General features: G+C 37.5%; 2 protein-coding genes and 2 long non-coding RNA genes across 10 annotated transcripts; 2 read left to right on the top strand and 2 right to left on the bottom strand.

Annotated features, from left to right (window-relative positions):
* The first annotated feature begins 7,694 nt into the window (after nt 1-7,694).
* On the top strand, nt 7,695-17,162 carry LOC104586374 (uncharacterized). Of its 3 annotated transcripts, none has more exons than XM_010243584.3 (7): nt 7,695-8,761; nt 9,712-9,924; nt 11,967-12,034; nt 13,599-15,309; nt 15,419-15,582; nt 15,709-15,892; nt 16,074-17,162. In XM_010243584.3, the coding sequence occupies exons 2-7, from the start codon at nt 9,774-9,776 to the stop codon at nt 16,586-16,588; spliced, it is 2,793 nt and encodes a 930-aa protein (XP_010241886.1). In that variant the 5' UTR covers nt 7,695-8,761; nt 9,712-9,773; the 3' UTR covers nt 16,589-17,162. The 3 variants fall into 3 exon arrangements, with proteins under 3 accessions (XP_010241886.1, XP_010241883.1, XP_088746124.1); XM_010243581.3 differs by having other exon boundaries at nt 15,996-17,162; XM_088889998.1 differs by having other exon boundaries at nt 15,967-16,140.
* Nucleotides 16,994-25,401, bottom strand: LOC148790786 (uncharacterized). Its single transcript, XR_016077475.1, has 2 exons — nt 20,022-25,401; nt 16,994-19,943 (listed from the first exon to the last, which is right to left on the bottom strand). It is a non-coding gene; the product is annotated as an uncharacterized LOC148790786 (long non-coding RNA).
* Nucleotides 25,402-27,090: 1,689 nt separating this feature from the next.
* LOC104586375 (uncharacterized) lies at nt 27,091-32,721 on the bottom strand. Of its 2 annotated transcripts, none has more exons than XR_733444.3 (5): nt 32,582-32,721; nt 32,363-32,447; nt 29,533-29,612; nt 29,113-29,409; nt 27,091-27,586 (listed from the first exon to the last, which is right to left on the bottom strand). It is a non-coding gene; the product is annotated as an uncharacterized LOC104586375 (long non-coding RNA). The 2 variants fall into 2 exon arrangements; XR_733443.3 differs by having other exon boundaries at nt 27,091-27,573.
* A 385-nt stretch (nt 32,722-33,106) lies between these two features.
* LOC104586376 (mitochondrial pyruvate carrier 1-like) lies at nt 33,107-50,034 on the top strand. Of its 4 annotated transcripts, XR_733445.3 has the most exons (7): nt 33,107-33,263; nt 47,421-47,538; nt 48,306-48,360; nt 48,449-48,584; nt 49,021-49,086; nt 49,354-49,401; nt 49,684-50,034. XR_733445.3 is itself a non-coding variant. In XM_010243585.3 (6 exons), the coding sequence occupies exons 2-5, from the start codon at nt 47,446-47,448 to the stop codon at nt 49,058-49,060; spliced, it is 324 nt and encodes a 107-aa protein (XP_010241887.1). In that variant the 5' UTR covers nt 33,107-33,263; nt 47,421-47,445; the 3' UTR covers nt 49,061-49,086; nt 49,684-50,034. The 4 variants fall into 4 exon arrangements, 3 of the variants coding, with proteins under 3 accessions (XP_010241887.1, XP_019051394.1, XP_088746965.1); XM_010243585.3 differs by lacking the exon at nt 49,354-49,401; XM_088890839.1 differs by lacking the exons at nt 49,354-49,401; nt 49,684-50,034 and adding an exon at nt 33,755-33,789 and having other exon boundaries at nt 33,146-33,264; nt 49,021-49,243.
* The last annotated feature ends 22,055 nt before the right edge of the window (nt 50,035-72,089 follow it).

Here is a 72,089-nt window from a genome sequence, read left to right as displayed (position 1 = left end):
GTCAAATTTAATGTTTGAACTATAAACGTCAATGGTAGTTGATGGAGGATGATTTGACCCGACCTGCTGAGATGATGACACGTGGACCTGACTCTGCATGAGCAACAGCTCAGTAGCATGGCTTGATCGCGACCAAGTAACGAGTCTGTAGAACAGCTCGCTACGTCATAGTTCTCTATAGGGGGAGCTCGCTACAACGCGAGCTCCAGGTCCCCCGAGCTACTAAGAAGGGAATATTCCAAGACTATTTCAGCTCGCGAGCTAGGGAAACCAACTCGCTCCAACACCTAGGCAGAAGAACTTCCCCAAAGACCAACCTTGATAAGGGTCACCCCGAAGTACTTTTGAGAGCTTGCTACAAAGTAGCTTGCTGAGCAATAGGGTAGCTCGCGGCTAAGCAATGCTACATCCTCAGGAAGCTTCTATCTGATAGGACCGTACTCGTCAGACTGCGCCACGTCTCTCGACTGACGGCGCAGTCCCTGCCCGTTTGATAGTCTACCCCACGTCTCTCGACAGATGGTGGCATGCCTGTCCCCTTCGAAGACGTGTCACTCAGCCAAGTAGGTAGTACATTGTAACGATCATCTGCGCAGACCTGACAGGTAACGGCTGCGACAGAAGCCCAGTGGCGGTTACGCCTGATTTGACAAGAACGCCCCTATAAAAGCCTTTTAAGCGAAGGGGAGAGACACATTCACTCATTCTGAACTTGGATTATCTTACTTACTCACGAGTTAACCTCGCGAGCATAATGATCTAGCGCGACCTACACTCTTAGCTTTTTATACTCTTTCCTTCCTCCCCAGTGTTCTAACTTAAGATTCGGAGTATTCCCGCCGGGCAAATCCCTGAGAATCCTTCCTCTTCATCTTTTCAGGTACCGTCTGTTGCCAATAAGGAGCCAGTCAGTAGCTAGTGCCCGGATCATGCCGCATCAGTAGTAAAAAAATGACTATAAACATTAATGATCAGCCCCTACGTACACATTTTTTTAGTTGAAGTGAATGTCATGTATAATGTAACAATAAAGATTTCACACCAATTTGTATTGATCCGCCCAAAACATTTCAGGTAGAAACAACAAATGATACCGATACAGCTATTATGCCCATGACTTCATCTCATAAGTCATGTATCCATTTTTTTGGTACATCAAGAAATAAGTAATGAACCAACAGAAATGACTTCAAAACCATCTCAATAATTTTTCTCACCCACCACCATCTTTGTCTCTTAAATAATCAGATTCAGATGTGAAAGAGGGGAAAATATTAGCTAGTCCTTTTATATCAGTATATTTATGGCTTTGTGATGGTACCCTATACCTTTATTTGACTAATATCAAACTTCCCTTGCCATTACTCTTTTGGGTTGTGATGGCAATCTGACAAGAGGAGAATGATCCATAAGTAAATGAGAAATTGGGCTTTGAGGACCAAAGTGTTCAATAAAATTTATGGAAGGCGTATGTATAAATCAGAGTGGCGCAGCGGAAGCGTGGTGGGCCCATAACCCATAGGTACACGAATCGAAATCTAGCTCTGATATTGTATTCGCCAAATTACTCATTCTTGATACTTGGGTGAAGGCAGCGGACGTGAGAAAACAATTGGGGGTTTTGAGTGGTCATTCTTTGAAAATTTGTCAGACTTTTCTCCCCAGAAGTCGCGTATGTATATGTTGTAAGTTCTGAATGTAAGCTAGCTATGACTTCTAATTTTTATCTTATAATTTGACTTTTGAGGAGTTTGAATTTCTTTTCTGCAAAGCAGCTTATGGTATTTGACAGACAATTTGAGTAATACATGAAATTATGAATCGCCCCATGTTTTTTACTAGTAAACCTGCCTGAATGCATTCCTCTAGTTGGTTAGGTAATTGGTTGAAGGAATTAATCCAGTAGACATTGGTTTTGGAGCTTTTGATTATCACTTATCAATGAAGTCCTCAAATCAAAATACCCCCAGTAACAACAGGAGATGCTCTTCTCAAATCTACCTCTTGTGTCGGTTCATATTTGCGAGTGCTTAAACATAAGTGTTTATTTCATGAATTTTAAAAACGAATTGGTGATCGAACTGGTCAGGGGTTCAGTTATCGGTTCGAATGGTCCGATTGTTCGATCTAAATAGTTGGCTCATTCTGACAAAAAATAAATAAAAAAATGAAAAACAGTCAAAACCATTTGAACAGTTAACTGGACGGTCAACGGTTTATTGACCAAAATCAATGGTTTTGGGAGAAAATGGAACTGGACAGGTAACCGGTTCCTGGTTTTTCCGATCCAACTGTCCGATCCGGTCCGATTTTGAAAACCATGGTTTATTTAGATCATTAATCACTTATTGGTATTTGGGAAATAAATCCAAAATAAGTACTTACTTTAAAAATAAGGGCTTATTTTTTAAGCGCAAATTTCCCGCGTTTTTCAAGTGTTTATACATTAAGCACTTATTCAATTTTTTCTTCCAAAATTATCTCCAGTTGAATTTTAAAATACCACTTATAAAATTATCCCTAGTTGAATTTTATAAAAAAACTTTTATGAAAGCACTTTTACGAAAACATTTTTATACACTTTTATAAAAGTACTTTTACGAAAGCATTTTTACAAATGCACTTTTATAAAAGTACTTTTATGAAAGCACTTTTAGGAAGGCACTTTTATGAAAATACTTTTACGAAAGTACCTTTATGAAAGTACTTTTACGAAAGTACCTTTATGAAAGCACTTTTGTGAAAGCGCTTTTATGAAAGTACTTTTACGAAAGCACTTTTAAGAAAGTAATTTTATATTTTATAAAGTGATTTCATAAAAGTACTTTTATAAAAGTGCTTTTGTAAAAGTGTTTTTTATAAAAATGCCTTCATAAAAGTACTTTCTTAAAAGTGTTTTCATAAAAGTACTTTCAAAGAGTATATTTTGAAATTTTGAAAAAAATAAAAGATAAAATAGTCACAAATGCTTCTTTAAGTGCTTATTAGAGAGAAAAACTACCAAACGCTTATTTTAAAAAATAAGCACTTGAAAAAGTTAGGTGCCAAATGCAAATAAACACTTATTTTCAACTTAAGAACTCCCAAACATGACCTAAGTATGGTTGGCTTCCATTTTCCTTCTTTGGTGGACGAGTTGGAAGCAGACCTCTGATATCAATACAGTCACCCTACTCATGTGCAGACCATGGGGCCCTGAGGTTCATCCCTGCCGAGCCACCATGTGTCAGCTTTCAGGTGTTTTGTTTTATTTGCTGATTCTAGCCCTAGGCAAACCATTGTATGAAAAGCTAGTTCTGAGAGAACTGGTGCAGGAATATTTCAAGCAAGTTGGGCCATTGTATCCATATGAAAGATGCTGTGACGGCAACTGCTCCAATCAAGATTTCTGTTTTGAAACCGATTTTCATATATAAGAACACTGTTTCAAAGTCATCTTCTTTGTTTAAGGTTGCTTATCAAATCACCTCCAAATAAAATAATGCGACACACTGCTTTTTCATTCTTTACGACATGCCAAACACCTTGTTTATTCTTTGCCAAGGGACGGCTGTGTTGTCTTATTGGAGAGGTTAAAGCATAAATTAAGGAGGACTAATCTCAACGATTAACCAAATCAATTTTCAATTAAGCTTGTCTCTTCTGTAATTAGCTAGTTAGGTGGTCACCACTCACTGGTGGGGGACCCCACTAAGCCCAGATGAAATTGACCATTAGATTAGGCTCCGTTTGGCGAATTCAGATTAGCTGAAGTGGAACCTTATCATTGGTTCTACAGCCCGCTGAACAGCTAAACCTTGTTCTCGTTTGGCATGTCTTTTCGCAAGTTGTTATTTGTTTAGAAGCCCAATAATCTATGTACGATTTGTTTTTTTTTTCTGTTTGATCGGGAAAAAGATGTAACTAGTTGTCAAAAGAAGATGCCCCAAAAAGATATACAAAGGTCATTTTTGGGTTATTTTCGAAAAACTTAAAATGGAGCTTTTCAACTTTTTTTGTTGCATCTTCACACAGGAAAACATGTCTTAACCAAACAGTCTTTAATCTGCTAAGTTCTTAATGCAAAAACTCACATTGTCTTTTGGCTGTTAGGTCTGACAGAAGATCTTTCAATTAAACGATACCTTAATTATAAGGATCCAAGTCAATTGCAGCTAAGCCCATGATCAGTTTCTTCACTTTTTCTCAGAAATTCATGTTATGCTTTGCAATGATTCATGGTTCCACCGCTCAAAAAGTCCTTAAAACTCATCAGTAATGGGGATTAAAGTAGATCCTCTACACATAATTAGAATTGCTTTTTGGCTAGGGAGAGCTTTTCGTTCCTCTCTTATGATGGATATGGGTTTACAAAGATTTCAAAGATCACTTTTGTTTGTCCAAAAGAGAGAGCATCCGATGCTGATCAGAAGAAAAAAAGGGGTGAGACGTGAGAGCAATGGAACATCAAAACCTTCCTAGCTCCCTTGGAGCGATTGGCCAACCTACCAACCCATCAACAAGTAGGAAAAGAAAAGCTAGAAAAAGCAAACGTACCACACCCATATGAATCAGTAAAGCAGCCGGTGAGGTCAATTTTTTGAGTTTGAAATCGTTACATGATTCATGATTATTTCTATTGATGGACACTCTTATGAAAACGGACATTTAACAAAAAACTGTTTGTACTTACTACCTCTTCATCAATGTATAAGCATTACTATTAAAATCTCCCTTTCCTTTGCTAGAGGACAAACCCATCTCTCTCTCTCTCTAATAATTGTAGTAAGTAGGATTGTTAGTTCATCCATAGCTAGCATGGTTGCACCAAATTGGCAGTTAAGGCAGAGCTTGTCCTCTAACCAACCCTTTAATTAACCAGACCCTACCATAATTAAAAAGTTTCATGGTTTAGGTCCAAGCTCCATTTAATAAGATTAGGTGAGTACCCCTTGAATGTGGCTAAAAGCTTAGGTCAAAATGTTCTTGCCTTTGGAGACAAGGCTTAAAAAGAGGGATAAGGTGAACAGTCTCAGAGGACCATAGCTAGCCTAGGTGGGTTTGGAACTATATGATTGCATTGCAATGAGTGCCTTGGTATAAGGTGAACACTCCTCCCTACCCCCCCACCTCCCATCTCTTTTATTTCTTCTAACTTCAAGGGCAAGCAAATAAAAGCTGCCTAGGGTTTTCCCTGCACAATTCTCTCTCTCTCTTCTTTGTAAATTAAAGAAAGAAGACAAATTAGGGAGCTGGAGAGAGTAGAAAATGGTTGGTGTTTGTCATATTGATGTAATGGGCTATTTATTTAATTTGGATTAGTTGGGGGAGATGGAGACTGGAGCACATCCTTTTCAGTTTTCCAAATGTTGTAGTTAAGAGATGCCAAGGTTTTCAGCAAAAGACTTTCAACAAGATTACAAGGAAGGAGACAACAAGAAGCCTCCTAATCCAACTCTATGTATGCTACTCAGTACCATCTCATTAATTCAGCTTTTTTTAACTATAGTAGATCCCATTTGACTGTTGTCCCTAGTAACGGGTCGGGTCGGGCAAGAAAAATGCCCACCCAACTATAAGTATTATTCATACATGTACCAACCTTTACCAGACCTCTGGCATGCAGAGGCAAAAAAGAGGAAGTAACTCTGAAGCTTCACAGACTCGTCAGATTGTAAGGGCGAAACCGACGGGTATGGATGATGGAATATCATGGAACTAATTAACAGAGAATTTTATCTGATAGGGATAGCCGGATAGCTAGCTACACCTTACTAAAAGCAGACCGGATAGAACAATACACTGGACTGGAGTGTTTCAGAATCTTCTACGGTGAACTGGAGGTTAGTTGGCCAATCACAATATGCCATGTCAGCCCTATATGTGAGCCCCACTCTATGAAGTTGACATGGCGCACCCTGATTTGCCCAGTATTAAGAGTACAACCGTTGGGAAACCAAATAGCGTATCTAATATCTGATCCTCCTTAGTCCTTCCTACCTTTTCTTTCTCTTCTTATCAGAAAACGGATTCCCATCAGGGATTTAGAGTTGGTAGTGCGTGTGGTCCTAACTACCTTTTTAATTGTTTTTTCTTCTTTTCATAGTGGTGGGGGCCCAGCCCACTTTGTCTTCAACCCTACCCGGCCCAAACATGTGTGACCGACAGTATTGACATATGCATATCCCAAAGGGGCTCCCATGGGTTGGGATTGCTAACAAAAAAACCCGTCCCTGCTTTCAACTAGATCTGACACCGCACATCTCATCATGAAATGACGGTGTCAGATCATGTTGGAAGAGTGATGAAACGTGTTTTGTTGGGAGTACATCCAAATGAGTCCAGTTTGCTGACCACGACACATCTGACCATAAGCATCCAGTTATATATCGAGAATATCAATATTTTAAACTACAACAATGTTCCTGATGTACGGCAGGAACATGTATCACTCATTATACATGTTATCTTTGAGACACGTGTCACTGCAAAAGTGAGATTAAAACGATGTTTGAAATCAATGCTGTTTACTGAGAGGTGTTAGGTGTTTTCTTAGAAAATGGTGCTGTATAAATATTTTGTTTTTTCAGAAAATGGTTTTTTCGGATTTTTTATTTAATATTATTGATGTTGGTATCACATAGGCATTTTTCAAATTTCAATATCATATTAATATATACTAACAATGGTAGAAAACAATTCAAAAGTGCATTCTCTCAAATCACACCTTTTTCTCATTTTTAAGTGGGAGAAAATATTTTATTGTTCAATCCATCCCTAGAAATCTTAATTCCACCTTATAGGTGGGATAAATCTTGACCATGGATCGATGTTAAATTTACGTACAAGATACGATTTATAAGAGACTACTAATAGACTAAAAGGAGACTATAATTTCAGATTTCTGAGATGGATCACATACTTACCCCAAATATTCTTTGAAAAAACGACTAACCAAATATCAGCCCTTACAAAAAAACATTGATGCCAAACACCTACTTTGATTTAGGGAGCGTTTTACCTCATAGTTACCACGTGTTTCACATTGGAGAAGGATCCCACTTATAATTTGGGATTTTGGGTCATCTCGTCGGTGGGTGGTGAGAAGGGATCCGTGATCTGTTGCAGAATGGATCTTTCTGGGGGAGACTTTTGGATCGGGTAACTCGTACCCGGTATATTGCATTTTGATAATCAAATTCCAATAAGAAATGAAGGAATTTACTATTATTCGAGGGTGGTTCTGTCATTTAACAACGTAGAAGTGACGCTCGATGACGAGAAGAAGAGAAAACGGTAATATTCTACCGACTTATCCGATTGAAATATTTCCGTTTGGTACCGAATCACCGAAGACTCCGTAGTCGTACGGTGTTTATCATCTTCAACCAAAAAAGGAAAACATAAAAAAATAGGTTGTGGCATCCTCCGTCCTCCTTAGATCCAAACCGTCGGATTAAAACGTTTCAACTCAAAAGTTATTGTCTGATGACCCCACCACAACCCCTTAAAAAATTCTGATAATGACAGATTTGTCCTTCCCCACATATTCTATTCCCATCCTCCCTTGAATGGATGATGAATCCGGATTTGCTGTAAGCAGTTCTTGAAGTAACCAATCAGCAAGCGACAGGTATTGCATTGTGCATGCGTAAACACCAGTACACGTGAGAGAGAAACCAGAAATCGATGGATCGAACGTGGAATTGCAGAGACGATTTTTCTTGAAAATGAAGCGAAGGAGATTCGAGCAGAGTAGTGGAAGGTGGGGGCCGTTGAATTTGTTGTCGATGTCATTGCCCCAAGTGTCATGTTCATGGAGTCTACTCCCACCACGCAACGTCATAAAGCACCAGTACCAACTATTCTTCTTGGCTGCTTTTCATTTCTCTGTTTGATTCTTCTTCTTCTTCCTCCTCCTATCTCCTCTGCTGTTTCTTTCACTTTCCACAGTCTCTAATCGCGGCCACCTAGATTTTCCTTCTTAAAAAAACAGTCAATCTTTATTTTTGGGTTTCTCTTTTTGGTCGGTGTATCACGTCAAAAAGATATTTTTTTTTTAACAGAAAGTGAGTTTTGGTTATGAGGATTTCTTTTCTTTTTCAGTAAGCTCTGTATTTGAGAAATGGAAGACGAGGGGTGAATTCTGAACATGTCCTGAATTGGTTTTTTTTTTTTATTATCCTTCCGTTTTCCTAGTTCAGGAAAGAAAGAAAACCTTGATTGATGCTTTGGGAGGATCTTCTGACTTCTGTAGTAGAAGACTAGAAGTTTAAGATTTCAGTCTGTTACTCGGAAAGATGAGAAAACTTGACGTTAAAGGACTGAGAATTGTGATTTCCACATGAGCTTTATTGGAGGTGAATTTAGTGATTGAAATTGGTTTGCTTATACGTAAATTACCCGAAAATGCAGAGAGGAGGGAGATTCTGGATTCTGCTAAAATTGTAAAGCAAGGTCCTGCCAAGCTTTTACTTATTTACTGTTTAGAATTGAAGTTTGCGTGGACGAATTGTTGAAGTAATCTCTCTATCTTTGATCCTGGAAGTCAGAGCAGCTTTAGTTATCCTATTTGGTCTTTCAGTCGAAGGAATATCCGTTTTACCAGAAGAAGAAAGAGATATTCCATTCTTTTGTTGGAATCCATTGCTATTGCTTTACCTCCTTAGAAAGCTTGCAGTCTGGAATTGGAACTTGGTGTTGTTCTTCCTTCAGAGATATCTCCCTCCGCTTCTTCTCTTCATCTTCTTCCACCTACTGAAATTAATTCTCATAATTTCAGGTATCCCTTTTCTCTGTTTTCATTTTTTATTAAAGAAAATACTTAAGATAATTCTTGCTTGCTATTTTTTTTTTAAATCTTTCTTCATATCCTCTTTGTTTCTGCCTGAATTGTTGTATCTTGGTGACTCAGTCACTCACATGACTAGACCCAGGTACCTGCAATGACCATGCTTCATTGCGGAGAAGAGAATAGTTATGCATTTGGTTAATGAAATCCAGATGATTAATCAGAGATGTGATAAAAAACTGAATGTATAATTGTTTGCTTGTGCTTGATCGGAGAAATCTTTATATATATATATATATATATATATATATATATATATATATATATACAGACCTGCTAGGCTGCTACTCTCAGTGACTTGGCTCAGGCCTGACCCAATACCTTCTGGCTATGATTTCTGGTTCCAAAAATTCCAGTTTTATGAAAATTGTCTTGGTTTATAGTGAATCAATAAATTGAATTGCTCATTTGTCATTTTTTTGTCTCTTCTGAAAATGATTGGCTAGGGAGATGAAGTGCTGAGGAGATGCTTACATCTCAAGTTTTGTAATTAAAATGCACCAGTTTCTCCTGCTATCTTCTCTGATTGTCCTCTGGCCTTTGGGCTTATTTGGTAGAATGCAGATACTGGAGATGTTATTGGTTTTGATGTATAATTATAACTTTGCCTAACTTTGGTCTTTCCAGTTTACTAGAAAGTCCTCATAATCATATTATTTGATAGTTATTTTTTTTTTCTGTATATTGATGTCTCTATAACTGTTTTTGATGCTTGTGGTTATGGTAGTTGTGGTTCTCTGTCTTCATCCCTTTGTTCTACTAGCACAGGACTTTATCAATGTTTTGTATATTAGCATATTTATGTTGGAAAAACATCATTTTCTTTAACAAGTTATTGCTAACTTTTTAACTGTATTTTCTCCTTGTCTTTCCTTCATTAGGATGATGTTAGTGCAGTCGATTTGGCTCAACACCAGGTGGTAAAGTTAAATAGTCATTCAATATGGCGAAAAGGTCACAAAAACGACGTCCTCGGCGTGAAAAAGACCAGTTGGGGTGTATTTGGGGCTTGATTAGTATTTTTGACTTCCGCCAGGGTCATTTCACTCTAAAACTGCTATCTGATAGGAGGCGTGGGAGCAGGAATGCTTCTGGTAAGAAACATATATAAATGCTGTCTCAACTCTGGCATTCTTTATGCATTTGAGTTCATAAGGTACTCTACTTCAAAGTTGTTCCAATTCTCTTATGGATAGCTTTGCTATCACACTGCCAATAGCACCCTAGATCTCTTTTCATTTATCTGGAGTAAGATTGAATGCATCCCTGAAGAATTTAGCTTCCTTGTTAAAATGTATTTGCAAATAGTAACATCCCAAAGCTGTTATCTATCAAACAAAAAAAAAAAAAACCCAAAGCTGCTAGCAAATAGCAATGACACCTTTAAGATCAGAACACCATTGAGAAAAACTATTTTCATTTTTATTGTCTTCGAAAAGGTAACTGTTATAGAAAATTAATCACTGTTATGCAGGAGAGAAGAATGGAAGAAGAGAGAAAAGAGAGAGAGAAGAAGAGAGAATTGAGAGCAAAAAGATACTGCTGGCGGCACAGCTTTTTTACTATATATACTAGGGCGACAACAACTAAAATAAAAAGGAGTAGAAGTACAATAGTACCCCTGCGGTATTATATATAGGAAAAAATAACAGCTGTGAACACTCCCCCTCAAGTTGGGACATAGATGTCAATCATGCCCAACTTGTCACATAAATCATGATGTCGTGAGTGGTGTAGTCCTTTTGTAAAGATGTCTGCAAGTTGATCCTCAGAGCTGACATAAGGAGTACACACTTCCCCTGTGATAACCTTCTCTCTAATAAAATGTTTGTCGACTTCGATGTGTTTAGTTCTATCATGTAGTACAGGGTTAGCAGCAATGTTTATGGCTGCTTTGTTATCACAGAATAGGATAGGTCTGTCCACTGGAAAACCCAACTCACTCAACAGATTCTTTATCCACATAATTTCAGCCACTCCATGAGCCATTGCTCCATATTCAGCTCCAACACTAGATCTAGCTACCACACTTTGCTTTTTGCTTCTCCAGGTAACTAGATTTCCTCCTATGAAGGTACAATAGCCACTAGTTGACTTTCTGTCATTTAGGGATCCTGCCCAATCTGCATCAGTATACACTTAAACTTTCAAATGTCCGTGCCTTTGAAACAACAAGCCAGCACTTGAAACCTTTTAAGGTATCGGAGGATTCTTTCTGCTACTTCAAGATGAGTGGTCATAGGGGTATGTATGAACTGGCTAAGGACACCAACTGCATAATCAATGTTTGGGCGGGTCATAGAAAGATATAACAATCTTCCTATAAGTCTCTGAAACTGTTTCACATCCTTGATAGGTTCACCTTGGCTGTCACCTAATTTATGGTTAGGATCAATAGGGGAATCAACTGGCTTCACTCCCATTTTTCCTGTATCCTAGAGTAAATCTAGGACATACTCCACAAAAAAGGTAAGAGAGAGGTGCTGATCACCTCACATCCAATCGGCAGACCTAGTACAGGTTCTGCCCTGGCACACGACCAGAAAAAAAGGTAAGAGAGAGAGAGAAAAGTTACTTCAGTGTGTGAGATCTTCAATCAGCCGAATGGCAGATGAGGGCAGCAGATCTGGAAATCTGGTGTGAAGAAGAAAGAAAACTGTTCACTCGACTTCTCCTTTCAGATCTGATAGTCCCGCTCTGATACCATGTTATGTAGGAGAGAAAAATGGAAGAAGAGAGAAAAGAGAGAGAGAAGAAGAGAGAAGAGAGAACTGAGAGCAAAAAGATACCGCTGGCTGCGCAGCTTTTTTAATATATATACTAGGGCAACAGCAAATAAAATAAAAAGGAGTAAAAGTACAATAGTACCCCTGTGGTACTATACATAGGAAAAAATAACAGCTGTTAACAATCACCTATCCGTTTTTTCACTCTAACCCAACTGTTATATCACTCCACAGTAAAGTGTATTATGCCATTAAGGAAATAGCATGCTCATGGTGGTTAAGCTAACATTTAATATAACGTTAGCACCTGAACTGATGTTACATGTGGATTTGTTTTTATCCTTTGAGATTCTATATTGAATGTTGGAGCTGTTAATTGTTTTTCTTTTAATTTTCTTTTCTTTCTGCAGATGCTGGATATTCAAGGAATAAACTTAACTTGCTGAATGTTCCTGACAAAAAGTGTGGAGACACTGATGTAAGTCTTGACAAAATATCTATTATTCCAATTAAATGCATGCTTTGTGCATCCTGTGGATTCATTTGGTTGCCAAGAAAATATAAGAAAGTAAAACAAGATTAGAAAAGAACAGAAAATTAAAGAAAATATTTTTTTCATAAATAATTTAAAAATCAATTGCTATTGGGCCCTACTTACCCATGTTGCAATCTGCATTAAACTTTCTTGCAATTAAAGATAGTTTTGTGAGGAAAACATAACCATCATTTAAAGGAAAATTTTAGGAGTCAAGAAAATGGGACAGACCTACTTTGTCAGGCCAACTAAACACTTGTTTCAAAAGTTTCTTCACTTACTTTCTGGGAAAACTAATGGGCCCTTTTTGTTTGACCCGATAAAGGTCATACAAGATGCATTTAGATCCTTCTTTTTTAAACCATCAAGGACAGCGTAACAAAATAGTAGATTCAGTAGAACTCCCAAGTTTTATTTCTCATACTTGTTTTCTTGTAAATAAGTTGGTTAGTTTCTGAGTCACCACCACACCATCCAAGTCAACTTACCCCACTCCACCCCAGAAACATATGATTTTTGAACTCTCATCCCTTTTTTTTTATTTGTTTTTTCAGTAAGTTAGTTTTGGAATATGTATTTCACTATATCCAAGAAGCCAAATTATTTTTCTTCTGATAGTCGATTAAAAATATATCAAAGAGGAAGAAACAACATAGCTTAGAAATGGAATTCTGAGCTTTAATGTAGTTCCCTTCCCTATATAAGATGATGCTGCATACAATCAATAATTCCAATTAAAAAGACAGATTGATCAGTGGACCAAAATTGCAATTGGTTCAGGACAAAATCGGTTCAATGGTTCAACTAATTGGTAACACAGTAGTGTTTGCTTTATGCTTTATGTTACAGTGTGCCATCTACAAACTTCCATTTCAATTTTCACTTGTTTTCACCCACTTGAGGAGCCTCCGAAGGCCCTATCTAATGTAATATAGATCTGGTTGAAACATGCTAGCCCATGAACAAGTTATTTTGTTTACAAAAGGAGTTTAAGGATAGACTTGTGGAAACTACAGGCATTCTAAAGACCATGTCTAGTCTTAACTATGGAATACACGCAATTAAAATCTAGAGAACACCAAATTATTCTAATTTCCTCTTTATATGTTTTTAAAGTCATCCAAGGACTGTTTGGTTAATGTTGAGAGGAACCTTAACCAAGAATGTTCATCATTTTTTGCTTCTTAATGCTACAGAAAAGATCATTTCTTCTTACAGTAGATGACAACCTGTACTCATTTTATCCAATTATGCAAATACAGATATTGGAGCTTTTAAATACCAATTTTGGTCATATGGCTAAGCTGCATCTTAGAAATGTAGTCCGTTCTTCCTTTCTTATCCTTTTCATTTGATTTTTGTTTCCACTTTTTCAAAGCTACCCAGATGTGTAACTGAAAAGCTTTCCATCCTTTACTGTCCCATGCTTTAGCTTAATTTGCATATGCAGTACACGTTCCAAGCAGGTAATCTAAATGAAATGGTGTTATTCATTTCAAATTTTCAGGATGTTGACAAAAGTAAGATACATGAAGTTGATAGTGATATGAAAAGTGTGAAGAAACACATGGAAGAGCAGATGTCATATGAGAAACACCAAAATAAGCAGATAACCAGTGCTTCATTAGAACAAATACAATGTGATTTAGGAGGCAAGGGTCACAAGGGGAAGAATCATAAACAGAGAAACAGTAGTTGCAACAATGATTGTGATGTAAACAACACCCATGAGTTGAAAGCTTCTACAAGCTTGGAACATCAGCAGCCTTTTCACCCAGATTCAGTGGAAGAATCTCTAAACAACATCAATCTAGCTGCACTGATGGAAGAGTTCTTTAGCCAGATCCATCAACATCTGGAAATACCTCTGCGGCATGACAGTGAAAGAGATCCTTTTGATGTACAAAGAAATACTCAATGTGAGACTTGCAACCAGCTTGATGGGATCAACATGCTGTTGATTCAACAACATTCTATTCTCCAAGAAAAGCTGAATGAAGCTACTAAGAGATTTCTAAGCCAGAAATCCATTAATGTTAAACAACTAACTGGAGATAGGGAAATCCACCAGTTCAATCAATTTATTGATGCCATAGAAATACTTAACACAAACAAGGAATTATTTCTAAAACTTCTACAGAATCCAAACTCACTATTTACAAAATATGTTCAAGAGCTACAGGATTCACAGGCTGAGAAAGTTGAACAAACTGAACTATTAGCAGAGGAGAAGTTGTCAGAAGAAGAAATTAGTAACTCAAGTCGACGTGAAGAGCTTATCCATGGCAAAAATATTCAGAAACAGAAAATGCATAATTTTTTCAGGAGGAAGAAGTCTCGAGTCAAAGACCCATCAGTGGAAAGTGAAAGTCCTCAGGCTTCCAGTAAAATAGTCATTTTGAAGCCTACAACAGCCGTGCGATATTCTGAAACTCATTGCGGCTACTCACCACAATCTCATTACAGCCTGAGAAATGAAGAGCTGAGCATGGAACTCACCTCACATTTTTCTCTTAGAGAAATAAAAAGAAGGTTAAAGCATGCCATGGGAGAAAGAAAGGAAGGAGATGGAACTCCCATGGTTGCTATGAGACATACCATTCCTTACAAGAATCAGCATTCAAGTAGTGGTGGAAAAGAAACTACAACAGAGATGTTTGGAAAGGGACTGCCAAGTAGTTCCCATTTCCATGTTGAAAAGTTTATGAAACCCTCCACCAATGTCAAGAAGGGCAAGCCAAAAGATCATGAATTAAGAAATGGACACAAGAATGTTTCAAGTGGTATTGGTAGCTATGAAAATTTAAACATGGCAACCGCTGAATATTGCAAAGAAAGAGAATCAAACATCTACAGTGAGGCTAAGAAACATCTTGTAGATATGTTCATCACTGAAGATGAAGATGAGTATTTGTCAAGCAGGCCAGTGACAAAAAAATTGGGAAGGATTCTCTCTCTGCCTGAATATAACTTGTCACCAATATTCAGTCCTGCTAGGGATGGGGAAAATAGCTCTGTAAATGCACAGATGAGGTCTTCCCATTATGACAATGTTAGAGATGGAATTTGTCTAAGTCCATTGAAGAAGAATATAGAAACTCCACCATGCCCTGATAACAGTAAACCTGACAGCCAAATGAACGTCTCCAACTTAAATCTGAATGTGTCAGAGGAGATTGAAAGCACCTGTACTGTTAAAGAAGTGCCAAGTCCAAAAGGTATTGCTTTCTCTATCCTCCAGTTTACAGTAAAAACTAAGGAGTGTTTACACCAGTTTCCTTGTTTACATATGTGCACTTGACTTAGCAGATCTTAAAATTTCTTCAGGTAATTTGGTTATTGTGGAAGTAGCCGATACTTTATCTGCAGAAAGCAATGTCCTGGATGAGCCCTCAGAGCTAAGTAGTAATAATCCCAACAGCAGGACCAACCAGAGAACTGACACAACCAAAATCAATGAGGAAGAAGTATCTTCTGAATGGTCAAGACCGGTAAATTATGTTCCTCAAGAAGATATTTTTCTCCATTTTCTGTCAACTATATAGTAATGTCTTATGTGAATGTTCCTTGAGTTCCTTAAGAGAGTCTTTTGTAACCAAACCTTTATTCTTTTCCAGGAATCACCTAAAGAGAATCAGTCGTCAACACCTCCATTAAGTTCTCCATTGTCAAGCTCTCTACTCATTGAGAAAGTAGATCTGGAAGGAATCGACAAAAGAGTAGAACAGCCAAGTCCAGTATCTGTTCTTGATCCACTCTTAGAAGATATTATCAGCCCTGCCAGCATTCCATCCCAGTTTGGTATGCTTTCTACAAAGAATAATAACACTTCTCATCCTTTTTTTTTTTTTATTTGCTTCTATATTGAATCTTAGATGGATTTCATCCAATCAAATATCTGTAGCTGAACCACCAATTCAACCACTACATATTAATTTTTGTGAAGACTCCTCAGCTCCAGTCTTAACAACTTATGCTCCAGAAATCAATTCGAGGAGTTGCATGGAAAACAAGAGGTCTATTTTTAAGTATGTAAGTGCAGTGTTGGAAGCATCTGGGTTGAGCTCATCAGGTGAATTCTTGAGGGGATGTCATTCCTCAGACTACATACTTGAGCCTTCCTTGTTCGACGAAGTAGAGGTGATCACTTCCCAACTTTGTGGTGATCGGAAGCTCCTCTTTGATTGTATTAATGAAATCCTTGTCGAGATGTATCAGTGCTATTTTAGTTGCACCCCTTGGGTTTCATTTGTCAAACCCAACACCCGTCCAGTGCCTGTGGGGAAACATATCATCGACGAAGTATGGGAAGGCATGGATTGGCATATCCAACCACAGCTGCCACAACAAACACTGGACCAGATTGTTGGAAAGGACATGGCTAAATCAGGAGCATGGATGGACCTCAAACTTGACACAGAGAATATTGGTTCCGAAATGGGAGAAGCCATTCTAGAAGATTTGATGGAGGAAACCATATCTGAGTTGTGGACGTGAAATCTGAATGTTGGAGACTATTTTCTATGCTTTCGTTCAGTGGGAAACAGCAGGGAACAAGGAAACAACTTGTAGAAGTGGAACACAACTTCTGGAATTTGGATCCTTTCCAATCTCTGGTCTGCTTCATGGCTATTATCCCCTGAAAAATGTGACAATACATCAGACCGGTCCCTTCACAGTTGAATTCGACTTTCTTCTGACCATGGCCATCAGTTTGGAGTTCTCTTCTGGATTGTTACCATTTTTTCCAACTATCCATGAGAACGCAGTAGGTCTGATCTTACAATCTTTCAGTTTGATTGACTTTGTAGCATAAGATGCAATCTTTGCGTCTTTGTAGGAGGTGAAGAGTGTGGTTTGAAGGTGTTGGTTGACGATAGATCGTTTCAGTTGGTAACGAACTGTTTTTCTTTTGCTAATTCTTTGATTCTCTCTTTTCTTTTTATCCTGAAGATTGGTTCTGTTGTTTTTGGTTACAGTTGGTTTATGTTCAACCCAAGTTTGGGAGCCTTGTAATTATATAGCTAAACGAGAAAAACATAAAGGTTACATCCGAGTGGGTTTTCTCTGATGTGGGTTGTGTTTCTTTTTTACTCTCCATGGGGCTACACAACGGGAGTAGTTAGGGATGATCATTTATGGTCCAGTCAGGCTTAGCCTGCAAATTTCCAGGCCTGGGGATAGGAATGGAAACGGGCGGGTTCGGGATGGGGATCATATTCCCGTCTTTGACCCAATTCTAAAATTAATTCGATTCTCCTTGGGGATAAAATTTGTCCTCCATCCCTGATCCTCGATGGGGATATGGGTTCCCTATGGGGACCTGAATTCTCGAAATGTTTTTGGATAACAATATTTTCTTAAAAATAAATTTACTTAAAATAAATAAAAATTTTAAATTATAAATAATATTTTAAATATGTTTTGATATATAATAATATATTTAATATAAATAAAATGTATTATACATAATATAAAATCGGGGTTGGGGCGGGGTAGGGACCTCAATCCCCATCCCCGACCTAAGGAGCCATTTTTCTATCAAGCCCAGTCCGAACCCACATCAAGCTCACACTCGGGATCAGTTTCAGTCAGTGCAACACCCGTTTGAACAGCCTATACAGCCTTGCATGGGGAATATCTCCATACTTAGGTGCTTATTTTATGGGGAGATATTCCCAATGCAAGGTTGCAAGACACTGTTTGAATGGTGTGAGCACAGACTTGCAGTAACAGAAACTGAACTCGTCTAGGCCATTTAGTATTTTCCATACATGGTATAATATTTTACCAAATATATATATATACAAATAAAGTATTTATGGCATGTATATATATGGGGGCTTAGGAAAGGAGCCAACATGGGTAAGCTCCCGATTTGGAAAATGGAATCTAATTGTAACTTTTACAAGTTTTTTATTTTTTTTGATAAATCCTGAGGGGGCTACACAAGACAGGGGTAGCACGATCCCATAGGTCACTAGAACAACCAAAAGCAAGAGACCAAGGAAGCTTACACAAGTTCAAAGAAACAATCATCGGTCGACAACTAGACTTCATATGCAAGGTGGGCCAGCCAATCTGTAGCCTGGTTCGCCTCCCAAAATACATGATTGTAGATGATTCCCTTCTCACACCTCTCGTTCAACTCACAACAGTATTGGATGACATTTTTTGTATGTTCCATGAACAAGGCATAATCCGCTTAAGGAAAGATATCACTAGCTTAGAGTCACCTTCAATTATGAGGGGATAATTTTTGAAAATTAATGCCAAATTATGGGCTTTTCACGCAGCCCAAGTCTGTAAGCTTTAAAATCCAAAATTTGACCTAAGTGATTCCTAACAAGAGTAGCAATGGTACATAGACCTCCTTCCAGACGTGAGGCATCAAAGTTAATTTTAATAATAATCCTTGTTGTACACTACTTATACTTCTTATTCCTCTTTTCTCTTTCAACCCTATATGGGCATTCTTATAATTGTACATATTTTTAATATATAAGAGACTCTTTGAGGTGGGGGTCATTCATTCTTGACACCTCTAAGATTTAACATGGCATCAGAGCAGGTTGCTTTCTGATCTATTTTCTCTCTCTCTCATGAAACTCACTAGAAGCAGTAATCTTGTCATATTAAGGTTGTTTTGATCAATCATTTTTGTCTTCTTTGCATAACTAGCAAGAGAGATTTCGTTAGATCTCTCTTGTGAGACATTGGTTTGAAGCCAAACTTCAGATCTGGTGTCGCCCAGACCTGATCTACTCTTCCTACAAACAATATCCGATTTGGTGAATTTTCGAAGGAGTTCTGGTCTTCTTCTTGGGGCGACAACACTGTACAGTTTTCTCTTTTGGATTGCAACAGCTTTGGACTTCAGAGTTGGTGTCGCCTAGACCTGATCTATTCTACCTACAAACAACACCTGATTTGGTGAAATTTTCGAAAGAGTTCTGATCTTCTTGGGGCTGTAACACTATATAGTTTCTTTTTTGGACTCCTGGCCTTCTACATCAGCCTACGACTTGAGTTTTTCTCTCCAGATTGAAGGGTCCTCTCAAACTCTTCTTAATCCTACACTTAGTTTCTGGTTTGGAGATTTCTAGGGACTGTTTTGATCAACACAAGATATCTCCTTATTCTTGAAAAAGACGCCTGCTATGTTGGTAAATCACAGTTTTCTCTCAATCGGCTGACTCAATCAACCTATAACCCTAAATCTGGTGTCGTCCTAAGGTTTTCTTGCTTCCCATTTATTTGATTCAAACTTCAGATTCATATTTGAATGGTTTTAGACTTGATGGTATTAAAACTTGCCTTTTTCAGACTGTCATCCCGAGTTCTTGATTGCTGAATTTGGTTCTATGATATCCTTGTGCATGGACTGTTGTTTTCTTGCTGAAATGGCCTCCAATAGAGAAGATATTATTCCTATAAAGCTAGAAGGATCAACCTATGGAATCGACACTGTTGTTGTAGCACATGGGAGTAAGAAATCTATTACTGGTGGTGATTCTTTTGTTAAAGGTGATTTTCTGGCATCTATAGTTGAGGAAAACATTCGACAACTAGTAACTTTTGCTATTTCTTCTGCTCTTTCTGCTATTGGTTTACCTGGTGAGTTTTTCGGTTATTGTGCTTCTTCTTCTCATATTTGGATCATTGACTCTGGAGCTACCAGCTCATGATGCATGTCGGTACTAAGTCTGATAAAGTGTTGGCAATCTTCCTCGACACTGAGCTGAACCCCCTACATTTGGACCTACAAAGCCTCCATGCACGCTTGCATCTCATGTTTCTCCTTCCAGGATGAGGTGACCTGATTTAGCAACACTTGGCCCATTATATTCACCTGCCAAAGAAGAAAAGAACAGTCAGAACAAGGATAATAAGAAAAGACTTCTAAAACATTAGAGAGCCAAAGACAAACCTAAAGGATGCATCGAGTCGTTCTAGCACCGACTTCGGAAGGGTCCATCCCACTGTAACATTGCACGCCTTCTGGAAGAAGGATGCCTCTCCCTATGCGAAGAGCTACTAGGGGATCGGTGAGGCAGTCAAGGATGGAGACATCGATGTTGAGGATAAAGCGAGGTATGTCTGAGGTGTAGGGGCCGACGGGGCGCTCCTCTTGGCCGACCTGCAATGAGGAAGCAGTTGGGTATGTGGTAGCTAGCTCAGGCTCAACAGACATCAGGTCGCCACCCCTCTCAAGGTCCATGACTTTAGAGGCGAACGTTGCAGACCTTACCTCAGCACTGGTCGACATATCCTCCATTGATGCACGATCGACAACCCTCATTTTCTTCCTTGAAGTCTTCTTCTTCGTCGCTGCCAAAAGTGAAGCCATACTCGCCATATTTGAACAAGACAAAGGAGATGTTATCCGAGCTAAAAATAATTTCGAAAATAAATGCAAGAGACGCATCGACCGACCTACCTATATGGGTCTGGCCGGCCTGGAAGAGCATAGGCTCGGCTAGAAAATTTTCTACTTGAAACCACTGATGTACGAGGCATTCAACTGCAAGGTGCAGATCTTTGTCGAACTCTACATCAACTGCCTTCCTCAAATCCTTTCGCCATACAGTATCCATATTCCAACTGGCCTCTTGAGAAAGGAAGAAATATTTGTTCTTCCAATCCTTACTTTGGAAGGAAAGCCTCCCAACAGCCTATAACCACGACGAAAGGGCAAGTAAAAGCAATAGGGGACACTGGGGACTTTCTTCATGCTATACAGCCCGACAAAAATGTCTATGTCTAGGGGAAAATCTAAGTGGTGACTCAGAGAAATCAATCCTACAAGAGTCCGAATTTCATTGGGATGGAGTTGCCCTAAGGAGACACCGAAAGATAAAAGCACCTTAGGGATAAAAGGGTGCAAGGGAAAACGGAGGCTAGCGATCAATACCACCTCAAAAACACATAATTCATTTTGGTCGTGACTCCACAGAAATTGGTTTGGGCCGGGCTGAATACAGTCAAATTCATAGGGGATTTGGAACACTGAATACAGCTCTATTATTCGCTCCTCGCTCAGCTCGGTATGGCCAAATGGGTATCCTCCACCTCTTGCTGAGACATCGAGGCCTCAACCTGAGAACCCCGCCGATCCGGCGATGTGGCTCCCTTCTCTACCTAGCAAAAGTTTAATGATCTACCCTCTAAGTGACCCGAAGATATATTTACAAAGTAAATGGGCTCACTAGTTGTGGGGGAACAGAAACCGATGAAAAGTAAACGTCTCAGCAACCTAACAATAGTACTCCAGCGGAACTCTCCTCCAACTGATCACCCACTCTCTCGACGAAAGCCTCAGAATAGTGCAAGTGGGACCCTGGTGAGGACCCCCTATTTATAGTCTGTTGGCAAGGAAGATCAACGACTAAGGCGCGCTATTGGTGAATTAACAGATGAAAAGGCAGCACCGTGCAGGGGCTAATTTGAATTTTGAATTTTGTGTGCCCCCTTTAAATTTTAAAATTTAAATCCTATTGCAGTCCTGCCAGTCTTTGAGTCGGGTTAAGTGGGCGAGCCAAGTGACTTATGAACCAACCGAACAAATTACTAAACTGAGAATTTAGTTCTCCGAATAACATCATGACATGTGGCATCCAGGTGACACCTCGACACTGAGTAAGAATATCACCCCGGCAAGCCGGCTAGTAGCATCTCGCCTAAGGCCAACCTAAAGTACCTCGGTCTGGCCGACCTAAAGGACATTCGTATAAGGAGCGACTTCCTTCGAGGATCGACCAAGATAAGTAGGGTATAAATGGAGACCTACAAGGCGTGCTCGTTGACCTATAACATAGATTCGTTAACAAGACCGAGTTCTTTGGAGTAATAACGCTTGATCGTTAAACCGGCTTACCCGCATCACCTGCATCAGAGTCGATCGAACAGCCCTTAGCTCTCTGCACAGATTACGTAACCGACGGAGATATTCTCTCCCGACTTAGAAGAAGCGACTCCCTGGGAATCTCAGATCCATTACAAAGGATCTATAATCCCTCACTCCTATATAAAGCCATCGTTCTCCTAAGAGAAAGTACACGCGGTTCAGCTTTCGCACTCTCTAAGCTTCTAAGCATTCTAAAACTCTCTGAAATCTCCCAAGTTACTAACTTAAGCATCAGAGTGCCCACCCCGAGTAAAAGCAACATGGGCATTCTGATATTGTTTTCTCACAAGTCTCTCCAAAGAACTACATAGCTCGACATCCGAGCTGCCCCCAGCTCGGCCAATTTTAGCTTGATTTCCAACAAGGAAACTGATATTGTTTTCTCACAAGTCTCTCCAAAGAACTACATAGCTCGACATCCGAGCTGCCCCCAACTCGGCCAATCTTAACTCGATTTCCAACAAGGAAACCTCCAACCCGACATCCAAGTCATCTGCCAAGCGAGAACCACAAGATTGTGCACTATCACTAATGTAATTGAGCATCCAATTATTACGAACACTGGGACCAGATTGATTCAAGTGACCATGGTTTGCAAGAATATCTGTCACCATATTTGTCTTGTCTCTCTATAGCCTATAGGTATGGGAATACTACAGATTTAACCTAAATCTTTTACAAACCTCATGGCATCCTTCAATTGTCGTTTCAATAGGTTCATTTGCAACAAAGACCCCTCTAAATTTTCAGATTCCAATATCAATTTCACCTCTAGCATCCCATAAGTTCACTTAAAAAAAAAACAAAAGCAAAAGCAAAATCCTCATGTGAATGTCATGTGCTTTTTATACATTTCTAACTCCCTAAATTACTCTTTCCTTAATTTGTGGTACAATTTTGCTATTTCTCTTTTCGTATTTGTATAAACCCTTTACTTATATTTCTTTTTTCCTTTTTCTTTTTTCTCACTCAAAGTAGGTGAGGAAGAGATAATGTGCTTCCCCTGCCCATTTTCATCATTTTGAAGTGTCATCTTTTGGCCTATATGAATCTTGAAATGACATTTTAATAAACTAGTAAGAGTTTATTTGCACATGATGATTTTTTGTGATGATGATAGCAAATAATATTTGCCCAAATGTTTTCTATAATTTTTTTTGTATTTTTTATACTTTTATGTGTTCTAATCTTTTAAAGTTTTTATTATTATTTAATTATGACACCAACGGTTTACATATTCGACCCAAAAGGTTGAATTGTTGACTTACCACCAAACATGAAACAACTCCATTTTTGGTTGGTTTTAAATTTGTATTTCATTTCTTTTTCTATAAAAATGATTATTCTTTGTGACCCACTTTTTAATATTAATATTTATATGATCAATAAATATAAGATGCAATGAAAGAATGGGTTAATACCATAAATATAAGACTTAAAGGGAATTGAATAAGGAAAAATGTACTAATTTAAATTACATTTTGTGCCCCCACAATTAGAGAGGGACCAAATACAAAAATAGAAGTATTCTAGTCAAGAATAAGAATCGGTGAATGTTAATGGGAGTTAATACCTTAAATATAGGGCTTAAATGAAAGGGATTTGAATGAGGAGTAAATGGTTGTTAAAATTACATTTTTATCCTCATAATGAGAGACAGACCAATGTTAGTCAAACAAAGGTTTCACACTTTTAATAGTAGTAAAGATATAGATATAGATTTGTATTTGTTTTTTCAATAATTTCCCATTAGGTTGAAGTTGTATATTCCATGCCCATCATTAATAAAATTATGTCTATTTTATCATACTTATTTTTTTAATATGACAAATACATAATAATAGAAACATGTGCAAATTTTTCAAAATTTCTTTATTTTTTTATTTTTTTTATTTTTTTGTTTTTATATTTTTATATTTCTAAGTTTGTATTATTTATTTATGACATCATGAAATTATTCATTTCACCCAAATGATTGAACTACTTACCCACCACCTAATGGAAAATATGATTTTATTTCTAGGTTTGTTTTAAAAATATAAAACTTCATTCTATTAATAAGTAGGGTTAATTACTTATAGATTCCCTATATATTTGAGAAACTACTTTTATATACCTTGAAATTTTAAAAACAACATATATATACCTTGTTGACTTTTCCAAGGTTAAGTTTTATAGATTGAATGTAAAAAGACGCAAGTATCCCTAACTATTCATTAAATTTTCAAAATGTCATTTTCATTCTTTTTTTCCCTCTCTCTCTCTCTCTCTCCTTCTTCTTCTTCTTCTTCTTCTTCTTCTTCAACATTGAAAACACCACTGCTAGAACTAAGTCGAGTAAATAAAAAAAAAATAGACTAATTATTTCTAGGTTTTCATTGTAGTGACTTGATAAGCCAAACCAATCTACCCTTGGTTTTATGCTTCTTTAGCGCTTCATTTTCTTGATGCACAATGTCACTTGAAACTTGGAACCACTGAAATATTACAAAAAAGTGGAATCTTAGTAGGAACATTATGGCATTACCAATAGAACTCTTTTTCTCTTTATGGGGATTTTGACAATGAATAGATGGTTCTCCCGCTTGTTGCACAACCAATCAACCACCACTGCAATTTCTAATTGACATGATAATGTTAAAAGCAGAGTTGGCCTAGAAAAAGGGGCCACCAATGTCTTTTATTGATCTTTAGCAAACGCTCCAATTCATCTAAGACTCCACAATTAGAGGTATAGATTGTACAAAAAACTTCAAATGAGTGAAATCAGCAAGGATCTCACCCAAGCAATTCTGGTTGTAAGTTTTTATGAGGGAACAAAATGATACAACTTCAACTCTCATTGCCCTCGACCTTTGGAGTAACCAATAAAATTGGTTCTTTATTATTTTTATTTGTTAGAATGAGTTTGGGTTGGAGAATGTGTTTATTAAAGGCAAAAGGAGTTTATTAACTGGTATGGACATTAGAATAGTCATAGTTCTTGGGAGGTGTTTAAGAAAAGAATAAACAATGGGATTTAATCATATAATCGTCATTCTGGGTCAGAGCAAAATCAAATGTATTAGAGATTGGTTCCTTTGTCTTTTCAAATACCTTCTTTAGTGTTACCGCTTTTCTTCTTATTTTTCTTCGGATAACATTTCCTTGATGAATGAATAGTATTTTCAACATTCCATCTACTTTGTTTTTGTTTTAAGTTCATCTTGTTCTAAATCTATGACTTCTTTTGATTTATTCTCGTCAGATCTTGTTGTCTTTGTCAATCTAGCATTTTCTTCTTCTATATTTCCATATTTGCATCACCTCCATTCATTCAGCTTGGAGAGGGGAGAAAGGGAAGAACAAGGATAAAAACAGAATTATAAGAAAAATTAATGGCATATCTAATCGCTTTGCATTTTTTAATAGATGGCTTATTTGTGTTATATGGGGCCATATTATGAGGTATATATAAGTAGGTTTGAAAGTTTAGGGTATATTTAAGTAGTTTCTCCTAAATATACAGGGTATATGTAAGTAATTAACCCTAATAATTAGTGTATGAATTTATTAGTGAAATTTAATGATGATAAATAAAAGTATAAATGTTGGATTCAATGAGAGAATGTGATTTATCTCGACTTAAATGTAAAACTTAATAAGATGTACTTAAATGTATTTAATAGTATTGTTTTAATTACATTTTTTGCCCTCTCAATGGAGATGCACCAGATTCAAAAGGGGTAGTTTAGTGAAGAAAATTTCTAGAATCTCACTACCTCATTCGCACTTCTATAAGAAGTATAATGGGGAGTCACAACCTCCAAAGTATAGGTTGATAATTTATAATTTACCCTTTTCTTTTGGGGATGGGGGAAAGTTGCAGGGTTACCAAAATTTGGGTAAAAGACTTAAACATACCCCAAGTTTTTCAAATAGACTATGGTTCCATTTGATTCATAGTTGGAATCAAAATCAATATCCCTTGGAGTCAGAATTGAAATGGTCTATTCCCATAGTCAGTTTGGTTCAGACAAGAATCGGAATCAGAGTTGGAATAAGCTGAAATAGGATTTCATTCCCAAGGGAGGGGGAGGGAATAGCCATTTCCTAAAATGGGAGAATGCCATTCCAACAGGAATGAGAATGAAATTCCGAATGTGCCCATGGTTGGATTCCAATTCCAGACCCTTATTTCTGTGAACCAAACAGGCCCTATATTTCTTATAGATTGTCTGGGAAAGACTTTTTTACCCTTCATTGTTCAAATTTTCAAAGAAAACCAGAGTCACGAACACTCTTCATCATCTCCCTCCTTTGAACACAACAGCAGCAGAAAGGCAAAACCTCCCGATTCACATTTCTACTGTTACCTTCAACCACCGGTCCCTTATTTTAATCCGCTTCCCCCACTTTCACTTTATCCATATACTGCCCCCTATTTTAGTCTAAACCGATCCAACAATGTCTTTTGTTCACCTACTCCACCATGGATCAGCCACTTGATTCAGCTCAAGTATGCTTGTTCCTCTCCAACACTTAAAGTTTGATCCATGCAAGCCTACTAGGAAGCACCAGTCTCTACAACTTGAACCAACTGCCCGCATCTAAAATTAAGAGGTCACCCTTCTTTCCTGTGCTATATATTACAGCTGCCCGCATCTAAATTCAGGGTATGTTTAAGACAATATGAAAGCTCAGGGTATGTTGAATTTATTTACCCAAGATCCAAAGTATCGATACTGGCTGGGCGTATCGGCCAGTATCGGTCCTTTTTTTAACTTTTTTTTTATTTTGGTTCAGAGGGGCCGGTTTAAGTCCCAGCTACCCTCTGAACTAGGCCCTGACCCAATACAACCCCTGTAGGAACATATCGGTAAGAGCCCGATATGATACAAATTGGCCGTATCGACCGATACGTAACAATTTTTGAACGAACCTTGCTTTTACCCTTAAAATTTTTCAGACTCACTTTGGAAGGAGTACAAATACAAATATGTAGAATACAGAACCTTGTATCTTGCATATACTTGCACTGTACATATTTGTTTTTTTGTAGTCTTTCCAAGTTTCAAATTCGGAAAGCAAGACAAACAGCGCTAAGACCTTGTTCCTACAGATGAAATCACTGATAAACAATTTCAACCCAATTAATGATGCTAGAGCAACTACCAGCCCTTAAGCTGGTTGTTTTTTCGGGATAAATTATTACAATAATATCCAGTCCTAACACAACTGTTTTTGTCATTAGTCTTTAGACAATTTTGTATGAAAAAAAAAATGCCAAAGCCTAAAACGACACCCCAAATTGTGCTGTAGTAAATAGTGGTCCAACCAATTTGAGCACATTGCTTGCCCTGCCACTGGGCTCAAGGCTGGCTTAATATTAAAGAAATGCTCAACCTCAATGGTTTGGAAGTTGGTACAACAGTGAGCCGTAGGTCCATCAGTAGTATCACCATAGGCTCTCAAATGTTTCCCCAGCATTGACAGATCACCACCAACATGCACCAAACAGGGCCCACCAGGATGGAGTCAAAAGCTAGGCACCAGGCAGGCATTTCTACTCGCCCAAACACGCTTCATTATCATCCTGCAATCAACAACTTTGAACCAGACTTTTCATAACTGCTCAGTAGAAACTGAATCATGTAGAGGCACACTGGCACAGACTAGAAAGAAAACAATTTGCATGTATGTGTACAAAAACGGCATTCCAATCAACCTCAAGGGGTGTTAATGGTTGCCAATTTGCTCATCTAATTCTGAGACTAGTGGTGTCATTGCTGATATAAGAGGTAACTTAATTTGGGTCTTTAATGGGCCTATTGGTGAAACGGACTTCTCTAAGGCAGAAACTACCTTAACAGGTCTGAGATTGGCTTTTTCCCTTCGTGTGTGACTTTTGCTAGTTGAAGGTGATTCTAGAAATGTGATTGGATGGGTTTCCAATAGTGATGGTGGGCCTTGGAGATTCTCTCCATTTTTTAAATGAGATCCATCTTGCATTAGATCTTGCTTGCATCTTTAGGTGGATCCCAAGGGATTTAAATGTTTTCGCAGATTCTTTAGCTAAGTTTGGGGTGGGCAGAGATGTTTTGTATAGTGCTATTTCTTGCCCTTGTAATTAGCTTGGTGTTATGGCATAGCTGTATATCCTCTTTTTGTATATCCCCCATCCCCCTTTACTGAAAGTCAACCTTTTCTCAAAAAAATTCTAGGTGTAGCATTGACACTCCAAACAACCCTACAAGGTTCCATCACTTGAGAGAGGAAAATATGCAACAATGTTGCCTCCATGTTTCATCTATACCTCCATAGACCTGGGGTTCTAACAACACCCTGTCCAACATTCAGATCCAGTGAGGTGAAGATCTGCAAACCACACCTACTCACATTTTACCTAACCAAGGGACTCAAAAGAACTCCTAAGAAAATATTCAAAACCACTACTGCTCCTGTTTTATTTTGTTTTCTTTCATCCATCTGACTCTTATATGACCCCAGTTCATAATGTCTTTCAGAAAGTCTAAATGGTTCTAGCTGTTGGGCTAGGTTTTTCTGTTGTCAGGTTTCAATTCTTAACCCAAGGAAAAAAGACATCCAACTCCCAGAACCCAGATCACCTGACTCAATCTGGCTTTTAAAAACATCCCTTTCAGCACTGCAGCCTGAACAACAAAGTTCAACACCAAATAGAAAAGGATGTCAAACAGCTACATTACAATCAGTTACCTGGCAGAAACTGCATAGGTACCTGATAACAGCTGAAGTAGCTGAACTGAATGGCATAGTGCTTTATCTTTTAGAAAATAAGCTATTAAGGAAGTTGTGAGTTCCTTGATGGCTATAACTATAGTTGAATTTTTAATTATTTTATTCAATAAAAGACAGAATTAAGTCATTCAATTCAGCCACTTCAGCCGTTATCAAATAGCCATTGAGCTGCCTCATATAGGATTTATGACCTCAGCAAACCCATCCCCATATAGAATTTTTTCAAGCCACAGATTCTTAAAATCTTCAGGTAACAATCAGGTCTTAAACGATGATACAATAGCCTAGTGAGTAATGTATTTATGCAAGGACAAATAAGCCAGTATGAAAACATAAAAGATACCACAAGTCATACCTAGAAGGAGCTTTCATGTGACAGACTGACAGTTACTTTCGTTTCTTTTTAGCCTGCAAAAGTGAGGCCTCATGGCCCACCCTCTTCTTTCCAAAAGCATTAGTTCTGCTCTCTAAGTTCTCATCATCCTCGTCACTGCATCCACCATTTCTCTCAGATAGGATGGATTCCTCCATATTTTTGGCTGCTCGTCTTTTTTCAGTATCCAGCTTGGCACGTAACTTTCTTTCCACAGGATCAGTTGAAGTTTCAAGTTTTGAGTGACGCAATACTTTTGCTGTGGACCCCAATCCAAGTCTATAAAAGGATAAGCATAAGGAAGGGAAGAAGTTAGAAGACAATAAATGAAACAATAATAACCATGGTGGGGGGGAAGAAAATAAAAGGATAAGCATAGGAAGATTAGTATGGAAAGTTAACCTGGAAGGTCGGCCCTCATTTTCTACTTCAGTTGATTCATTCATTGTTGATCCACTCATGTTATTAACCCATGATTCAGCCTGTACACATGTTGCGTCTGGTGTAAGGAGAGAGAGATAAAGAGAAAGAGAGCTCTAGCATTTAACACAATTGGGAGCAAATAAGACGGTAAATTGGTGAAACTACCAATTCCACAAATTTGGACCAACACTTGTGTCAAACAACTAGTTGAAATCAAAATGTAACATCAAAAGAGAAGCACATAGACAAAGCATGCATGAAACACCTAACCAAATATGCATTCAAAATAAGTTGCAAACTTGTAGAAGCCAATTATATGTATTATATGCCCACTAAAAGCAATGGTACCCATCATGTATTTCTGATTTGTTCACTGAGAGAGGAAAGAGAGATCTCATCAGAGAAGGCCAGAGGAAGGGGGGTATTACTATTTCTGCTCAAGAAACACATCCAAACATTATACTATACAGAGTGGTCTATGTCCTAGTCCTGGTATATGTTTCCTTCACATATTCATCAGTCACTTACAGTATGAAGATGACACAGTGTTGTTTCTTGAGGCAGAATAAGAAGGTTTGGAGCAGTTAAGGAGGGTCATTCTTTGTTTTGAAGCTATTTCTGGTTTGCAGATCAATTTCTCAAAAAGTAGTCTGATCGGTATTAATGCATCTCCTGATTCAGTTAGGTTATTGGCAGGAATTTTAGGATGCAGAACTGAGGAGTGGCCCATTACTTATTTTGGGTTGCCACTAGGTGCAAATCCAAAGAGTCTGCAGTTTTGGGATCCTGTGGCTTAAAACTGTGAAAATAGGTTGGCCTTGTGGAAGGTGAATTACCTTTCAAAGGAGGGAAGATTGACTCTCATCAAGGTTGTGCTGGCAAACCTTTCTTCTTACCTCTTGTCAGTGTCCAGAGTTCCAGTCAAAGTAAGAGACAAAATAGAGAAACTACTGAGAGAGCTCCTTTGGGAGGGTGGAGGTAGTAAGGGAGACCACCTAGTGAGCTGGGAGGTGGTGTGCAAATCTAAGGAGGAAGGAGGGTTAGGAGTATACAAGCTTAACAACAGCAATTTGGCTCTTCCAGGGAAATATTTATGGCGGCTCCCACTTGAACAAGACAGCCTCTAGACAAGAGTGGTCACTGGCAGATTTAGTTTACATTCCAACAGGTGGGATGGTGTTCTCCGCTCAAAGAGAGTCCGTTCTAGCTGTATTTGGAAAGGTATAATCAACTCTATCCTGTTTTCATTAACTTCATTAGGTTTTCTATTGCAAAAGGGAATCATATTAAATTCTGGACCGATACTTGGGGAGGTGACAGATTTGGCAGACCAATTCCCTTGTTTGTTTCATCTCTCCCTTAATCCAGATGGTACTGTATCTAGTTTTAGGATCAGCCCAAGTAGCAATTCTGTTTGGACCTTTAATTGGCATCAAAACCCTAGAGATCATGAAATTCAAGAGTTGAATAGTCTAGTGTCTTTGCTCTTACAGGCTTATCTCTCTCCATTTAAGTCAGATAGGAAAGTTTGGAGAGTACATCCCTCTGGTTGTTTTTCAACTAATTCTTTTCATAGAGCTCTCAGCTTGAAGCCTTAGAACTGCTCTTTTCTCAGCTTGTGTTTAAATGATGGTGAATCTGCAGGCCAATTGCCACTTGACTGCAGCACAAGTAGAAGTGCATGGTAGCACTTCCTCACCTTACAAAGTTAACTTGGGTCTTTCCAAAGCATATAAGTGACCTGCTTCACTAATGGAGGTGTGAAGACCTAGGAAAGAGGTATTCTTTACTGCAGGCTCGTTCTCCGTGCTGTTTTATGGGGCTTGTGGGAGGAGAGAAATTTGTGTATCTTCAATAACAAGAATATGCCTCTCGTGGAGTTGTTGGATTGCATCATAGGTCTGTGCAACCAGTGGGCTCTGTGCAAAAAGGAGTTCAAGGGAGTCAGTTATGAGAGATAAGTTTAAACCTGCTTCCTTTGCTGTGTTCTTTTCCTCCTTCCAGGAACTTAACAAGGGTTACTCCTGCTGTTTCAGATGTTGTGCTTCTCAGATTTGATGGAAGCTCGGTGAGAAATCCTGGGATGACTGAATTGGTGGTGTATTCTTGACAAACAGGGGAGAGGTAATCTGGGTTTACACTTTACAACGGGCTCATTGGTGCTGCAAGCTCAACAAAGGCAGAATTGTTGGCTCTTCTTACAGATCTGAGAATAGCTCGTCAGTTCAAGTTCAGGTCTTTCACTATTGAAGGGGACTCGGCCAATGTTATTAGGTGGATGACCTCAAATACAGGAGGCCTGTGGAGGCTGGATCACTTTCTCAATGAGGCTAGAGACTTGATCGCTACTATGTCTTCTGCTATTAGGTGGACTTCTAGGGAATCTAATTCAGTTGCAGATTTTTTTTGGCAAAAACACGTGTTTACAGAGAATTCTTGTAATAGCAGTGCCATTATGCCCTGAGTTTTTGGAGGGCTCTTTTGCTCGATTGTTGCTCTCTGTTTGTACAGGCCCTTCTTTTTAATATAACATCTTGTTATCTCGCTTCAAAAAAAAAATCACTGAAAACATGTCAAACACAGCCTTAAAATCTAAGCACAGAAAGAGAACACGAAACCAAATTAATTCTGCTAATTCTGCATCACATTCATCAGACACAATACAAAACAATAAATAAACAAAAGGATAAAGAAAATATAGGCGATTAAACTTTTATTCAAACAAAACAATGCATGAAGAGAACACAACTGGGTTTGGATCATTATTTATCTTTTTATCGCCATAGTAAAGGAATAGAAAGAATAGTACTAATTGAAGTGCTTTCCCCAATGTCACCAATTTAGGAGCGACTTTCTGTGGTGTATCTTTGCTCATCGGAATTTCTATAGTCTGCCTGAGACAAATACCAAACAGAACTAACAGTTGAATTGAATTCCAAAAACCAAATCAGAAAAGAAAAAAGCTTCCTTGACTAGACATAAAAGAAAAAACCCTAGTTTAAAACCACCATACTATCACCAAGCTTACCCTCCTTTCTACGGCCCAAACCAGTGGTTTCCCTCCACAGAATAACTAGGTGGGTTGAACTAAATCGGATTGTCTGCGACTTGAGAACGGCCGAGAGAGAGTTTCTTCAAGTTCAAAAAGCACTGAAGCAGTTAGGTGCGAGGAGGTTTTTAAAACTTTTAAGCAGCAAGAAAGCTGAGAGGAGTCTGCTATGGTACCGAAAAGGTAAGGTACCTATTTCTTCTTTCAAAGTGTTTCACGGTTTGGCATCCGACCCACTTTCCAAAATGAGGGGTCCGAAGTCCGATCTGGAACCGAACCGAAAGTTCAACCTAACCTCAGAGTAGGAGAAGGGTATCGCGTTCGTGTCACGTGTTGAACAACCATGATCGCAGCACTTTGTTACGACCGTCCAATGAAACATGGACAGGTCATCCATGGAAATAAATTTAAAACATCAGGTAGCATCTTTTTTATTTCCATCGCTTACGTTTCCGTCTTTTATTGGTCAGTTTCATGAGAAGTCGTAGCAGATGTGTTCTCGTGGGTGTGAATATGAAACCGGAGATGGAACTGGTTCTGAAAGGGTCAAGTCACACAGAGGAGACGACGGAAGGGAACTCCAATTCCTATCCTTCTCATCTTCTTTCTTCTCTCCCAAACCAATTTCTCTTCCGTTGTCTCTGTAGTTGAACTGTTGCAGGTAATTATCTTCTCTCTCTCTCTCTCTCTCAATTTTTTCTTGTTTTCTGAAGAGATGATTGATGCCTGATTGATATAAAACTTTTTTGAAGATAATCAGTTCATTTGCTTCCACCTCTATTGCTTGTGGCTTTTATTCTGAATTGTATCGGTTTTCCATTGTTTTAACGATGAAGGGTAGACAGCTGCCGATTTAGAACCTTGCCTACTGCACTGAAGGCAAACAATAATTAATTAATTAGAAACTTAGATATCATTGCATCAATTTGACCAGATTATTCTCCGTAATCCCCAAAACAAAACAAAATTGAGTGATTGGGCTCAAGCCCAAGTGTCTATGTTTCTACACTGCTTATTGCCAATATCTACTGCTACCTAAAAAAGAAAAAAGTACTTTCCAAAATTTTCAACTTTTATGGCATGACACCACCACTCCATGTTTAGCTCTGAAAAAATATCCACTAAGATCTTATCTTACCTCCTTCACACAAGAACCGTTCTGAAAATTTTGGAAGGCCAAGAACAGTGTAAGGACTTTTTCCTTTTTTCCTCTATTAAATAGAAGTGGTTGGTTCTGTGCATTTACTCTTTGTTCCTTAAGTCTCATCACAGTGTATTTTGTATTTTCAGTTTAATTTTATTAGAATATAGCATCTGCCCACTAACTCACCCATTCCTATCCCTTAATCTCTTCTTTTTCTTCCACTGTTCTACTCATAGAACTCACCTTGAAGATAGGGAAATATGAAATTGTCAATCTATGGGACACTTACACTGTCACCCAGTTCTGCTAAACTTTATTTTGCCACATCCAAGAGAATGTATTCTCATTTTCTTTCATATGAACTATTTGAGCAGTTGCTATTTTTAGTTATTTAGTTGTTCCTGTTAATGCATTTATCTACCTATAGTTCGTTAAGCCTAGTATGATAATACCCATGGTTTCACATCTGCAATAGCACAGATGATTGATTATGTAGTTGTATGATTTAGAGACACTTGTAAAATGTTAGTTTTCATTCTATGCATCAAATTTTATGGGGGAAAGTCATGAGATATACAGGTTTTGCAAATTTTTATTCCATTTAGTTTCAAACAGACCTAGAAGAGATCGCCTTAATGGACTATTGCTTTCTGGGTGACAGATTTGATATAGTTCTGGAGAGAGCTACTATAGTAGTCCATATAAGATTGTTATATTATTAATTATTTTGCTGAATATTAACATTAATTGTTTTGGTTGTGCTTCTATTATGTCCAAGAAATCAAAAAAGATCAGTTAAGGATGACTGGTTCATATATTGATGGAATTACAGATGTAGAATGTATATTCTTTAGTTAGATGACGAGCTTAATTTTAGGATTCAGGATTTAGTTGGGTTAATACTTGATTTTTTTTTTCTAGCAGTAACATGTCAACAACTTTCTTAATAGAAAGAAAGGTGTCAATATGAAAGGAAGAACATCATCTTATGCCCCAAGGAAGAAATAAAATAAAACAAAAGAGAGACAAGATAAAGACAAAAATTGTCCAAAAGATAGTCCCACCCTGCTATTCTTCCCTAACATTACATCAAACCCCAAAGAGTACAAACAGACCTTCAGCCCTGAGGAGTGGGTTCCCTATACAACTCTTTTCTGGAAGCCCCTTCCCTGGCAAGAGGATCTGCTAAGGAGTTGGCAGCTCTATGAAGATTTTGGGTTTGGGTTAAGTTTAGATTGGCACCAAGTTGTTATCCTAATTTGAAGTTTAATTGTTTAAACCCTTTGTAGTGGCTTAGTAGAGGACCTTGAGGTGCAACCTTCATTTGTCACGCTGTATAATCCCTGGTTGATGCATGCACTGTATTATATAATCCCCTACCCAAGGCAGCCCAGAGAGAATGGTTTCCTCCTCAGGGCTCAGTTTGGAAGGAGTACAAATACAAATATGTAGAGTGCAAAACCTTGTATTTTGTATCATTTTGTATGCTTTTTCACTATACATATTTGTATTTGTACTCTTTCCAAACTCAGCGCAAAGGTCAATTTCTGTACACCACAAATGAGCCAATAGCCCCCCCCCCCCCGATCTTCAATTCAACACTCGTTAATTCTCACATCATACTTGACTAACAGAGACAACTAAAAAGAAGGTTACATGTGCCTCTCATTTTGTTCACTTTTCTCCTTTTACTTTTAAGGGATGGCAAGTGTTGGTGCACTGTTTTGCACCATTTATCTCCTAAGCATTAGCTAGACATATACATATATAGCAAAGTCCCCAACACCATATTATATTGTAGTATTGGTGTTGTTTTAACTTTATGTTTCTTTTTGATATAAAAAAAAAAAAAAAAAAAAAAAAAACGTATGACAAGCAGAAATTGCTTTTCAGCCACTCCTAAGAAACATCACCTTGGGATGGTTTCTAGCATCTAAGCCATCCAACACTTGGATGGCCTTGATTTTTAGGGCTTCCCTAAAATGCGGGTTCTCAGGACCAGCTTAGCATTTTCCTTGTACTCTGACTAGATTCAGCTTTTTTCTGTTATGTTGCAATTACTTATGCAATGGTCATTTGATTTAATATTAGTTATGTTATTGGTATTACATCTCTGTATGTTTGGGAAGTCCAGATGTTTCAAGTGATAAAAATTCTTCGGTGGAGTTGTATTAGTTGACCATATAAATGTTGAGTGGGAGGAGGTAGGAATTTCAAGAATGTTAATTGAAGGCTATCTGGTGATGCCATTGTAAGTGGATTAACCTGTTATTTGCAGGTGAGTAGTATCAACTTTAGGCACTAATTAAGGTAAGGAATTATCTTCATCTATTGCTGCATTTAATAGGTGCACTGATCAGAAAGAGGGGGTCAATAAGAGGATGGGACGATATGATAAGAATCCATGAAAGGAGGTTTAGGGTTTTGGTTAATAGGAGAGGAGGAGGATGCAGCACCAATGGGACGTCATGTATCCTTCAGTCCTTACGCCCATGCCCAAATAGCTCTATTAATATATTGTATCCATAACTACAGTGGATTAGTGATTAGTGAAAATTGTATGGGGGATATCAATAATCAGAGTCAAAATGGTGAGCCCCATAAATTTGAATCTAAAAGTTGGAATGTTCTGCGTATAGGAGGATGGCATATTTTTTATGTCATTTCTCATTTGAGGAGAAACTTTGGAAATTAAGAAGGTTTGATGAATGGAGAGGGGTAAAACAGGTAATATGTAATAAGATTAGGGGGCAAAACGTTAGTAGTTCAGTTTTGAGGTCACATGACCTGAAGGATAGATTTTGTGGTGCTATTTGAAGGGACAGGAGCTTCAAGCATGAGGGAGAGAGATAGGCCAACAATATAGTAGTTTTCCTGTTTTCAAGTCTACAATCTAGGGTAGAAAAGGTAACGAGAAGATTGAGGTTTGAGGAGACAATTGTGAAAGGGGCCATGGACTCAAGCTTGTCTGGGGTGGCCATGGGCATAGTGATAGTTAGGCGACGCCTAGGCGACTAGACGGTTTTCAAACTTTGCCTCGCCCAAACACCATGCAAAGTTTGTATAAGGTGCACGCCTGGGTGACTAGGCAGGCGCTTAACTCCAAGGTGCATGCCTAGGCTAGATGCAAGACACATTAATACATCCCTTAATACATTGATCCTTTTTTTTTTTTTGAAGCAAAGGTAACTTTTTAATGAAGAAGAAAAAAATAGAAGTACATGAAAGGATGTACTGAATCCAAGAGTGGCTTGGCAGGATTACAAAGGCAAACAACTGTTACTAAACAAGAAATCTCTAGAGACCCCTGATTTTGCTAGGATATCAGCAACAGAATTTTGCTCCCTAGGAATCCAGACTAGCTTCACATTCATAGAGACTAAGATATTCCTAGCTTCAGCTAAGAAGTGGGCTAGTCTCCAGGGCCCTCCCTTCTCCTGTAACCAAGCTATAGTATTTGCAGAATCCCCTTTAATGGTTAAAGAGGATAAACCTATCTGTTTGGCAAGGTAAATTCCTGTGAGTGCAGCCATGATCTTTGCCTTTGTGGCATCTGCCCTCCCAATTGGACCACTGTAAGCCCAACAAATATTCCCCCTTTCCCCTCGTATACACCTCCAATTCCTGCTTGACCTGTGGATCCTTGGCCACTACCATCAAAGTTTAGAGTCATTTCTCCTTCTCCTTCTCCTTCTCTAAGAGACTGTATCATAGTCCCCTCAAATCTTGGAGAGGAGTGTAGGATTTCTGGAAGGTTGCTCTGGAGATCGTTTAGGGAGAGACCTTTGAACACTTCAGAATTGATTACCCAAAGATTGCAGAGATATGTGATGTAGGAAGTTAGATATTCAACATTTCTAGCTTTATTTTCAAAAGTTCTATCGTTCCTTTCTTCCCAAATGCCCCACAAGACTGCATGGGTCACTGTGTTCCAGTAAAATCTTCCTCTTTTTCCTAGCTCTCTGCCTTGCCATTGCCACAAGATGTCAACCACCCTCTCCGGGAACACCCAACTATAACCAACTAGGTTAGAAGTGGAGCTAGTCACCCAAAAGACTTTAGACCCACCAGCTTGGTGAATAGCTTGTACAAAATTCTAGCTAAGGTCTTGGCTCTAAGAATCCGGGAAGTCCTCCCCTCCCTTGTAACTTCCAATCAAGGGGCTTTTGTCCAAGATAGGCAAATCACTGATCAAATCTTAATTGCTAATGAATGTGTTAAGGAAATGAAGATATTAAAGAAAAAAGGATTAATTTGCAAGTTGGACTTGGAAAAAGCCTATGGCTTAGTTGATTGGACTTAATCAAGGTTTTAAGGTAATGTGGGTTTGGTGAGAGATGGTGCAAATGGATTTGGGGGTTCTTAAGATCTTGTCACTACTCTATCTTAGTCAATGGCACAGTAGTGGATTTCTTTCCATCTAAACGTGGGTTAAGACAAGGAGATCCTCTCTCCCTTTGTTTTCACACTTATAGCTGATGTTCTAAGCAGAATTATTATAAGGCTGATCAGCGAGGGTTGTTGAGAGGGTGGAGAGTAGGAAGAGATGGTGTGCCTATTACCCATTTACAGTTTGCAGATGACACCATTCTTTTTTGTAAAGGAACTGAGTTGGAATGGGTAAGGAACATGAAGCTTTCAGTGCAGCTCTTTGAAAGGATGTCAAACCTTAGGATCAATTTTGAGAAAAGTTGCGTAGTGGGGGTCAATATGAGGGAATGGGAATTGGCAGAATGTGCAAAAATTATAGGTTGTAGTGTTGGATCATGGTCTTTGACCTATCTAGGTTTGCTCCTTGGAGCTAACCCAAAAGAAGTTGGTTTATGGAATCCAGTCTTAGAAAAGTTCTCCAAAAAGTTAGCTGGCTGGAAGAAAGGGTATTTGTCGTTAGGGGGCAGGATTACAACTTACCTGTCTACTATTTGTCAGTTTTCAAGGCTCCAGTCAGTGTTTGCAAAAGCTTAGAGAAGATGATGAGGGATGTTTTGTGGGAGCCAGGGGAGGAAAAGAAAGATCATAGGATAAGTTGGGAGGTTGTGTGTAGGAACAAAAAAGGAGGGTTGGGTTTAGGCAATATACAGAAAGGGAACTTGGCATTACTTGGGGAGTGGTTATGGAGATTGCCTCGAAATAGGGACAAATTGTGGACTAAGGTGATAGTGAGCATTCATGGGCTCTTGGACAATGGATGGGGTGCTGGTCTACTGCCTAGGGCAACCCGAAAGACACCTTGGAAGGCTATAATTGCAATTTTACCTACATTCATCCCCTACATCAGGTACAATCTTTGTAATGGTAATGGTATAAAATTTTAGGAACGTATATGGATAGGAACCTCCCCCTTAAAGGATCAATTTCCTTCACTGTATGGCCTCTCAAGCCTTAAAAATGAGCCAATTTCCAAATTCTGTGTTCAATCTTCAAATAATGGGGTTAATTGGGATTTGGGCTTCCAAAGGGGCATCAGAGATTCAAAATTTCAGAGCGTAATTAACCTATTACAGCTGTTGGAGTGAGTTTTTCTTGAGCCATCTGTACCTGATAGCCAAATCTGGACCTGTACTACCTCTGGCTCCTTTTCTTGTGCTTCTTTCCTCAAAACTTTGGCACAGCTCTCCCCTAGTATCCTGCCTTCTTTTCCTGTGAAAGAGGTACGGCACAGACCTGTCCCGCCAGGGATTGCGGCTTTTTGTTGGGAAGTTGTACGTGGAAAGATTAACACACTTGATCTTCTTCAAAGAAAGCGGCCCAATTTGTGTTTATCCCCTCACTGATGTGTCTTATGTAAGGCTGATGGTGAGAGTTTATATCACTTATTTGTCTCTTGTCCTTTTACTACTTAGGTTTGGGAATTGTGCTTCCCTTTGTTTGGGTTCAGGTGGATCCCTCCTGTGAGTGTACAGAGCTTGTTTGGTGCAACTGTGTTTTCATGGCCAAAAAAGAAAGGGAGAACTATGAGGTGTATAAGCTGCTACCTTGTGGACGATTTGGGAAGAGCAGAACTCAAGAATCTTCTTGGATAAAGCAAGAAGTAAAGAAGAAGTTTTTTGAAGCAATCGCAATTAAAGTGGTACACTGGCTGAAGTCCCTGAAAGATTTCTCTAGTGTTTCAGCAACTGATATATTGATGAACTGGAGGGCAGTGGCAGATTCTTCTATTGTTAAGGCTGTCACAATTCATCATTGGAGCCCACTAGACAGGGGCTTTATTAAATTAAATTTTGATGGTAGTAGCATAGGGAATCTGATGGAACCCAGGTAGGTAATCCACCATCAGGTCACCAAGCCCATGCTGATCAGGAAAGCCAGGCCCATACGGGTCATGAGGCCCATGCAGCAGCAAGAGCGGCACATGCAAAGCATTGCAAGCCTCCCCTGCGATTTGTTTACAACCGCAGGCCACGTCTTAACCACCCACGTGCATAGCGCGTGGTCATGATGAGCTGATTAGGGGGAAGCCTATATAAGGCCTACGGGTAGAACTGAATGAGCAGAAAAAGCATAATCAACTTAGTCTCTCTCTCTTTCGTAACTCTATTTTTGGAGAAGGAGCTCCCTCGAAGAAGCTTCGTCACTTAGAGTCTATCAATTGGTATCAGAGCCCCTAATCCGCCATGCCCACAACTCGCAACCAGTCACAAGAAGACAGGATCTACCAGATGGAGGGTGAACTGAGAAGTATTAAAGACGCCCTCTCTGCGGTGGTATCTTAGCTCAAGCAAATGTCATCCCAGCCCAGCAAGGAGGCAGACCAAGAAGGATCGAGCAGCGGTGCTCTTCAACTGAGCGGCACCTTCAACCTTCGCAGCCCCAAACTGGTATTTCCCACGTATTCAGGTGACGATCCTTCCCCTTGGATCTATCGCGCAAAACGGTATTTTGATTTTCATGAAATTCCAACCAGTCAGAGAGTGCAGATTGCCTCCATCCATCTTGATGGAGAAGCTAGTCTCTGGTACCAATGGTATCGAAGTTCACACCCACAGTTGTCTTGGCTAGACTTTGTTGAGGCCTTGCAAATACGGTTTGGTCCTTCTAGCTTCGAAAATTTTGACGAAGCTTTATCCAAAATAAAACAAGTTGGCTCCATTCAAGAATATCAAGTTGAATTCGAATGGATAGCCATGAGAGTGCATGGATGGCTGGAACATGCTCTCACCGGCTGCTTTATTGGTGGCTTGAGGGAAGACATTAGACTGGAAGTGAAAGCCCTGCAACCCCCTACTGTGCTAGCCGCGGTGAGCCTAGCCCGACTGCATGAAGACAAATTAACCCGGGCTCAGAGGAATCAATGGCCGAGAATTCACGGACCGGCTCCCAAACCCTTGACATCCAAAACCGAACTAACCCCGACTCGACCACACCCCACGCCAGCCCCCACTGTGAGAAAACTCACCTGGGCCGAGATGCAGGCCCGTCAGGAAAAAGGCTTGTGCTATAACTATGAAGAGAAATTTTCTCTGGGCCATAAGTGCAAGGCCCAGCAGATGTTCCTTCTTCAAATTATTGACAGCCCGAATGAGAATGAGGATGTGGATACCGGACCCATGGTCCCTGACAAGGTGGAAGATCCCGTCGAAGAAAACCCAGAAATCTCACTCCACGCCCTAAATAGGCTCCACTCCACTGAGACTATGAGAGTGCATGGTGTTCTTAAGGGTAGAAAAGTGTGCATCTTAATTAATAGTGGGAGTTCCCTTAACTTTATCACTTTGGACCTAGCTTGAGAAATGGGCCTAGAGGTGCAGGCAGTTGCTCCCTTTGCTGTTAAGGCAGCTAATGAACAGCAGATACCTTGTGATGAGCTGTGCAAGGCCGTGGGCCTTAGAATTCAGGGCCATGTGTTCAACGTGGACCTGTATCCCCTGGATTTTAGTGAGGCTGACTTAGTCTTGGGGATCCAATGGCTTAAACTCCTCGGGCCAACAGTATGTGATTGGACCCTCCTGACTATGGATTTCTAGATGAATGGGAAGTAATGTCATTTAAAGGGGATTGGACCAACCGAACCAGCAGCTAGTTCGGCCCAGCATGTTATCAATTACAGCCTTCACTCCAACGCAGCGACAACGGAACCCACAGGGTGACAGAAGATCCCACTTTACAACAGCTCCTAGCAAAGTACCAAGATGTCTTTGGAGAACCAAACGGCCTACCCCCTATACGTACTCAGGATCACCACATTCCTATTCAGCCGGGGGCCCAACCCACCAATGTCAGGCCTTATAGATACCAACATGTTCAGCGGGCTGAAATTGACAAAATAGTCACAGAATTGTTATCCAAGCAACTAATACAACGAGCCACAGTCCCTATTCTTCTCCAGTCCTTCTCGTCAAGAAGGATGGAATGTGGTGTTTTTGTGATTGTCGGGTCCTCAATAGCATCACTGTGAAGGATAGATTTCCAATTCCGTTAATAGATGAGCTATTTGATGAGTTGAAGCATGCTGTTTATTTTTCCAAACTGGACTTACGATCCGGGTCCATCCAGAAGACATCCACAAAACGGCCTTCAGGACCCATGATGGCCATTATGAATTTCTGGTCATGCCTTTTGGGTTGACTAATGCGCCCTCCACTTTTCAAAGCCTCATGAATGATATCTTCCGGCCCCACCTCAGGCGCTTTATCTTGGTGTTCTTCGATGATATCTTGGTCTATATATAGTAGTGATTGGGCTTCTCATTTAGAACATTTGGAGTGAACCCTTGGGATTCTCTGGCGACATCAGTTATTCGCCAAGCCTTCCAAGTGCACTTTCGGCCAAACACAGATTCAGTATTTGGGGCACTTAATTTCGCATGGGACTGTAATGACTGATCCTGAGAAAATTGTGGCAATGACTCAATGGGCTCGACCCAAGACCATTAAGAGTTTGCAGGGTTTTCTGGGTCTCACAGGTTACTATAAAAGGTTCATAAAAGGTTATGCATCCCTAGCCGCCCCTCTTACAGCTCTGCTGAAGAAAGAAGCCTTTACTTGGTCAGAACAAGCGGAGGTGGCATTTGAATCCCTCAAGAAGGTGGTTACAACACCACCTACCCTGGCCTTACCCGATTTTTCCAAGCCATTTGTGGTGGAGTGTGATGCGTTGGGCAGAGGAATTGGTGCAGTCCTGATGCAAGAGGGACACCCTATTGCTTATTTCAGTAAGTTCCTATTCATCCCAGGCCCAATTAAAGTCTACTTATGACAAAGAGTTGATGGCCTTGGTGCTCTCTGTGCACAAATGGAGAGCTTATTTGTTAGGGCGAAAATTCACAGTAAGGACTGATCAGAGGAGTCTCAAAGGATTCTTAACCTTGAACAACAGAAGTGGGCCAGCAAGTTAATGGTCTTTGATTTCACCATTGAATACAAACCTGGTCCATCCAATACAGCTGTTGATGCTCTATCCAGAAGAGAAGAAATGAACTCTTTGACAGTTTACAGACCTCCCCACCCCTTGCTTGATCGCATCAAGGAAGAAGCTCAACAAGATGATGAATTAAAACTGATTCGGGAGCAGTTGGTATCAGGGGCAAGCCAAGTGGCAGGGTACTCCCTAATGGGTTCAGACTTGTTCTACAAAGGGCGACTAGTGATAGCACCCAAATCGTCTTTTCACACAGATCTTTTGAAGTTGTTCCATGAGTCAGTAGAGGGAGGTCATTCTGGGATGATCAGAACTTATAAGTGCATAGCAGCACACTTCTATTGGTGGAGAATGAAGAAGGCGGTGCAGGATTTTGTTGCGAGTTGCTTTGTATGCCAGACTCAGAAATACCAGGCCCAAACCCCAACCGGGTTGCTACAGCCCCTACCCATTCCAGATCAGGTGTGGGATGAGGTAAACTATGGATTTTATCACGGGGTTGCCTAAGTTTGGAGGGAAATCTGTTATACTGGTTGTTGTGGATAGATTGAGCAAGTATGCGCACTTTGCTGCGCTTTCCCACCCCTACACGGCATCTCAAGTAGCTCAGGTCTACATTCGTGAAGTGGCTAAGCTCCATGGTACACCAACAACTATCATCACGGATCGGGACCCAACCTTTGTGAGCCGATTCTGGGAAGAATACTTTCGGGCACAGGGTACTCACACTTACCATTCCACCAGCTACCAACCGCAGACTGATGGGCAATCGGAAGTGGTTAACCGCTGTCTAGAGACCTACCTCAGGTGTTTCGCGGGAGAAAAGCCTACACAGTGGCTAAAATGGCTCCCGTGGGCTGAATTTTGGTATAATACCACTTATCATGTTTCTACTGGGACCACCCCATTCAAGATTTTGTATGGAAGAGACCCACCCTCCGTGTTACCCTATGAGAAGGGCACTTCATCAGTTGCAGAGGTTGAACAGCAACTCGAAGCCAGAGACGAAGCACTTCAATCATTCAAGAACAACTTACTCAAAGCCTAGAATTAGATGTAGATGCAGTATGATAAGAAACATCGCAATGGGGAGCACCAGGTGGGGGACTTAGCCTACCTGAAACTACAACCTTACAGGCAGTCATCTCTGGCAAAACGAGCATGGCAGAAGTTTTCACCCCGTTTCTTTGGTCCCTTCCGCATCTCAGGGAGAGTGGAAGCAGTGGCTTACAAATTAGACTTTCCGAGTACTGCTCGGCTCCACCCAGTATTTCATGTCTCGCTCCTCAAGCCATGTCGAACAGATGCAGCCTTGGTGAAGCCACTATTACCTGAATTTACTAGTGAAGGGCAGCTGATTGTTGAGCCCAATGTCATCTCAGATATCCGCTGGATAAAGATTGGTCGCAAAGTGGTGAAGCAAGCCCTTGGTCAGTGGACGAACTTGCCCACAGAAGATGCCACTTGGGAAGACTTCAGTAGGTTGCAAGAGAAGTTTCCCCATCTTGACCTTGAGGCCAAGGTCATTCTTAAGGGTGGGGGAGATGATGGAACCCAGGTAGGTAATCCGCCATCGGGTCACCAGGCCCATATGGGTCGTGAGGCCCATGCAGCAGCAGGAGCGGCACATGCAAAGCATTGCAAGCCTCCCCTGCGATTTGTTTACAACCGCAGGCCACGTCTTAACCACCCACATGCATAGCGCGTGATCATGATGAGCTGACTAGGGGGAAAGCCTATTATAAGGCCTACGGGTAGAACTGAATGAGCAGAAAAAGCATAACCAACTAACCAACTTAGTCTCCTCTCTTCTTCTTCTTCTCTCGTAACTCTGTTTCTGGAGGAAGGAGCTCCCTCGAAGAAGCTTCGTCACTTAGAGTCTATCAGAATCCAGGTCCCTCCGGCATTGCAGGTGTATTTAGAGATGAAAGGGGCAGAATTATTGCACTATATTCTGGGCCGGCAGGGGAAGGAGACTCATTGAGGGCAGAAGTCATGGCTGTTAATGGAAGGCATACAAAGGGCGAAAACTCTGCACATCAACAGACTAAGTGTGGAGGGAGATTCAAAACTGGTGATCAACTGGCTACAGGATGAGGGAATGAAAATGTGGATGTGCAATAACGGAAGGAAGAAATTCAGATGGTTAACTAGAGACATGGAAGTAAGGATAGGGTGGGTCAAGCGGAGCGCAAATGCCATAGCTGATTCATTAGCTAGGCAAGGGGTGGAGAGAGATTCATTGTTTTGGGCACAATTGTAAGGGATTTGGGGTTTCGTGGGGAGAGATAAGAGTTTTTATCTCTCATGAACTTAAACTGTTTTTAACAGTCTGTACTTGCCACTTTCTTCTCAGATTAATAAAATTGATGTTATTGATCTAAAAAAATAAAAAATAAATAACTTAAAGGATTTCGGGCTAATAAGTTTGCTGAACAATTTCTACAAAATCCTAGCTAAGGTTCTAGTGGAAAGACTTAAAAAGGTGCTAGTGTGGTGTCAGAAAATCAATGTGCTTTTGTTCCTAGGAGGCAGCTATTAGATAGCGTTTTGGTGGCCAATGAATTGATTATTCAAGGAAGAGAGAAGGGAGACCGGGTCTCATTTGTAAGTTGGACTTGGAAAAAGCCTATGATCATGTGAAATGGAGGTGTTTGATTTCACTCTGGAAAAAAAAATGAATTTTGGGCAAAAGTGGAGAAATTGGATGAAATTTGCATCACTTCACCTAAATTTTCTGTCCTGATTAATGGGGAATCTGAGGGCTTCTTTAAAAATTCTAGGGGTCGTCATTAGGGGGATCCCCTCTCTTCCCTCCTGTTTATTTGCCTAATGATGATCTGACCCAATTCATTCTCCAGGTGGGAGAGGTGGGCTTGTGGGAAGGTTTTGAAGTTGGGCCAGGAGGAGGAAAATCCCTGCTTCTAAGATTTGGAACCCTGTTTCCCCCTTAAAAGTCAACGCCTTAGTTTGGGCTGTTGCTATTAGCAGGTGCCTCACTAAGATGGATGGATCTTGAGAGGAGTGTGCAGGGGGTGGACCTTTTCTGTGGGCTTTGTGAACAGGGGCAGGAAGGATCAAATCATCTCTTCTCGCTCTGTTCTTTGTCCTCTCAGCTTTGGTGGCATTATCTATCTGCAGTGGGTGTTTCCTGGGTTATGCCCATATCTCTCTTGGACCTTCTGTGGGGTCGGAATCTTCCTAGGCTCTCAAAGTTAGCCCTCTATGTCTGGTTGCCTATTCCAGCTGTTATAATCAACACTATTTGGACTGAAAGAAGTAGAAGGATTTTTCTAAAACAAAGGGCGTGGAGCAGTTAGTGTCTTTCTCCTTTCGCAAGTTGGTGTCCTGGGTTACTGCAGCTAAAGGTTTTCAGCCGAGCCTCCTGGGGACCCACCTGAGAGATAGAAGTCTGTGGAATTTGTAATTCTGTGGCTTTGTGATCTAATGCTCGGCTGGGAGCTTGTCTCTTGGGGACTTGTATCTTATTATGTAAGAGTTCGAACAAAATTACATTACTTTTTTCAAAAAAAAATGCAATGAGAAGTTGAGCGCAACAAGGAATGCAATGGAGTCAAGGATAATGTGATGAGAGACTAAGTGTGATAGTGCAATGCGATGGAAACCTGCGAATAGAAGCTGCGGAACAAAGTTGCGATGCGGAGCTTGTGCAATTGCAATATGAGAATGCAAAGCTGTGATACATAATTTGTGAAAAGATGGGTTTCACTTGTGCTTAGGTGTTGTCTCATCTATCGCACATTGCAAGAGGTGCGATGGCTAACTCTACGTACTTAGCATTATTTCATCTATCGCACAGAACTGTCTCTTTGGCCAGTTCTGTAAGAGTAACTGTTTGATGTCATGCTGTTCTCTTAGCATTATATCATTGTAATCTTTTTTAATGTTTTTCATCTTTAACAAAATCTTATCGTATTTTATTTATTCTTTAAAAAATGATAAAGCCCAGAAGTAGACCTTATTTTTCCATTATAGTGTTTCAGTCCTGAAGCATGATTGGATGGCCTAGATGCCAAGGACTGCCTAATAATAATGGTCCTTGGAGCTGGCTTAGCATGAAATGGGCTTCTGATTAAGTTCAGGTTTTCTTGTTCTGGTACAAGTATTTGTGCAGTCTTTATGTTCTCTATTATTTCACCTCTGCAATCCTTACTTTGTCTAGTATGACTTAAAACTGTCATGATTAATTCCACTATTAAACCTCATTTTAGGTTTATATTCCTTCCTGACACTGAACAATAAGCATTTTTCAAGGTATTCTTGACACTATCTGACTTTGTTTGCACTATTATACAGGTAGTTGAGCAGCATTTGGGCCTAAATGGCAGCCTTCCGAGCTTTCTGGAACAGTCCCATTGGTCCTAAAACAACTCACTTTTGGGGTCCTGTTGCCAATTGGGGCTTCGTTGTTGCGGTATGCTTGAATAATTTGCCTAGGTTTTAACTTAAAATGTTTTCCCCATTAACTAAAAACGACATTGATATTATATTTTATGAACAAAATTAATTGAAAATTACTTATATAAAACTTCAACCTATGAAAATTTAGTAAAAACACAACATTTAAACCAACTTTACTAATAGATGCAATATAAATTTTACTATAGAGCATATATTTAAATTGAATCAAATGGATTATATCAGATTGGACAGGGGTGGACCCATATTCGATCCAATTATAAACAGATTGTATTCAGATCACCCTTAATGGGATCGAATTCAAATTCAAATTTGGATAACTGGATACCCATTTGCAGCCCTAATCAAAAAGGATAGCCCATCTGGTTTTATATCAGAGAGAGAGAAGGGGTTTTGTCCAGTTTATTGCCACTGCAACTGCATGATCATGGCAATTAAGGAGAGGAAAGTGTTTGAGAGAACACAAAACCCTGCCTACAAGGAACAACAATGGGGGTTTGGAGAATTCCATGTTAATACATACAGTTAGGGGTTGAGTCTACCATGTATACACACACAAATAGTTTGTTTTATATACTCAGCTTATGCAGATAGCGATTAATGTAATCAGGTTCATCCCCATGGTCAAATTGCTCAAGTGTCGATTAACCAACTTATGTACTTCTCTGATTGACATTCGGCTGATTGTGATGTTATGAATGATATTTTTGCATAACGAATCATTTGACTCGTTCATGATTGTAGTTTGTTTTTCCTCTCTAGGGATTGGTGGACATGCAGAAGCCTCCTGAAATGATATCGGGGAATATGACTGCAGGTTAAAAATGTGGATTTGAAAAATATGAACTTCCATTTGGCTTTCTTATGCTAGTAGACCATAACTTACATTTAATTTGGTGTTGCAGCAATGTGTGTTTATTCAGGGTTATTCATGAGATTCGCATGGATGGTGCAGCCACGCAATTATCTGCTTCTAGCATGCCATGCATCAAATGAGACAGTGCAGCTCTATCAACTTTCACGTTGGGCAAAGGCTCATGGGTAAGGAAAAGACTTGAAAAAATAAGTAATTTACTTCAATTATGAAATTATGTGCTTTCTAACCTGCTTTTATTCACTGTGCATACAATTTTATAAAATGTTATTCAAAAAAAGATAATAGTGCAGACAGCAAATAAACATATCCTTTACTTGGCATTTCAAACAAAGTGTTTTAATTCTCTCTACATATACAAATGATGACTAATTTGGATCATCAAATTGAAGGAAGATTTGTTGGGTGGACCCTAACTCAAAATTCCACTGCTGTGACTGTCCTTTCAATGAACATTTGATTTAATGTTGCCTGTATTTTGTCGACTTCTGGAAGCAAAATTATTCCAAACATTCTTTATTTACCTACATGCATGAGAAATACACGGAATGACAGAATCAATTGGAACAGTAGATCTTAGTTTCTTGTGCTTTCTTATCACAGGTACTTGGAGCAGAAGAAAGAGAAAGCTGAAGAACAATGACTTGTAGATGACGCTTTCTTCTCAAGGTGGTGCTTCTAGTTCTAATTTTTGGAAGACAGTTTGCTTATGTTCTTCAATTTGAACATTTGAGCCATTATTGTGTTCGATTTGAAACCCTGCATCTTGTTTTCCCTTCTTCAGTTAGTGAATAAATGAAAAAGAAAAAAGATTTAAAAAGTGAAACCATGTCTTATTTGTCACTGCCAATGTCATTTAGGCCCTGTTTGTTTTTGGGATTTTGAAAGGAGGTGGGGGGTGTTCCATTGACCAACTTACCCATGTTCTTATTTCAGAAACATGTGGGACCCATGGCAAATTGATTTTCCCAGGTATCAGACTTGGTAAGTTGAGTTTCCCAATTAAAATGGTCAAAAATGCCCCAGAAGATACATTTACCCAGGTAAATTAAACAAAAAAGAACATGGGTAAACTTACCGGAGTAAGTGTTTCCTGGGAAAGTAGGTTCCTGAAAAACGAACAGGTCCTTAGTGAATCTTGTTTTATTAAGAACAATGATTTACAAAGCTGCTTCTTGCCTAATGTAGCTCAATCATTGGAAAAAAATTATTCTAACATTATTTTGGGTTGTGATAAACTGATAATGTGATTTTATCCATATACAGATGGTGGGTCATAAGAGAGATTTCGTAGGATGTGTATTAGAATTCTTGAGCAAGGCATGTGCTTGTGGAGTAGGTGTATACTCCCTATTTTGGAAAGCAGACTTTTGGCTGCAATCAAATTTCCACCTTTCAGGATATGGTCAATCCGTCCATGCGATTGTCTTACATAATTATTGAAGGTTTTTTCTTGATCTGTCACTAATTGTTCAATTTTCCCTGCATCGAACTGCCTATTAGGGACCGAGCTTCTATGCTGATGCACATTCAAGGCCGACTGAATAATTAAGCCAAGGGTGCAATGCCAATTTAAACCTTTTCTGTTAATAAATTGAATACTCTGTGATTGTGTTATATCATGTATGGTTATACACACTAGCTTCATACCTGACAAATGCAAAAAGTAAGAGGAGTTCATTCGGTCAAGTCCGTTTAGCTCAGTTGGAATTTTGGAACCTAATCGGCATTTCAAATTGACCATTTTCAGAAGCTGAACCAAACTGCACTTGAATCGATTTGGTTTGGTTTCAAATAAAACTAGTGAATGACCCCGTACTAAGTATGGGGAAGTTAATTATATATATATATATATAGAATAAACATTAATGATTTTTATTACTATTTATAAATTGCCACTTTTTAAGGCATTTATATGGGTCCACATAAATTGACCTTTATATGTCAAACCCGTAAAATTATATGGGTCATTAAATTCAACTTGAACTGTTTATTACTTTAATTTAACCATTATTATTATTAATTTATTTTAGTATTTAATTTAATTTTTTTGTTATATAGTAATAATATTAACTAAATTTGTAATTATTTAAATATTTACATAAAATATTTTTTACCAACTGGCTATAATTATTATATAATAGATTTGTTAATTCATATTTTGCATTTAAGAATAAACATTAATGATTTGGCTTAACAATTTTAATGACTTAATAAATATTGATTCTTATTTAAGGTTTAATTACTGTATTCGGTAATTATTATGGGGCATGCTTTGAATAAACATTAATGATAATTGATGATTGTTATTTCGTTTTTTATTATTTACCTAATTAAGTACTTGATAATTATTATTATTATTATTATTATTATTATTAATTATTCTATAAATAATTGATTGTTATTATTATTTATTTAATTCAGTAATTTTCAGCAAGTAATTATTTGATTTAATTTGAATTATTTCATTTTTTAATTATTTATAATAGACATTTAGGGTAGTCTATTTATTTGATTTAAGAGACTTACCATGTTTTATCTAGACAATGACCCCATACTAAGTAAGGGGCAACTATAGTATCATTTAATTTGAAATTTACTATTTAACAATAAAAAATCAATGTCCTGTTGAGCAACCCACCCCCAAAAAAGTATCAATAACTTGGAAATCATTAATCTATTTATAAAATAATAAAATTAGATGGATGTTTACAACAATATCACCAATATTGCTTAATATTTAGGGACATATGAACAGATAAAAAGCATTTAAATGATATTCATTCAAAGAGGCAAAGAAGGAAGAAAATCATTCAAAGAGCTGCTAAGAAAAATAATCCATGCCAAACAACATTTGTAGATGCATCCATCCTCTGAAGTAAGGGATGAAAAATATATGACTACAATCAAATCATCATGTATGGCTACAATCAACTGATAATTTGATTAGGATTCCAAAGCACATCCAACAGAGGAAACATAAAATAAAGGAGAATAATGGGACCATCCTAAGTATGGAAGTCACCTCCAAGTTAGGTGGCAATGCTTCTTTTGGTCGATCATGATTACGGATTTTAAGTCTAAGCTCCCCATAGTGCACGTAGACTAGCTAAAATTTATCTTTAGGGAAAAAGTAGAGAAACATGCACATAACATAATGGTATGTTTGAATTATGGGAATTGGGAGATAGAAATAGGAAATGTAGGTTGAAATTATAATTTTGGGCATGTTGATGTGCAAATTCAAGTCAATTAGAATACTCATAGATTTTTAATTCATTCATTTAGTAGCAATTTGAACATTTTTTTATTCCATGTCTTTATTGAGTTAATATAGATTACTAATATATTAATAATTGTGAAATCAATAATAATGATAAGTATATTATTATTACTATTTTTTACTAATAATATATTCTTATTATGTGTGTATTGATTTTGAAATCAGTAATATTAAATTATTATTATTATTATTATTATTATTATTATTATTATTATGAAATAATTAATTTGTTATAAATATGATTTTTAGTTAATTCCTAAAATAATAATTGATTTTTTATTTCTTTTAGTTTAACAATAATGGATAATTGAAAGTTTATAATTTAACTTTAACCAAATGATAACAATAATGTAAATAAGTAGCACTAATTATATATTTATAAAATAATCAATATAAACTAATATAATTATAAAATGATTTTATCCTGGTTAATAATTAACATTATTAAAATACTTATTAATTATCATTAATTAATTAACATTACGAAGTAATAATTATCATTGTTATAATTAAGGAATTAATTATCAGTAAGTAATTATAATCGGTAATTAAATTTTATCAAGAATCATTATTAATAGTAATAATTAATTATAGTTATTGATAATAATAATATAAATGTATAATTATATTTAGTAATATAAGTATTAATTATAATTACTGATAATAATAATATAATTAATTATTTCATATAAATGTATGAATTATAAATTCTGATAATAATTCTAATATAAATAATTAACATTAAATATTTATTTTCAAAATAATTAATATGAGTTAATATAAATATAAAATTATTATTTTCGAATTATTAATTACCATTATGAAAATTGTTATTAATTATCATTCTGAATTAATAATGAGAAATATTATCAGTAATTAAGTATTAGCTGTAATTATTATAAGAAATTATTATCAACAATTAATTAATATCAGTGAGTTATTATTATTAGTAATTAATAGCTAAAATTAATTAATTAGAAGTCAATAATTATTATTAGTACTCCTCTCTTTCAAAAAGTTGACTCATCATCATCATCAATGACAACAACTTGATACATACATAATTTGATAAAAATAGGTGAATAACATTCATTTATTTTTTATCTTTTGAAAAACCGAATAAGAGAAAAATAAAATGGTTAGCATTACAAATGAAAAATTATTTGGATTTTTGCAAAAGACATTATTGAACATAAAAAACCAATTATTCAAAAATAAGGTCGTTAATCAAAGAGTATTTAAAATTATTCAGTAAATAATAATTCTAAGAAATTAAAATTATTAATTAATTATCTATCCGAATTAAAATGGGTAATTTCAGAAAATAATTTTAAGTAATTAAATTTTCCTATTAACATTTTTTTAATAATACAGTATTATTAATAGATTAATAATATATTAGTAATTATGAATTCAGTAATAATTATAAGTAAATTATTATTATTATTAACTAATAATATATTCTTATTATGTGTGTATTGATTTTGAAATCAGTAATATTAAAGTATTATTATTACTATTATTATTATTATTTTATTATTTTTATTTCCATTAAGTAATTAATTTGTTATAAATACAATTTTTAGTAAAATAATTAGTATTAATTAATATTAATATAAAATGATTATATCCCAATTAATAATTAACATTATTAAAATACTCATTAATTATCATTAATTAATTAACATTCCAAAATAATAATTATCATCATTAGTATTAGTAATAATTTATTATAATTATTGATAATAATAATAATAATATAATTATATTAACTAATACAATATTATTAATTATATTTACTTATAATAATATAATTAATTATTTCATATAAATGTATCACTTTTAATTTCTGATAATAATTATAATATAAATAATTAACATTAAATATTTATTTTCAAAATAATTAATATGAGTTAATATAAATATGAAATGATTATTGTCGAATTATTAATTACCATTATGAAAATATTTATTAATTATCATTAATTAATCATCATTTCGAATTAATAATGAGCAATATTGTGAGTAATAAATTATCAGTAATTAAGTATTAGCATTAATTATTATAAGAAATAATTTTCAGTAATTAATTATTATCAGTGAATAATTATTCTTAGTAATTAATAGCTGGAATTAATTAATTAGAAGTAGTTAACAGTAATTAATTAGTAATTAACAATAATTATTATTATAGATTAATAGTTGCAATTAATTAATTAACATTAATTATTATTAGTAATCAATAGCTGAAATTAATTATTTAGTTTAGTAGTTAGCATTAATTAATAACACAGTTTCTTTTTTTTTAGGAAAGGATTGAAAGTGGGATCTTCCCACTTCTCACAACTCTACATGATGGTAGGCTCCACTTTCCATGTTAGTGGGCTTTTTTCTTGAACTACCACTAATCAGAATTTGACACATGTCTGACTGTAGGGGGCTTTGTATATATATTAACCTACATTCAAGCTCAGCACATAAACCTACATTCATTTTCTCTTGAATTATAAGCCTAAAACAAATAATTAAAAATACAATCCAACCCCAAAAGGAAATATGAGAAAGGGAAGGGTCAAAGGGGAATTAAAATTTGGTTAGGGTATTTAGGGCCAAATGGTTTTACCATTATACCCTTACTTTAAGAAAGGACAAACATAAAAGGAGTTATATTAGCATTAACATTTATAAACTATAATTACTATATTTTATATATTAATATTTATAATTCGGTTTCGATTCGATTTGGTAAAACATTTGCCGACTCGAACTGAGATTGAAAATGAATTTTTAAAAAATTCAAATCAAACCGAACAAAAAACTAAATGAGCTGAACCAAATTAGTTTATTTGGTTTGATTTGATGGCCAAATTTGATTATTTGAATACGCCTATGCAAAAATCCATGCAACAAGTCTTCGAGCACCAAAGTCGTGTACTATGGAATGTGGAAATAGGTAAAAGATGAGATTGTATTGTTTTGACCTTTTTTGTTTCAACCAATGTTTTAAAAACTGACCTGACTCAGAATTGTTTTGGCCACCAGTTTTCGAATCAGTGATTCAACCATCCAGTCTGAATGGATGGCCCATTACAATTTAAAAAAAAAATTAAAATAAAAAATGGTCAAAACTGTTGTCTAGGTTGAATTGATCAATGGATTGACAAGTCGGGTCATTGTCAAACGATGGTTCAAAAACCATGGTTTTCAATAATATGGATGGAAACTTTTTTTTTCTGGCTGAAATATTTGAAGATGGGTCTTGTAATAACTGATAATTAATATTTAGCCCTCAAATCACATGGCAGGCAGAAAGCTTCAACCCAACAGCTCCAATTGATCATGCACCAACTGAGGGTGGCTCAAAGGGTAGATTCTTTGATTGATTGTAGCAGAAACCTGATATCAAATCCCCGTTGCCATAGCTCCATCATAGTCCTTGAAGAGTTGAAAGCAACACTAAGGTTTGTCAATTGGACTGGATTTGGTCCAATTCGGTCCAATCCAATATTGGTTCATTTATATATGGATTGAATCAAATCCTGTTCTAATCCATACAAAGCAATTCCAATGTAGTCCAAGTAAAATGCAAATGGATCGGTTTGGGTCCAATCCAATCCAAATTGAATCAAACACCAAAATAATATGAGAAATTCAAAAAATATATAAAAAAAATTACAATACCGGTTGTAATCCAATCCGGTCCAATTAAAATGCAAATGGACTAGATTGGGTCCAACTCAATCCAAATTGAATCAAACATCAATATATATATATATATATATATATATATATATATGCACTTGTTACAATCCAATTAAAATGCAAATGAACCAAATTGGGTCAAATCCAGTCCAATTAAAATGCAAATGGACCGGATTGGGTCCAAATCTAATCCAAAGTGAATGAATAAAAGTACTTTGATAAAAATGCTTTCGTAAAAGTGCTTTTGTAAAAGTACTTTGGTAAAAATTAAAAATACTTTGATAAAAATACTTTCATAAAAGGGCTTTCATAAAGTGCTTTTGTAAAAGTACTTTCATAAACATGCTCTTATAAAGGTGCTTTCATAAAAGTATTTTCGTAAATGTGCTTTCATAAAAGTACTTTTTATAAAAGTGCTTTCATAAAAGTATTTTTCATAAAATTACTTTTATAAAAGTGCTTTCATAAAAGTACTTTCATAAAAGTGATTTTATAAAAGTAATTTCATAAAAGTACTTTCACAAGGGTATTTTTTGTGAAAGTACTTTTATAAAAATACCAAGGTTTTAAATATCGATATAGGTCAATACACCGGTAGGGCATATCGACCTGTATCGATGCTTTCTTTTGTTTTTTTTGTTTTTTTCAAAACCGATTCAGAGGAGTCGGTTTAAGTCCCAGCTACCCTCTAAACCATGGCCTGACCCAATACACCCCCTGTAGGGGCATATCGGGAAGGCCCCGATATGATACGTATCAACCAATATGGGTCGATATGTAACTATATTTTGAACCTTAAAAAATACTTTCATAAAAGCACTTCTATAAAAATGCTTTTATAAAAATAATTTCGTAAAAGTGCATTCACAAAAATGCTTCCCTAAAAGTGATTTTATAAAAATACTTTCGTAAAAGTTCTTTTATAAAAGTGATTTGGTAAAAATACTTCAAAGTACTTTGGAGTATTTTTATAAAAGTAGTTTAATATTTATATTAAACTTGACCAAACCACTTTCACTTCAGTTTTGTCCAAATTCGGTCCATTATGTGTACAAACCATTTATTTTTGGACCGGTCCAAGTCCATATAATCTTTTGGGCTGTCCAACCCATCCAAAAGACATTTGGACTAGATGAGGTTCATCCCGAATCCAGTCCATTGACACCCCTAGCAACAGGTGGCAATATTTGGCATCCTAATTAGGCTCAAATATATGCATATTGATGACTCTTTATGATCCCTCACAAGTGTGTGCCGCAGGATGAGCATTCATCCTCAAATGTATTAATGACAATTCAAGTAGGTGTTTGGCATCGATGTTAGGAACATCATACCGTTTTCTCATAAAAACGGTGTTGGACATGTGGAGTTGTAAGCACCATTTTGTTTGGACCAGTGCTACTACATAGACATTTTCTAAGAAAACAACACTGGTTTTGTTTGGTATCAGTGCTGACAGCAACGTTTTCAACATTGATCTATATTATCCAATGTCCAAGATGATGCCACATCATTGCACCACTAGTAGCAATGCATCGTTTTCTTTGATAACATTGAATTTGGCATTGCTCCAGACCACACTTTCCCGATTTCTAAGGCATGGTCTGGAGCAACGTTTTTTCTAGAAAAATGGTACCAAACAAGAGGGTGTTGTTTGAAGCACCGCTTTCTCTGATGTGGCACCTACATGGCATCATTTTTTCAGAAAACGACATTGATGCCAAACACCCACCAAATCATCAAGTAAGGAGGATCATGCTGGTTAATTAGCAGCTATGATGCTGAAATTCAAGCCATAGTCAACTGTTTAGAAGTAGCTTCAATGCTTATATCAAGAAATTAATAATTTACAGCAACTAATTCCAGTTTATCGAACTACTGAACAGGAATGATAAACCTTTTATTTGGGTTTAGCAATTGCACTGAGACTTACATAAACAAGCTACTTATCCTTTTTTTAATATGCTTTATTTATTTGTTCATGTCAATAGATTTCAAAACAAAAAGTCTCTCTCCTCCATCGTTTCTGAAATTTTTTACCAAAATACCCCTCTTTTTAAATTTAGTCCATCTCTATTTTGAGAGTAGAAATTGTCATTGGAATGCAATTATTAAATTCATTTTATTCCCTCACATTAAACCTATATTTATAATATTAACTCTTATTCTCTCTCATTGAATCCTATATTTAAGTTACCTTTATTTCCCATCATTTTTCAAGCCTAACTAGGCAAAATTCATTAAATGCTCAATGCAATATCTTTACAAATATAATTTTTTAGAGAATCTGGAACTCGAGATCAAAAATACATAAGATTAATAGTTAAAGCATGTCAGGCGGCCTTGTTGGCCATCCTATGAATGCATGACACTGAACAATGGAGGAACCCATAGAGCTTTAATCAGTTATGTTGTGAGATCTGCCAAGGTGAATTAGTAGTTTCACCACCTAACAGAGCAAAGGTTTCCATCTCCAACACTGTCATCTTTTTCATTTTGATTGCACTACCAAACCTGACTCATTAGGAGAAGTTGCTCCATCAAAGTTTAGCTTTAGAAATTCTCCACAAAACCTGACTCGTTAAATAAAATAGAAACCATATAAAATTGTATTAAAAAAGGGACAAAAGATCCTCCTATATTGACTTTTCTATTCCAAAATATACCCATAGCTAAAAATTGAAAAAAACCACATCTTGTCAAATCTTAATTTTCTACCATCCTTTTTCCTCTTAGTTGTGTTTGGTTTTAAAGAAAAGCTATGGAGAGGAAGGAAAAGGTAGGAAAACTTGGCTACCTTTTCTTTAAACCAAACACAACCTTGAAGACTGAAAGGGGTGAAGGGATGCATACCACGAAGTGAATATAGGGTAATTGTATTGCATGAAAAATGTTAAAGGCTTGGGTATTTCAAAGTTGATTTAGGTTGTGTTTAGGTATACATGATACATAATTTTTTATTGGTTTATAATTTACAAGCACCATTAGGCACCACATAAAAGAATCAAAGTAGAAACACCCCCTTTGGGGGAAATGCCAAAAGACGTTACTCAAATACCACCGTGAACTTGGGAGATGGGTATCACTTACTCGAGTAAGTGGTACCCAAGAAAATAAATTTTTCCTGGTCCCCACACAAATATGAAAAAAGAGCACGGGTTTCTTGGTCAATGGGATTCACAATCCCATTAACCAACTTCTACCCTCTTAAAATCCCAAAAACAAGTGCCCCCTAATAATAATGCCATGACCATCCTAATAGCTTGAATTGATAGTTCGAACCTTTCCATTTATAGTTACCATGTAGTTAGATCCTTCTATCATATAGTGTTCCAAAATAACAAAGGATCATAGTGAATTTGTCAAACCCTACTAACTAAATCATATGTTCATTAAATTAATGATGACTGATATGTTGATACTTGGAATTCTTTCCATAAACCATATTGTCTTGGCCAAGGACTTCTAAAGTCACATTAATGCTAGTTGCATTGGACATTCTCCCTTTTCTTTTCATGGAGGGTGATAGATTTTATTTTGTGCATTCACATCCCTCCATATACAAGTCACCATAGCCAATTTTCACATGCTTAAATCCCTTGATTAGGGTATAAGTGATTGCATAGTTAAACTATAGAGGCTCATACACAAGGCATCCATGATGTCTTAGGTGTAAAGATCACCTACACAACTATAATGATAGAAGTTCTTATTGACACAAGATTTGTTCTCTAACATGTTGAAGGGATGAGAGATCCATCACATGGATGGCCGAACCCTACAGAAAGGTATGACGAAATTTAAAAAATTTCTCTCTCCCATCTGAGAATCGCATTCCCTACTTTACAAAATTGCACTTTCAATGATCAATCATGAACCAAACCGGAGGGATTAACTATATCATGAGTTCTCTTCTTCGGGATTATTTTCGACGTAGTTTCGGTAATGTTTGTTTCCAGAGAATGATGGAGAACATAAAAACCATTCTCAAGTTCTCTGTATACGAGGAATTTGTTATTCCGTTTAATAATAATTACATTACTAAATAAGATAGAATAACCATCCATGCACAATTTTGAGAGATAAATCAAATTTCTTCTTAAATTATGTACAAAAAAAGCAATATTTTAGTACAATAAATCCTTTTCTGGAACTTAATTCTACAGTGCCTATGGCCATAGCTGCAACAATTGCAAAAGTCCCCAAGTAGAGTGTCACTTTTTTGTCACTCAGTCTACTACTTATCTTGAACACCTGCAGTAAATTACACACATGAGTTGAAGCCCCGGAGTCAATACACCAGGAAGCAGAAGTGACCAACAAATTGGTCTCTATGATAAAAGATTTGAAATTACCTTGCTTCTTAGTCTCCAGATATTGAGGACAATTTCTCTTCCAGTGGTCGGTCTGCTTGTAGAAGTGACAAGCATCTGACGCCTTATCTTTCTTCTGCTTTTTACTTTTGCTATCCTTCTTCTGAGCCTTCCTTTTAGCCTTCCACTTTTTTCTGCCCGATTTGCCACCTTCAACAAGCATGGCTATCGGCTTATCCTTCTTAATCACTTCTTCAGCCCTTTGCAACATATTGCTGATTTCCTAAAGGCTAATGTTTAGCTTATTCATGTTGTAATTCATGATAACCTGATTGAAGGACGGAGGTAAGGAATTAAAGACAACATCAATTTTGGTGTCATGATCTAGCCCAGATCCGAGAGCCTCCAGTTCATTGATATAACCCATCATCTTTAGACAATGGACATTAACCTGTTGATTCTCGATCATCTATGTTAGACAATGTATGCCCTTAGATCCAATCAGAATGATGTACATTATGACATTTATTGTAAATGAATAAAGTACATATTTGATTCATGTTATTATGGTGTGTTTCTGTGTAATACCCTTAAACTGGACAAATATGAGACTCGTGTTAGTTTATAATCTTCACAGCCGTTGGTAGATCTAGGGAGATTTATCCTCCCAAGGTTGACACTGATGTGCTGCCAAGTTGGTTGGGGTGGCTTGTCTCAGCTGCCAGTGTGAGACCTGAGATACATGCAGTGTGGGTTTTTTTGAAACCCTAAATCGGACCAGAATTCCAGTATTGCCCTGGACCTTGGAGATAGATGGACAAAACTGGAATGTTACACCTAACCCCTAGACTCGATTATGATACTGCACTAGGTATCGGATTGAGCTGTCTTTGATATGCCAATCAATGAGATCCTTAGAGGGGGTCAAAACCTGGGTATGTTGGGACAGTCCAAGAATTCATCTGAGTGAGTGATCATAGTGATAGGATCAGCCCCTTTGTCGGACAAAGTGGATGATCGGGGATGCACTCTCTCTGATGGAAACTTAAACTGCCGGCAGTTGATTTCAAACGTTGAAATTTGTTTTGCAAAATATATTTATATAGAGATATACATACATATTATGGTTTCAAAATGTTTTCAAAAGGTTTTAATTCCCGGGATCCATGTGAGTAGAGAATGCAGCATTGTACCTTGCAGTTGAGGGAGAGGTCCTCTCTCATTGGGCAGTGTTTGATCATTATGGGCTAAGAGGTTAAGTGTAAGACAATTAAGGGTAATACTTGATGGGTTAATCTTGCATCTACCCACAGTCCTTGGGTTTTTATAAGATGCCTTGACCTAGGGACCATTTAGTGTAAATGTTGGGCCCATTAAGAGCCCATGGTGATGGACTCAGGGGTTTACTGTCTTATACAGTGAATTCGGCCAGGCCTTGTAACAGAGGCTGGACTGAACCCATGTGGCTGATGTATAGACCAATGTTTGGGTCCCAAGCCATACAAGGATAACCAACTGGGCAACAGTTAGGAGACAAAGTGAGCAGATGGACTTAATGAACCTAAAGCCCAATTCGAACTGGCTTAATGAGATTAATTAAAAGATGGCGGTTCTGAGATTTAGATCAGTAGATAGGATAAGGGATTATCCCTATCCACTCAAAGAGTTCAGATCCAAATAAACATTTGGATTAGGAAACTCCTAATTAGATTAGGAGGGTTGGTCTTTATATGCAGATAAGATAAGGGATTATCTTTATCTCTTAAAAAGAGTTCAGATCCAAACACAAGATTTGGATTACGAAACTCCTAATGGGATTAGGAGAACCTATCTTTAAGGCTATAAATAGTAGAGCAGGACGAACCTCCAGATGATCTCACAAACTGTTAAATTCTAGAGAGAGACAACACAGTTTGACTGCACTGTCTCCTTCTCTCCTGCTCTTGCCGCCATACCAGTTCGATCTCCACCTGTGGGAGCGATCAAGAAGGGTTATTGATATTACCTTTTCGTAGAAAAGGTAATCTGAAGTCGTGCTCACTTGCCATCCATCAGATTCTTGCTGAAGAATTTGGTTCTTGCAGAAGAACCATCCTGCTGATTCTACATTATCTTGCACCATGTCATATTCGGTGAAAATAGTCTTTGGATTTTCCTTGGGCGTAAACACCTTCATTGGAAGTTATTGTTACTTCGTATCAGGTATATCCCTCCACTCCCTTTTGGTTTCAGATATGGTCTGGTTTGGGTTCAAGATTGATCCTTGAAAATGCAGTTTTCTAAAATAGGGAATGTGATTACCACATGGGAGAGAGAAAAATTTTTGAAATTTCGCCCAACCTTCCTACAGGGTTCGGCCATCCATATGATGGATCTCTCATCCCTTCAATCTGTGCGGTAATACAATTTTAAGACCTTTTGTCTAGTAGAATGGTTCTGCTCGCATACATAGTCTTCAGACTATCCAATATATCCTTGAACACTTTGATCTTATCAAACTGTCGTTGTATCGGATTGTCTAAAGAGGCTATAATATAACACTGGGCAAGGGAGTTTTTCTCTTCCCATTCTTGATACTCTCTTCTTCGGGCCTCAGAAGCCCTATCACCCGGACAATCCGGGGCAGAACTCTTAGCATTTTTGTCCAATTTATCGGACGTCATAACCAACATAAGGTTTCGGAACTAGTCAGCATAATTAGGGCCCTTGAGTTTGTTATCGTCCAACAATTTGGTGAAGTTTCCATTTGCCATTTCTGGTAAAGGCAAGTCAGATTTATAAGTCCACAACTTAATTGATTCATGTCATCTCATAGAAATGGCTTTTAATCTATGTTCTATTTCCATTTTGGACATCTTTGAAATTCCCTCCAATCTCAGTGACGGAGACAATTGTATCTTTGGAAATGTGGGAAACCACAATGGGTGCATGGAGCTAACTGTTTCAACTGCAAAACCCCACCACCTTTTGTGAAGGATCTCATCCACTCATCTTATGAGCTTTCCCTTTGGCCTCTGTCAGAAAAGGTTCATAGCCATTTTAGGTTAAACATTTCTGTCTATTAAGTGTTCATCCATCATGTTCGTGAATGCTAAGGTACCGTGAGAGAGTCTTCCATTTTAGGATAGGCCCCTCTCACATCGGTCTATGATGCCCCTATCATCTCATGAAACAATCCATCCAACTGCATTAGCAAATGAATAGCCCAATTTTATGGTGCATTTCCACCCACCAATACAGCCAACCTTCATACTAATGATGGAAAGCCTTTAGAAAATTCATCATATGAAATTCCTTATCACATGCATTTATATTTAATGAAGGGAACGAAAACCCCTTAGATCTAATTTAAGTCAAACCAAAGTGGCTCCCACTGGCTTTCATAAAGTCAGATTCAAAGTGGGCCCAAAATGGCTAGGGTTTCGGGGTGTTCCTCTTGGGGAGAAACTAAAGTGGCACTGAGAAAATGGAGATCATCCAATGATCTTAAGGGCACCATGGCAATGATGTGCATTCAGCCATGGTGTTCGAAAGAGCCACTATCGAATTAGCATGGGCCAAGTGCTTATGGCCCATATTCGTAACACATTACACATCCTTACACCGCATGCATGAAATCCATAATTGATCCAATCAATTAAATAACTGTAAAATCTATAAATAAAGCCCATTTAATTCCATAATATTACCAATTAATATTATCTAGGTATGTGGGTTGAACTGCAAAGAGCAGTTCGGCCCAAATAGCATTTATGTTGAATTGGTCTAAGCAGTTTTAACAGATTAAAACTGGGTTTTACAAATATTGGCCGAATTGGATCTTGCAATTAACCATCAATCCCCCGGCCCATGAAGAAAATTTTAAGGCTGAGAACAGCCCTCATCGAACTACAAATTCGGTCCAACCAGTTTGGTTAGATTTGGTTCAAATGGGTCTAGGGTTCGATGTTTAATTCAAGATTCAATTCAAGAAGATGATATGAAATTAAACAACTGACAAATGACATTCAAGAATCAGCAAACAAACACAAAAGAGGGTTGTTCGCAAGGCTGCAACCCTGCAAAACAAAAATTAGTTCACAAATTGCAGTTTCCATTACTGCAACTGCAATTCAGAGATTGCAGTTTTCTTATCTGCACAAGTCTTCTCCTCCACGCCAACCAGCTTCGCTTCCATGAAATAAAAATAGAAAAAACCTAATTCTTTCTATTAAAATTACATTAGAATCAAATCCTATACATCCCATCTAAAAATAAATAAAAAAATTATATACAGACAAAGAATGAATAGAATAAATCAGCAGGTGCGTAGATTTCTTGCGTCAAAAGAATTCAATCTCCACCATACGAACGACCCAAAATCTAAGAAAAATATAAAGAAAATTTCTAAATATAAATTAGATTAATTAAGATTTAATTTCAGATCATTCGCTCAAAACTGGGAACCGATTTCCCAGATAAAACGTTAATTGCGCATTTGGTTGAACGCCTTCTACCCATCTGCGCAGATCCAGATCTGGTTTAATTCGGTTCAAGATTTGAACCTGGCACTGATACCATTGAAGGGATGAGAGGTCCATCACATGGATGGTCGAACCCTACAGGAAGGTAGGGTGAAATTTTAGAAATTTCTCTCTTTCCCATTTGGGAATCGCATTCCATATTTTAGAAAACTGCATTTTCAAGGATCAATCTTGAACCAAACCGGACCAGATCTGAAACCAAAAGGGAGGAGAGGGATATACCTGATACGAAGTAGCAGTAACTCCCAATGAAGGTGTTCTTGCCCAAGGAGAAACCAAAACCCGCCTCCACTAAAGATGACACTTTGTGTGGTGAAGCAGGATTAACAGGACGACTCTTCAGCAAGAATGGAGTAGATGGCTGGTGAGCACGACTTCAGATTGCTTCTTCTACCAAAAAGCAATATCAAAACAATTCTTGATCACTCCCACAAGTGGAGATCGAACTGGGTAGGGGCGGCAAGAACAGGGAAGAACTCTGCAGATTGTTGTGGCCTCTAACTGAGGAGTTTGCCCCCTTTATTTATAGCCTTCTTAGGATTAGCTTCCTAATCCAATTAGGAGATAGTTCCTTAATCCAAATCTCATATTTGGATATGGAGTGTTGAATGGATAAGACTTATCTTATCCTTCAACTAATCCTAATCAGATTATAAATCCTATCTTGCCTCCTTTTAATTAACTGACCTAAGCCTAGTTCGAATTGGGCTTTAGGCCCATTAAGTCCATCTGCTCACTTAACCTATTAACCTGCTACCCAGTTGGCTCTCTTTGTATGGCGTGGGACACAAACATTGATCTACACAACAACCACATGGGTTCAGCCCAGCCTTTGTTACAAGGCCTGGCTGAATTCACTGTATGACACAGTGAACCCTTGAGTCCATCACCATGGGCTCTTAATGGGCCCAACATTTACACTAAATGGTCATTGGGTCCCGCCATGTTATAAAAACCCAAAGACTGTGGGTAGATGCAAGATTAGCCCATCAAGTATTACCCTCAATTGTCTTACACTTAACCTCTCAGTCCATAATGATCAAACACTGCCCAATGAGAGAGGACCTCTCCCTCAGCTACAAGGAACAGTGCTACACTCTCTACTCACATGGATCCCGGGAATTATAACCTTTTGCAAACATTTTGAAACCATAATATATATATATATATATATATATATATATATATATATATGCATGTGTATGTATATTTCTATATAAATATATTTTGCAAAACAAATTTCAACGGTTGAAATCAACTGCCGGCAGTTTAGATTTCCATTAGAGAGAATGCATTCCCCGTTCATTCACTTTGTTCGACAAAGGGGTTGATCCTGACACTATGATCACCCACTCAGGTGAATTCTCAGACTGTCCCAACATACCCAGGTTTTGACCCCTCTAAGAATCTCACTGATTAACATATCAAAGACAACCCAATTCGACACCTAGTGCAATACCATAATCGAGTTTAGGGGTCAAGTATAACTTTCCAGTTTTGCCCATCTATGTCCAAGGTCCAGGGCAATACTGGAATTTTGGTTCGGTTCAGGGTTTCAAGAAAACCCACACTGCATGTACCTCAGGTATCACCCTAGCAGTTGAGACAAGCCACCCCAACCAACTTGGTGGTACATTAGTGTCAACCTTGGCAGGATAAATCTCCCCAAACCTACCAACGGCTGTGAAGATTCTAATCTAACACGAGTCTCATAAGTGTCCAGTTTAAGGGCATTACACAGAAAGACACCACAATGACATGAATCAATTATGTACTTTATTCATTTACAATAAATGTCAAAAGATACATCAATCTGATTGGAGCTAAGGGTATAACTATTTAACACATGCACTCACATATTAAGTGACTTGAGATTCATCACCCCTAAATGCAAGAATAATATATACGAGTCTAACTAGATTATCAAAGACCTCTTGATAATCCTCCAACTAGGAACTAATTAAGGATTGTATACCAATAAAAGCATATCTCAAATTCTTAACATACTTAAGAATATAGCATTTCGACATAAAACCCAATGACTATTCATGTAATTATGAAAGAAAATACATGAATGATAAAATATGCCTATTTATTAAAAATAAATGTGAATAATACAATAATGCCATTCTACAATCTCTTATTATTGGTTTTAGGGGATATGACAACAATAACACCATGGTTCCAAATTCCCCAAAAATTTGTTTGGCAGCATTTCCATTTCAAGTGAAAACATTGGTACATTGGAATCATGTTGGTAACTAAGTTATGCATGATAGATGATACATTTTGCAATGGACTTCAAATATATGGGATGTATTTGAAGAAACGTCCCTTAGAATCTATGTGGCATCTTTATCCCTTAGAATAGTGAATTTAACAAGGGACTCGGTAAGAGGGTCTTTTTTATCGTTGGAATGGTATCATATTGAATTTATGGACAAGGTAGTGACATGGGGAGTTTAAGTAGACCTTAATATGATGTCAAACAAAGCATAGATGATTTGAAACGGGGCTGACTTGGGCCAAAATTATGTCCGCTAATGATACCTAAAAATTCGATGCCTAATAGGATTCGGATGGTGTATTTATGCAATTGGATCATATTCGGATTTTACAATTTACATCAAATTAATAATTGGATTGGATTTGGATTTGATCCCATCCAATGCACTTATATTTTGAATCAGATTATATTGTAATGTTTATTGATTTTAATATATAAAATTTATATAATTATGTTTAAAATTATAAAAAATATATTTTATATATTATATTATATATAAATTTATATATATATATATATAATAAATTCAATATGTTATACTTACATTGATTTATTATATATAAAACTTGGAAAGTAATTAACCTTATTTATATTAAAAAAAATTAAAATGGAGTCAGATTAAAATCCAAATCCAACCCAAGTCCGTTAGGATTCAAATTCGAATCCGAGGTCTTCAAATCTAATCGGATTTTTGAATTGGATTTGAATGCAAACCTTTTAGTCAGGTTTGGATTTGAATGCAAACCTTTTAGTAATTCAATCAGATTCGGGTTTTGCTGAATTCGATCCGATTACAACCCTAGTTGAAATGATCGTAGAGTTGTGACTTGAGTCAGGTTTGCCCAAACCTAACCCTAATCGAACCTATTGGGTTTGGTGATTGAGTTTTGGTTATGGTTGACTAACCTGACTTCACTTCAAGTTGGGTTAGGGTCAACAACTTGGGGCAACCCACCCAACATGGACCTGAGTCCACTATTGTTATTCTATATATTATCATATTACTATATCCACTTGTCTTAACTCTTAGGACCTATTTATTTGTTAGTATGTTGGGGAGAGTTGGTCAATGTGGAATTATTAAATTCCCTGAAATTCTTTTCCAAGGAAGAGTAGGGCCCATGGAAAGTGACTTTCTCTTTAGTAAAATTTTGGGTCATTTTCTTGGATAAGTTTTTCCCTTCTCCTAGGTGGGTAAATCACTTACCCATGGATAAGGAAAATTGGTCAAACTATTATGGGATTAAAATGCCTATATCTACACACAAAGCTTAGGGATTTTTTGAGAAATTGTCTCATTTTCCCAACTAACATTTCCTAATAAATGAACATAGGTAAATTCTCTTATTCGGATAAACAACTTACTAGAAAATGAAGGAAGCCTTGAGCGTTGAGCCTTAACCCTAAAGGTGTTATAGTTATTTTAATTATGTAATTTTATGTTTTATTATTGCTAATTTCACTAATTTAAATTTCAATAAGAATTAATGATAGACTCTAAGGCTATGTTTGGTTTGAAGGAAAATGTAGGGAAAGGTAGGGAAACCTATACAAGGTTTGTAAAGGTTTCCCTACCTTTCCCTACTTTTTCCTTCAAACCAAACACAACATAAGCATTTGAAACATTCCTTTTTCACTTTTGACTAAAAGAATTGTTAAAAACATTTAACAAGCAGATACCAATAAAAATATGCTCAATATATGGTCATAAAAGTTGAGTTTTAGGTCTCTTTAGTTAAACACTACAAGAATTTGAGAGATTTTAAAATGATAAGAGTAAGTTGGGTTAGGGTTATGTTTGATTAAGCTAGTTTGAAAGTTGTATTAGGTTAGGATTAAGGTTAGTTCTTCAAAAACTTAGGTTGGGTTAGGGTTGACCTCAACTCGACCTAACTTGGTCGGACTTGCACATCTAGTTATTCATGGGGGTAGTTACTAGTAGAGGTGCAATTGAATTGAACTTTTAGTTGAATGGCTTGGGCTTGAATTCAATTAGGCTCAATTTGAGTTCAAATATAATGATAAGTTCAAATAGTTTTTTTCAAACTTGACTTCAACTAATAAAATATTCAATTCAAAAGCTCATGAGCTTGGCTTGAATATTTTCAAACTTTTGAATTGAATTTGAACTTATCAAATATTTAATTGAATAAAACTTGAATTTGAATTGAACTCAAACTTAACCTTGAATATTGGTATATTCTAGTCAAATAGAACCAAGACATTCTAAAATTACACTCGACTCAGTTGGATTTCACTTAGGGGTGGATTTGAGACAATCCTAGTTGAATATCTAGCTATTCGAGCTTGGCTCGACATAAAAACATTAAGTTTGAGTTTGGGCTTAAGCTCAACTTGAGCTAGAGACATGAGTTCAATTTTGGTTTGACTCAAACGCTTGTATGTTCAAGCTCACTCAATAGTGAACCAAGCTTCGTATAAAAAAAAAAAAACTTATACATGCACACACACACACGCACAAGTTAATGGCGATTATTAATTACCACACGACAACATATCCTTTCCCTTCTTTTCATAATAATAAATATCTAGTAGTGAATCGTGCAATGCACAGGATGATGTATTTTTACTTTTTTTACATGTAGAATAGTAGAAAAAATTTCTTTCTTTTTTAGTTATTGAGCTTCAAACTTTCCTTTTTATATAGCATGTTTATTATGAGAAGTACATAATCCAATTGATGGTGGCTCAATTGATACCTTATCTAGTTAGTTGTAGTAGAGACTTGAGTTTGGGCAATGGGTTACCTCTCATTGTGCAGTTCTATAAAACCAAAAAATGTGCTTAGCATGAGATTAATAACTAAGTTAAAATAAACAATTTCAAAATTGAACAAATGAAGATAACCAAAAACTCACATTAAGCTCTTTCTTACTACAATTTTATAATTGAACCAAAACAATCCATTAAACAAATCTACATGAAATTAAATTAATAAAACAAAGGGAAAAAACTGAACCCAAGGAAAGGAACAAAATAGAAGAAAAAACTTGATAATCCAAGGAAATGAGCAATTAAATTTGTTCACCCCATTACTAGTGGGAAATTTTGACTTTTAGAAATTAATTTGTGTTAAAGCTAAGGTTCATATTGTTGACCCTTAACCTAACCCAACCCACTTGGAGGTCAACCTATTTTTTCTTTTGGGTCGCAGGCCACACGTTCGACCAAGCGGGTCGAATAGTTCAACCTAGTGACGACATAATTAAAAATATTAAAAAAATGTATTATATATACATTGATGCAGTTGCCACTCACTGGTGAGAAACAAGGCTGGAGATTTGGTTTGGTGTCACCCAAACTCGGTGGTGTTAAGAATTGGTGTCGCCCAAGCTGATTTGGTGTCACCTAAACAAAGGCTGGTGTTGAGATTGGTGTCGCCTAAAAAGAGGTTGGCGTTAAGACTGGTGTCACTAGCGACTGGAGATGAAAATTAGATTTCCTTGAGCTTGTGTTAGCCATATTTTCTCTCCCGAGTCTCCTTTATTCTCTAAATCTCTAACATGAAACATAAACCCTAGAGGCTAGAACAGAGAAAGTGAGAAACAAATGAAAAACTGAGAAAAGGGTCGAGATATTGTTGGGGGTTGGGACTTTTTGGGGATTTTTCAAAATTTTTGAACCTAAAAATTGGAATTGAAAACATAAGTCAATAGTCGAATCGTCACCCACTAACCGGGTTGCTAGTTTGACAGTTCAACCGTTCGAGTTGACGATCTTTTTGACTTGTCAACAGTTTTTGGAAATTATCGGGTTTTATAAGAACCAGACCCAAAAAGTCGACTGGGTGATGGTTCAAACAATTTGATTGCCTGGGTCAATGACGGGTTGAAAACCTTGATAATCTATATCTATACCTATAATAGAAAGAGGAAGGGACTCACTACCGAGCTCATAGACACATCATCCTCCTCTCCTTTCTCACACACATGCATATTTATTTTATATTAAATCATTAAAAATCTCATGGGTTTCTTTTTTGTTTCTCACTTTCTCTATTCTAACCTCTAGGCTGTGTTTGGTTTGAAGGAAAAAGTAAGGAAAGGTAGGAAAACATTTACAAACCTTGTATAAGTTTTCCTACCTTTTCTTTTCTTTCCTACCTTTTTCCTTCAAACCAAACATAGTCCTAGGGTTTATGTTTCATGTTAAAGATTTAGAGAATAGAGGAGACTTGGGAGAGAATAGAGAGAACAGGCGGCCAAACAAGCTCGAGGGAATATGATTTTCGTCTCTAGTTGCTGGCGACACCCGTCTTAATGCCAGCCTTTGTTTGGGCGACACCAAATCAGCTTGGGCAACACGGGTTCTTAACACCACCGAGTTTGGGTGACACCAGACCAGATCTCCGGTTCTCCACCCCTGTTTCTTGCCCACGAGTAGCGACTATATCAATATATATTATACATTTTTTTAATAGTTTTAATTATGACATCACCACGTTGAACCATTCAGTTCGCTAGTCAAACCGGTGACCCACAACTCGGAAGAAAAATGGGTCGACCTCCAGGTCAATTTTAAAAACATTGTAGATTATCGAAAACGCCATTAGGAAGTAGGAATGCAACAAAACTTGTTAAATTCTTTAGCTCGGCCTAACTATGCGTCTATGGCCCCCAGCTCCACCATAAACTCAAATGATGGATGGCCCACAAAACACCGGATACCAATTGGACAAATCCGAAGGGCCCTCAATTTTTGGATGATTTGAGAGAGTAATCCGTATATCCTGCATCAGACGATTGCAAATGTGCAGTGTACGGTAAGCTTGCAACCTCGGTGCTTGCCTATGATTGGTTATTTTGTTTTATTGTAGGTCCGAAGTCTGTACTCCATGCTCGAAGCTATACATCCTCTTGTCTCCCACTTTCCCTTATCGAAAAGAATCTAGATGCGAGTAATTCAATTTTACTAAAATATCCTTCTCTTGAATTTGTTTAGAATCTCCTGTTAGAATCATTTCAAAGTTGAAACGCAATTCCTCCGAGTGGTGCGGAATGCGGCGAAGCATTTTTACTGGATCAGGTTTCAGGAGTATGTCATTGCACCTGGGAATCCTACAGTCCTACTCGCCCACTGTCAAGTGCGGTCTGATATGGACAGGTGATAGGTCTTCCCCACAGTACGTCTTCGTCGGGTCAGATTTGGACCGGATATAAAATCGTTTTGCCGTTTTGGTCCAAACACAAAGATCATGGCCGATCCGGACCAAGTCTGGGCGCGCTCTGCCTCTGCGGGCAGCCCATCCCGTCTCATTGCTGGGTTGTCTTGTCGTCACTAATTTCTTAAAGAAATTGCCACGTGGAAAAACAGGTGTCTATGTAAGTTGCCGCGTGTAAGATCAGTGGCCCGTGATCGTTTTTCAAATAAAAAATAAAACAATATTTACAATATAATCTGCTGAATCTGCACTTCATGCAATATTTTAATGTCTTTATGGTAGTGTTGTGTAGTTAACCACTTCACTTAATCATGAGCACATTTTGGAAATTTAACCTAATTCTATCGATTTTTCAATTTTTCAAACTGAAACCGAATCAAAT

The sequence above is a fragment of the Nelumbo nucifera genome, chromosome 6 (genome assembly GCF_055504915.1).
Source record: "Nelumbo nucifera cultivar China Antique chromosome 6, China Antique-T2T, whole genome shotgun sequence".
Taxonomy (NCBI): domain Eukaryota; kingdom Viridiplantae; phylum Streptophyta; class Magnoliopsida; order Proteales; family Nelumbonaceae; genus Nelumbo; species Nelumbo nucifera.
The sequence above is the reverse complement of the archived record's forward strand: the minus strand, read 5'-3'. Positions and strand labels throughout refer to the sequence as shown.

Bases quoted from the DNA above. Each gene is read 5' to 3' on its own strand.
- LOC104586374 (XM_010243581.3), top strand. From the start codon at position 9,774: ATGGCGAAAAGGTCACAAAAACGACGTCCTCGGCGTGAAAAAGACCAG. The intron at 9,925-11,966 runs GTAAGAAACATA...TTCTTTCTGCAG, and splicing joins TGGGAGCAGGAATGCTTCTG to ATGCTGGATATTCAAGGAAT. The intron at 15,583-15,708 runs GTAAATTATGTT...ATTCTTTTCCAG, and splicing joins CTTCTGAATGGTCAAGACCG to GAATCACCTAAAGAGAATCA.
- LOC104586376 (XM_010243585.3), top strand. From the start codon at position 47,446: ATGGCAGCCTTCCGAGCTTTCTGGAACAGTCCCATTGGTCCTAAAACA. The intron at 47,539-48,305 runs GTATGCTTGAAT...TTTCCTCTCTAG, and splicing joins ATTGGGGCTTCGTTGTTGCG to GGATTGGTGGACATGCAGAA. The intron at 48,361-48,448 runs GTTAAAAATGTG...TTGGTGTTGCAG, and splicing joins ATCGGGGAATATGACTGCAG to CAATGTGTGTTTATTCAGGG.